The 72,089-nt window shown below is 36.5% G+C and overlaps 5 protein-coding genes and 1 long non-coding RNA gene across 7 annotated transcripts in view; 4 read left to right on the top strand and 2 right to left on the bottom strand.

The window, feature by feature from the left end:
• The first annotated feature begins 18,300 nt into the window (after nucleotides 1–18,300).
• LOC145940735 (uncharacterized) lies at nucleotides 18,301–19,764 on the top strand. Its single transcript, XM_083046218.1, has one exon. It carries the CDS (start codon nucleotides 18,301–18,303, stop codon nucleotides 19,762–19,764), a length of 1,464 nt encoding a protein of 487 aa, XP_082902344.1.
• A 5,099-nt stretch (nucleotides 19,765–24,863) lies between these two features.
• LOC145940231 (uncharacterized) lies at nucleotides 24,864–25,604 on the top strand. Its single transcript, XM_083045146.1, has one exon. The coding sequence runs from the start codon at nucleotides 24,864–24,866 to the stop codon at nucleotides 25,602–25,604; it is 741 nt and encodes a 246-aa protein (XP_082901272.1).
• A 17,681-nt stretch (nucleotides 25,605–43,285) lies between these two features.
• On the bottom strand, nucleotides 43,286–49,567 carry LOC145940230 (uncharacterized). Its single transcript, XM_083045145.1, has 9 exons — nucleotides 49,110–49,567; nucleotides 48,836–48,946; nucleotides 48,414–48,582; nucleotides 47,044–47,203; nucleotides 46,696–46,929; nucleotides 45,886–45,914; nucleotides 45,005–45,146; nucleotides 44,698–44,904; nucleotides 43,286–43,308 (listed from the first exon to the last, which is right to left on the bottom strand). The coding sequence occupies exons 1-9, from the start codon at nucleotides 49,565–49,567 to the stop codon at nucleotides 43,286–43,288; spliced, it is 1,533 nt and encodes a 510-aa protein (XP_082901271.1).
• A 2,746-nt stretch (nucleotides 49,568–52,313) lies between these two features.
• On the bottom strand, nucleotides 52,314–53,780 carry LOC145940707 (uncharacterized). Of its 2 annotated transcripts, none has more exons than XR_014426059.1 (4): nucleotides 53,646–53,780; nucleotides 53,390–53,607; nucleotides 53,074–53,257; nucleotides 52,314–52,972 (listed from the first exon to the last, which is right to left on the bottom strand). It is a non-coding gene; the product is annotated as an uncharacterized LOC145940707 (long non-coding RNA). The 2 variants fall into 2 exon arrangements; XR_014426058.1 differs by having other exon boundaries at nucleotides 53,094–53,257.
• A 1,746-nt stretch (nucleotides 53,781–55,526) lies between these two features.
• Nucleotides 55,527–57,936, top strand: LOC145940229 (uncharacterized). Its single transcript, XM_083045144.1, has 3 exons — nucleotides 55,527–55,579; nucleotides 55,639–56,128; nucleotides 56,179–57,936. Exons 1-3 carry the CDS (start codon nucleotides 55,527–55,529, stop codon nucleotides 57,934–57,936), a joined length of 2,301 nt encoding a protein of 766 aa, XP_082901270.1.
• Nucleotides 57,937–70,240: 12,304 nt separating this feature from the next.
• The window catches only part of LOC145940228 (uncharacterized), a 3,044-nt gene continuing 1,195 nt past the window's right edge, over nucleotides 70,241–72,089 (top strand). The window contains exons 1-2 of the mRNA XM_083045142.1: nucleotides 70,241–70,635; nucleotides 70,736–72,089. The exon at nucleotides 70,736–72,089 is cut by the window's right edge and continues 1,016 nt beyond it. Of these exons, the coding sequence (XP_082901268.1) occupies nucleotides 70,241–70,635; nucleotides 70,736–72,089 (1,749 nt within the window). The remainder of the gene's footprint in view (nucleotides 70,636–70,735) is intronic.

Below are 72,089 nucleotides of genomic sequence, written 5' to 3'. Positions count from 1 at the left end.
CGCAGCGTCGGCCCTAAAATCTTCATTCCTTTCCTAATGATAAAATGTCCATAAAATGAAAAACAGTTTTATGGCTTCGGGTAGCCATAAATCACAAAGATAATCAGTTGCCGAACATGCTTAGACCCCCCCCCACCTCCTTTGTCGAAACATCCCCCTCCATCCGCGTGACGTCAGCCCCCGCGCCCCCGAGATACCCCCGCCCCGCGTGACGTCATACCCCTCGCCACGGAGAACCCCCCGCGCCCCGCACCCCCCTCGGAGCCCCATGGGTTAGAACTCTCATAGTATTACTACTAACGCGAAGATAGCCCAGATAGAATCGGAGAAGGACGACCGAAAGAAAAGTAGGCCGCGACAAGATACATCCGACACCGAGAGCAGTAGCAACGAGGAAGACACGGGAGAGGAGACTCCGGCGCGCGCGATCGAATTTAGAGTATCGCACGTACGACGAACACAACAAGAGAGCGCGGGATTAGATCTAATTACACTGCCGATGCGCGAACCCCGGAATGGCACAGTTAAAATGCTGTTCGACTCAGGGGCCACAATATCATTAATGAAAGTTAAACATTTAAAAGACGATACACTAGTATATAGAGAAAAAATTACACTCATTAGCATAACAGGACATAAAGCACAGACAATAGGAAAAATACATGCAACAATCAACTTAAACAAGAGGAAAATAAAACATACAATTTATGTCGTCAAAGATGACTTCCCTATGGAATATGAAGGAATTCTCGGGATGGATTTTTTGCGGAAACAGGGAGCCACCTGCGATTTTAAGAAACGGGAACTCACCATAGGAAACGCCGTGTTAAACCTACAACCGTACGATAAGATCCTGTTACAACCGTGCAGCGAAACGATAGTACGGGCCGCTACAAACCTAAATAGCATAGGAATCGTAAGAGCCGAGGAAGTCACACCTAGAGTCTATATAGGGCGATGCTTAGTCGAACCAAAAAATTTTGAATGTCCGATTAGCGTCATTAATACCACCGACGAGATCGTCGAAATCAGAATACCATTGGTAACAATAGACGACATAAACATAACATTAACGCACGAAATAAATGGTATAGGAACAGAAACTCCGAAGTATTCGTCCGAAAGAAACAAAAAAAATATGACAATTACTAAGGACAGAGCACCTCAACTCAGAAGAACGACAGGCAATACATGGGATATGCGAAGAATATAGCGATTTATTTCTTTTGAGCGGAGAGTCACTGAGCTGCACCGCGACAGTGAAACACGAGATAGCCACGCGCGCTGACACATCATCGGTCAATGTACGACCGTATCGTCTGCCGGAGAAACACAAGGCGGAAGTAAACAAACAAGTGCAAGAAATGTTAGAGACCGGTATTATTCGGACAAGCGTTAGTCAATGGAACGCGCCATTACTAGTATATAATAGTATATACAATAGTACCGAAAAAAGCAGATACATCCGGAAAACCGAAATTAAGGGTAGTCGTAGACTTCAGGCGGTTAAATAATTTAACAATAGGCGACCCGCTGCCAAATATCACAGATATATTAGATCAGCTGGGAAACGCCAAATATTTTACCACCTTGGATCTGGCATCAGGATACCACCAGATACAGATGGCGGAACAGGATAAAAGCAAGACAGCCTTCTCAACCCCCTACGGACATTACGAATTTAACCGAATGCCGTTTGGACTGAAGAATGCGCCAGCATTCAAACGCCTGATGAATTCAGTACTTACTGGAATACAAGGGCTCAGATGTCTAGTCTACTTAGATGACATCGTTATCTACGGATCTAGCCTGGAGAATCATAATCGAAGACTCGTAGAAGTCCTGCAGAGACTACGAAGACACAACCTGAAGCTACAACCGGATAAATGTGAATTTCTGCGCAAGGAGGTATATATCTGGGACACATTATCTCTGAAAATGGAATATTACCGGATCCATCAAAATTAACAGCGATAAAAGACTTTCCGACACCGAGAAAAGTAAAAGACATCCAGTCATTCATTGGACTAGCCGGATATTATCGCAAGTTTATACAAGATTTTTCAAGAACCGCGAAACCTCTAACAAAATTAACAAAGAAAAGTGAAACATTCGCGTAGAATAACGAACAACAAATAGCATTCGATATATTAAAAGAAAAACTAATGACAGCACCAGTATTACAATATCCAGATTTCAATAAAGAATTTAATGTGACCACAGATGCTTCCGACTATGCAATCGGAGCTGTGCTGTCACAGGGACCGATAGGCAACGACCGACCCATCGCTTACGCAAGCAGAGTATTATCTCGCGCGGAACAAAATTACAACACAACAGAAAAAGAATTACTAGCGATCGTATGGGCCGTGAAACATTTTAGACCATATGTCTATGGAACAAAATTTAAAATTATTACGGATCACAAACCACTGGTATGGCTTTTCAACGTAAACGATCCCGGATCAAGATTAATCCGCTGGAGGTTGAAACTAGAAGAATATGATTATGAAATCATACACAAGGCCAGACGAGCGAACGCGAACGCCGACGCGCTAAGTCGAAACGTAACCAGAGACGCCAACAAAAAGGAACAGCTATACATACTTCAAACACAACAGCAAATCACTCAACACGCAGTACGAAATCAAATAAGAGTATTAAATGACACAGTAGCTCATCTCGATAAATTAGAAGATATAATTGACCGAAACGAAAAATTATTACAAAAACGCGTAACCGAATATATAAATCACGAGGAAATCATAGAACATTTTATAACCATTATAGCAATTACGACAGACCTAATACGAGACATAGAAAATATAATAGAATATCTCACGTACATACGTAAAGGGATGTTACATCCAAAATTAATGCCAATCGATAGTATCATTACTTATTTAAAAGAAGCATCAACTCAGCTATCGCAAGGAGAATATTTTCCGTTTAGAATTCACAGGAAAGATTGGTTAGAAATAGAGGAAAATATAGTAATAACCGCATACTGCGATAAAACAAATGTATATACTATTTTAAGCTTTCCTATAATTACGCAACCTACATATGATATAATAAAAACGATTGAATTCCCCACACCTTCATATAAAAATGTATTTAGTCATATAGAAATTAATAATAAGATAATCGCGATAGATAAGGAAAAATTAAGCCGTAACAGAAAACGACTTACAAAAATGCAATAAAATAAACTCACATTATATATGCGAACAAAGTACGCCAGTATATCGAATAAACTCGAATGCGCCATGCGAAGTATGTGTCGCACCGTCGTATCGAATTGATTGAAGCCACTATAAACCGATTGTAAATGCTCTCGAGAAAATACTTGAATTATATTATTGACGCGGAGTTATCCGAGAGATATTGTAGTATACGAGGGCAGTTCGATAAGTCAGTGACTTTTACAAGATATGGCACTCAAATCGCAATCTAATTTTATTTCTGATATTTACCATCTTATCAAGAGACACGGTAGTGTCTCGCGCTAAGTAAGAGCGAAGCTCCATCCCAGCAGCGAGCCACCGGCCGTGTATCTTTACGCGAGTCGGATAGTTGAGAGTATCATAGATTTCGGATACTCAATAACGGCTGAAGCTATCGAGTTCTTATTACGCTTAATCGATAAATTGAGGTCGAATTATATAATGAAAGTTTCTTTATTTTTGCTCTACGTGCTTTTTTATAATAGATATCATTATGCAAAGTCTCAAAGTGAAAATTTTTCTTTAAGAAACGTCCACGTCACCGTCGTCATCGTCATTCACGCAAGTATCCAATCGCGTGCGTCAAATTCTGTACAGTTGGAGCGTTTGACACAAGACTGCGCTGGAGGCGTTTCTATTCATTCATGATTATACCACAGTTAGGCTGCGTTCGGAAACGTCACCCGAGTGCATTCCCTCTCTTTCTATATCACTACTCTCTCAGTGATATAGAAAGAGAGGGAATGCACTCGGGTGACGTTTCCGAACGCAGCCTTACTGTTATGATGTGTGTGATGTGATGACATATATAATAATAAATAATAAAGTTAAGGATCCGTTGTCCCCGGTGGATTAAATATTTTGTTTCTCTCGAAATTCTTTATTACGAGCAGTGATCGCTGTGGATCGATATGGATTGCAATAAAGCACAAGATTCGCAACAAGATGATTCATCGCAACAAGATGTAAGTATTTTTTTTATTATATAATGTAAACTATAATTAATAATTAATATAAATAAAAAATTTTTTTTTTCCAGATGGATTTATTATTAGATATAGACGATTTATCAGTCGACGCGCCGGTTGATGCGCCGGCCGGCACGTTGGCTGACGCATCCGTAGGTATATTAATTCCAATCAATGAGCCTGGGCCTGGACCTAGGTTTGGGCCTGGGTTTGGATCTAGGCAGCCAGCAGCAGTTGAAGAGCATCGACCAAGACCTGAAATTGGGCCTCGGTCTGGGCTTGGCCCTAGATCCTCTAACACTGGAAATATTCCACGTAAGTTAAAGTATTATATATTTTTATAATTTTTTTTATAATAATATGCTGACTTATTCAGTGTTGCGATCACAGGCACATACAATAACATGCAATATATAAAAATATGAATACAATTAAGGCTGCGGTCAAGACTGTGTTACCAATGCTTCGAAACATCATTCTATCTTTATTCTCATGGTATACATATAGAACAAAGATAGAATGATGTTTCAAAGCATTGGTAACACAGTCTTAATCGCAGCCTTAATTGTATTCATATTTTCATATATTACATGTAGTGCAGTCTTGACCGCAACCTAAGTGCAATCTCTTATTCTACAAATACTATTTTTACATGCGCTCCATTTAATTACTGTCATATATGTATATGATGTACACTTTAACATCAATATAAGTCTATAAATAATCTCATCTATGGATGCAACATTGCATTAGAATAATAAATCATAATGCTACTGTATATTGCTGTCGCTTGATTACATAAATTAATCATCAATCATTCTTTACAATAAAACTTTATATTCATGCAGCTATTAAAATGTATATCATGTCACAAATACAATCAAGTGCAACGCAAGTAAAAAAAGGATATATAGAATAAAGCAAAGAAAATGTATGTAAACGTTTCTAACGTGCTGCATTTAATTATACCTGTGATTGCAATATTGAATTGAATTAAAATAAGTCACAACTACTGTATTATACTAAGATAAAATTTTTATTAATTACAGATTTTAGAGCAAGAGGAACAAGAGCGGGGGTCAGGCGACAAGAACAAAAATTTATGAATTTTTTATACAAATTGTCGTCTCCCTATTATTACTGGGGGCCAAAAAGGGGACGAGGAAGAGGTGGGAGAGGTGGTTTAACTCAATCAACAATAGAAAAAGGTACATTTAGAATTTAATAAATTAATTAATTAATTATATACTTACAGGGAGATAAATATTTGTAAATTTTTCGATATATTTCATATATTGCTTTATATTTGTTTATTCTTAAATATTCATAATAAATGTTTTGTTTTTTTTTCAGCAAATCCAAGCATAAACATTGTTATTCATTCTGGCTCTATGTATCTTCATTACATGCAGTGGCAAGGAGATATTTGCAAAGTATAATAAAGTACAAAGACTGTTTTCTGCTCTCTCTATTAGCCGTAATATTAATAAATATAAACAAGTGTGACATGGAGACACAGGATTTTGTTATCAACATTGTTTTTTTATAAACGAAGGAATTGATGCAAGCAATGGAAGAGTCTCTGCTGCAGGTATATCACAAACACTTTACAATTCTGTTAATCAACTGTTATATTTAAACAAATAATTTGAAAATTAAAATATAATTTCTATTACATTTATATTATTGATAAGATCATGTAGATGCACTGTTTGATTGCATGTTTGGATTTATGATAGGTGTTGAAACGCAGAAGATATCATATATGGAAGATGCAATTTCTCCTAAGGATACACATGTACATATGAATTATGGCAGTGCAGATGTCACACAGACATTTTTCTGGCTTTCAAAAATCTGTTTCCATACAAATTGTGCAAATCAAATTAACAAATTGGAGGATGAGTTGCTTTTGGATCTCTCAAATAAAGATATATTTCTGTCATGTGGATTTAAATGTATGTAGGAGAAAACATTTATTGTTAAAAAGCCAAAACAACAAACAGAGAAGAATACAGGTATCTTTCTTTTCACTTTTCTTATAAAAAGAGTTATATATATTTTTTCCTCCCTTATATACAAATTTATATATAAAACTGTACCGAAACTTATGCCGAAACTAATGGTTAATAGCATCTTTGAGCTTGTTTCAAGTTAAGTTGTTCAGAATTATTGGAACCCATAATGTTCATATTCAAAAATGATCTTTAGGAGATCCAGAAGATCCTTATGATGAGAGTTATTTAAGTATTCATTTTATGCGTAAGTATTCATTTTTCAAACAAGTATATCTCTGTTTAAAGTATTATGTAAAATTTTTCTACAAAGTATTATTTATGTAAAAAAAAGAATAGAAAGTAAAACAATTTATATAGCACAATATCAATTATATAAAATAAAGATAAATATTTTAAAAATGTATTTTAATATTTATATGAAAACTTTGGAAATTTATTTAGATATATAATATTTAGATATAAAATTAATTTTCATTTCTTTGGAAATTTATTGAGTTTTTTTTTATTATATACAATTTTATTAAGATTATTATTATATATAATTTTCAAACTTTGGAATTTTATTAAGATATTTATATTTAGATATAATTAATTTTTATATATTCTATTAATTACAGATAATGCAATTGACGTGCAGTAATACGCGTCTTTTCATACTCTCAAAAGTTCGTCTGAATTATTCGGAAAATATACTTCGCGAAGAAGTAAGTATGCACTTTACACAAGCAATAATGTGCACCTTTAGATATCTTCGAAAATACACATTAAAGTTATTAGGAGATTTTGCGAAAAAATGTGAATAGTGCAAACGCAGTAATGTATCTTTTAATGTGCTTGAAAATTCATTTCTGAGTTAGAAGAATATGTTTTACAAAGAGATCAGTGGAACTTTACAGTAATGCACAATTTTATGTGATAAATTCGTAAATTAAAAATAAAATGTGCATATTTATATTTATCAGTATATAATTTTACTTTTATGCATTAACAAAAACATTTCTTTCTTCTGTTTGAGATTTTTAATTGCAATTTATTAATTTTGTCCGCATAGAACGCGCTTTTCCAGGAAGCTGCTGCATGTAATTAATATGAAAAAATACATGAAACGTGTATATAGTAAATAAATAAATAAATGTAATTGTTTTAACGCGTTTGTTTGTACTATATATACATTTTCAAGAGGAACAAAATAAGGAAAATTCATTAAGTCACTAACTTTTTATTTAGATTTATTTTATTAGAGTAATTGTCTTTCAAATCAGTTACATTCTTCAGCAAGAAAAAATATCTAATTTATATTAAACATAAAATCAGTGATTATAATAATTAAAATGTAAAACAATATATTATATATATTATATGCATATGCTTTATGTAATATCCAAGTTCGTGTTGAGAAATAAAAAGTACATGTGAAAAATAAATTGTTTGCTTTAGATTCCTAAATCAAAATATCTTTATAAACTTAAAAGTGAAAAATAAAAAAAATAAAAATAAAAATTGATAAAAACAAGTGTGTCAGGTGAAACATTCTCATATAATATTTTGCAGCAATATTAGGTCGAGCTATTCTGGATCCAGCCTCTTTTCTGCATTGCGATCTGTAAAATTCGTGTTACCATCATTTAGACCTTTATTTTAATAGTTTTATACACACACACACACACAATATATATATATATATATATATATATATATATACATATATAATATTTATAATATATTTATATTTATTATTATATTAAATATAATTATATTAATATTAGATTTATAATTGTAGACCATATAATATTAGTACAATTATAAATCTAATATATATTAATATTAATATATTAATTTATATTAATATATAAATTATACTAATATAATTATATTTAATATAAATGTAATAAATATAAATATAATTTCTATAAACTAATTAATTAATTAATTTATTAAATTCTAAATGTACCTTTTTCTATTGTTGATTGAGTTAAACCACCTCTCCCACCTCTTCCTCGTCCCCTTTTTGGCCCCCAGTAATAATAGGGAGACGACAATTTGTATAAAAAATTCATAAATTTTTGTTCTTGTCGCCTGACCCCCGCTCTTGTTCCTCTTGCTCTAAAATCTGTAATTAATAAAAATTTTATCTTAGTACAATACAGTAGTTGTGACTTATTTTAATTCAATTCAATATTGCAATCACAGGTATAATTAAATGCAGCACGTTAGAAACGTTTACATACATTTTCTTTGCTTTATTCTATATATCCTTTTGTTACTTGCGTTGCACTTGATTGTATTTGTGACATGATATACATTTTAATAGCTGCATGAATATAAAGTTTTATTGTAAAGAATGATTGATGATTAATTTATGTAATCAAGCGACAGCAATATACAGTAGCATTATGATTTATTATTCTAATGCAATGTTGCATCCATAGATGAGATTATTTATAGACTTATATTGATGTTAAAGTGTACATCATATACATATATGACAGTAATTAAATGCAGCGCATGTAAAAAAAGTATTTGTAGAATAAGAGATTGCACTTAGGTTGCGGTCAAGACTGCACTACATGTAATATATGAAAATATGAATACAATTAAGGCTGCGATTAAGACTGTGTTACCAATGCTTTGAAACATCATTCTATCTTTGTTCTATATGTATACCATGAGAATAAAGATAGAATGATGTTTCGAAGCATTGGTAACACAGTCTTGACCGCAGCCTTAATTGTATTCATATTTTTATATATTGCATGTTATTGTATGTGCCTGTGATCGCAACACTGAATAAGTCAGCATATTATTATATAAAAAAAATTATAAAAATATATAATACTTTAACTTACGTGGAATATTTCCAGTGTTAGAGGATCTAGGGTCAAGCCCAGACCGAGGCCCAATTTCAGGTCTTGGTCGATGCTCTTCAACTGCTGCTGGCTGCCTAGATCCAAACCCAGGCCCAAACCTAGGTCCAGGCCTAGGCTCATTGATTGGAATTAATATGCCTACGGATGCGTCAGCCAACGTGCCGGCCGGCGCATCAACCGGCGCGTCGACTGATAAATCGTCTATATCTAATAATAAATCCATCTGGAAAAAAAAATTTTTTTATTTATATTAATTATTAATTATAGTTTACATTATATAATAAAAAAAATACTTACATCTTGTTGCGATGAATCATCTTGTTGCGAATCTTGTGCTTTATTGCAATCCATATCGATCCACAGCGATCACTGCTCGTAATAAAGAATCACTGCTCGTAATAAAGAGAAAATGGCTGCGTTCAACAAAAAGAGCAGTTTTGCAACTGTTGTAAAATTCTTGAATCTGATTGGTGTATGCTCTTCATCTTAGCAGAGCATACACTAGTCAGATTCACTGCTGAACGTAGCCATTGTATCGGCAGTAATGCCAATTTCGAGACGTTGGCAACAGGCAACCGTGTGTAGAGGGAGCAACTACCGAGCTTCCAGAATCCTTCACATGCGGTTATCTGTTGTCAGCGTCTCCAAACTGGCATCTGTTGGGAATCACGCCGATCACCAAAAGTTGGTTAATAGTTTGAAGACTTATGTAAGACCGTTGTTCGCATCTTGTTGTGCGATTTTCGTTTGTGATTTTGCGAACAGTGTTTTGTAAGTATGCATATAAATACGCTATGCAAATAAATACGCTAATTAATTAATATTAATTGTAACTATCCCGGCCAGAAATGATTGGTCGAATCGACGTCGATTCGACGACAAATCGACATCGATTCGACAATCATTTCTGGCTGGGATATTATGTTATAGTAGATATTATTAAAGTATGCATTTAAAATTTATTAACCTTTATTTTACAGATCTGGTATATTAATACATTAAATAGCAGAGAAAATAATACAGCAGTTATAAAGTAAAGAATTAATTAAATTAAATTAAATTATAATTTTATTATAAACGCATATTTATAACCTTTTTTTATTTTTACAGGTTCGCTCTCTGTCAACAAAAATTAATCACACACACACGCACGCACACACACACACACACAATCCCCCCTCTCTCTCTCAATAAAAATTAATTGGCTGCTCTGGCGCTGTATATAAAGGCTGCCGTAAGCGCTGAATTAAAAAAATCGGCTGCAACATAGCGCTGAATTCTGGCTTGCCTTAGGCGCCCAAATAGAAAAAATTAATTTTGAGTTTACGCACCCAAACAAAAATTGTATACAAAATGTCTGTAAAGGCAAAAAAAGATATAATTCTATCACTTAAAAACAAAAATATAATTCTCCAGGATGAATGGTTAACAGATATGCATATAGAACATTTTGATCATCTTTTACAAATTTATTCAGATTATAAACCTGTGGAAACATGGCGAATCCAATGCCTTGATACGATTCAGCCTGTACCAGAAAATAAAAAACATACAAATATTACATAGTTCATCAAATTTATCAGATGGACATTGGGTGTGTAGTTATTACGACACAAAAAAAATATTTATTTATGATTCGTTAAATAATAAAAAGTTACACATACATCATGAACAATTCTTGAGAAGATTATTTCTAACATATAACTTTGAGAAAAATCCTGTTAAGTTTCCTACTGTACAATTTCAACCAAACGGTAACGATTGTGGTGTTTTTGCAATAGCTTTTGCAATTTCATTGTTATTTAATATTAAACCTGAGAAAGTAAAATATAATCATAGTCTAATGCGTTCGCATTTAGTGAAGATTTTTGAATCGAATGTTATTGAACATTTTCCTCAAGATCTACAATGTGGTGCTCTTCAAAAGGTGCTTCCACTAGCAGTAGTAAAAGCAAGAGAGGCCGAAGCAATTCGTATACGTGCTATACGTCAATGTGAGACGGAACAACAACGATTAAATCGTTTAAAAGAGGATCGTATTTACCAATCTAAGAAAAAAATAAGTAATAATCAACACTTACAATTAATAACAGAAAACACTCCAGAAGTTGTTTTCATGAAAACAAACAATGATATTTATGAAGAAACTAATAAATGTTTCCAAGATAAGCTCCACATTAAAAATAATATTGACTGTAAAAGTAACAGCAGTAATGGGTTGTCTGATATCAACGAAACAAATATTACAATTTTTGAACAAATTAATACAAACAAAAACTTTGAACAAAAATGTGCTAAGAAATATTTCCAATGTAAAGATAACATTCAGTTAGAAAATATTAATGAAAATAAATATAATTTGGAAAATCACAGCGATAATAAACATGCACACTATATACAAGATTTAGAAAATCAAGACAACAAACAAGATTTATATGAAAAACAAGATTCATATGAGCAAAATCTAAAGAATAATTGCACAGAACAGTATGATCTGTATGATCAGAGATTAAAAGATAGACGTGCTAAACAGCGCAATTGTTATCGACAAAATTTAGAAGATAATCGCGCTAAAAAGCGCGATCGATATGGACAAAATTTAGAAGATAATCGCGATAAACAACGTGATCGATATAAACGAAATGTAGAAGATAAGCGCACTGAAAAACGCAATCGATATGGACAAAATTTAGAAGATAATCGCGCTAAAAAGCACGCTTGATATGGACAAAATGTAAAAGATACTCGCGTTAAACAACGCGATCGATATAAACGAAATATAGAAGATAAGCGCTCTAAAAAACGCAATCAATATCAACAAAACTTAGAAGATGAACGTATTAAAAATCGATATCGATATGAACAAGATTTAGAGAATAGACGCGTACAAAAGCGTAAGCGTTAAGGTTGATTCAGACTATACGGCACGGACCGTCACGTTCCGGCAACGGCACGTATCGACACCGACACGACAAAACATTAAAACATGCGTTTTAAATGAGACTGTCCACACTAACCGACATCGACCTGCACGTTCCGTTAACGGAACGTACCGGCATTGACCGACATTATCGCAAAGAATATTTTGACGGTCCGTGCCGGTCCGTATCGGTACGTGTCGGTGCTGGGTCTGCCAGTATGAATTAGATCAGGCCTGCGGCCGGGTTGCATTTCGGCTAATATAATATAATATAATATATATATATATATATATATATATTATATATATATTATATTATATACATATATATATATATAATATAATATAATATATATATACACATATATATATATAATATAATATATAATATATAATATATATAATATAATATATATATACATATATATATATATAATATAATATAATATATATACATATATATATATACATATATATATATACATATATATATCGCAGACATAAGACGCTCGAGTTCAGGGATGATATACAGCTAATATCATTCCTGAGCTCAAGCGTCTTATGTATAACAGTAGTGAACGGACGCAGCAAAAAATGGATCAAGAAAAATTAATTGAAAATGTTAAATCCTGTGACTCTTTATATGTAATGAGCCATGCAAAATATAGTGACAATGTATTTAAAGAAAATGCTTGGAGAAGAATTGCGAAAGAAATGAACCAGCCAGGTAAGTTTAATAATTTATTCTACTTATACAATAGTTTCTAATTTATTGTGTCTTGCCATTCAACACGGCCATGTTCCGTGATAAAAAATTCTTTGAATGCGTCTCGAACAATAAATGCAGTATTTGCTGCACTTCCTCCTTGTCGTGGTAAATTTTGCAAACCAGCGTCAATGCTATTATTATGCGCACCATCTTGTACGTTAATATTATAATCTCGGATATAATTGTGCAAAATGCACGTAGTCAAAATGATTTTATCTGCATTTTCTGGTTTTAACTTCAGTCTTCGATTGTAAAGCTGAAATTTTTGACTCAGTATTCCGAACACATTTTCTGAAACTCTTCGTGCGCGTGAGAGACGGTAATTAAAAATTCTTTTTGATCTATCTCCCTGAATTTGCGAACCAGGATATGGTCTCAGTAAATATTTTTTTAATGGAAATGCCTCATCGCCAACTATGACATAAGGCATAACGTTCTGCGTATTAGGAAGCGCATTGTCTTTCGGGACATTCAATTTATTTTTTTCGAGAGCTTTGCCTAATTTAGAATTAGCAAATAGGCCTCCATCGCTATTCTTACCATATCCGCCTATATCTACCGCGATAAATCTGTAATGTGCATCGACTAATGCTAAGAGGACAATGGAAAACGTTTTCTTATAATTAAAAAATTGAGATCCACTATTTGCGGGAGCTTGAATGACTACATGTTTCCCATCGAGAGCGCCTATACAGTTTGGAAAATTCCAAATATCCCAAAACTCTTCGGCAATTTTTTTCCATTTATCCACTGTAGGCTTTGGCATTGTTAGTGACATCAAATTCTCTATTATCGCTTCACATACTTGAATGACAATCGATTGCACCGTTGAATGTCCGAGTCGATAACTGGTAGCTATTGTTCTAAACGAATCACCAGTAGCTAAGAACCTACAAAATATATACTTTATATGTATACTCGTTTTCTTTTCTTTTTTTTCCTTAGTTCTATGCTTATTTATATATTTTTTAAATTTCTATATAAATGTCTTTTTTTTCCAGCGACTCTTTGTAAAAAAACATGGACGAATCTTCGAGATTCCTTCAGAAGAGCTATAAAAAAAAAGCGTGAAACAAAAAGTGGACAGGCCGCCTCAAAAATAAAAAAATGGAAATTTGAAGATGAAATGTCGTTTCTGTTACCATTCATGCAGGAAAGAGACACATGCAGTAATTTAGAAGATGTTAGTGATGATGATAATGAAGATGAACCGAATGAAAACGAATATAATGAAAAAAACAATGAGAAAGGAGATGATCGAAACGATGAGAAAGGAAATGATCGAAATGATGATAAAGGAGATGATCGAAATGATGATAAAGAAGATAATCGAAACGATGATAAGGACAATAGTGATGATGTGGATGAAGAATCACAAAAAGAAATAAAGTCACAAAAACAAAAAGAAATTAAAAGAAAAAGTATCACTAATGTGGCTAGGATTAAGGGAAAATATCAAACACAACCAGAAACGGCATCAACAGTGATGATGAAATATTTGCTGGAGAAAAAAAATATTAAAGCGCAAACTCCACCTACTCAACAATGCAGTCCAATAGACACATTTTTTTCAAGTATTGCAGCAAGTGTAAAAAAATTTTCTCCTTATTACCAAAACATAGCCAAGTCGCAAATATTCTCCATCATCACTGACTTGGAAATGAAACAAATTATGCAGGAACAACCATTTTTTGCACCTAATACACCCACACAACATAATTCTACACAACATTCCACACAACATCATTCTACACAACATTCTACACCTACACAAATACAATTCTATCACACTGGATACAATGCATCACATCCTTCATCATCACCATCACTATCATCGTCACCGTCGATATCAACAATATCAGCATCTTTTTCACCTTCAAGAATCGCAACTCAATCGCCATCATATTTTGAATTATGAAATTGAAATTGTAAAATGTGTCCAATAAAAAATCTTTACCTTAAACAAACTGCAAGTCTTTCTGTCGGTGAAATTGCCTCACGAAACGACGTATTTTGTTTTTGCAATATTGGTTCAATTAATTTTAATAAATTAAAAAATTGGCATTGCGGCATTCTAAAATATTGATAAAATTTGTCTTCATATTTTAATAAATCTTTAAACAAAGTCCAATGCTCTCCTTCAAGTTTTCTTTGTTTTAATATGGGATGTACCCATTTTCGTTTTTTTCTTTCTTTACTTTTTTTTACATCGGATTCATTTTCATCTAAAAGTAAGGCTATAAGAGCCAATTCATCATCGCTAGATAATTCGTCCATTTTGTGACTGCTGTAAAACTGACGGACGGATGACGGACGATTGCCGAACCAGTCTGAATATAAGCAAAAATTTGTCGTGTCGGTGTCGATACGTACCGTTGCCGGAACGTGACGGTCCGTGCCGTATAGTCTGAATCAACCTTTATTCCATAAACTTTGAACATGAACGAGCTAGACAAAAAAATTGGATTCTAATCAGAAATGGCTTTATAATAAACGCTATTATGAGAGAAAAAAACAAAACAAAATCAAGATAAAATCTACGCTTGAAATAAAATGCAATATTGCCAAAAAAATTACTAAAAAGTATGACCAATTCAGAAAGTATAAAAAATTCTGGTCGAAAAACACTATAAAAAACACTATAAAACTTCGTAAATCTTCAGAAATATTTACAAAAAATATTATTTAAAAAATCAATATTAAAGGTCATATTGAGAAACGATTGAAAGCCGAAAAAATTGTATGTTGGTGCATGTGTATTAGAAAAAATTATATTCGCAATATATACAAAATGTTAAGTTTGATTAAAAAGAAATCAGAAGTATACTTGACTCTTGTCGCAGAATGTTCTACAATTGAAGACAAATTAACTGCGCTATGTGGCGATTCTAGACATACAGCCTCATCTGAAAATTATTTCATTGAGTCAACATATCATCATGATGTAAATCCATTGGAACCTTTGGTAATGAATGTAGAAGGAAAAGTAGTAAACATATTACCATTAATAACAGAACGAGCTAAAAAATCTTGGTCATGTAATACTTCAAACTGTAAAATTAACGATCCGCTTTTAATTGACCGTTCTCAGAAGTCTCTCAAAACCGTAAACACATGTACTTTAAAGAATGAACCAATTCTGATGTGTAATACTGCAAGCTGTAAAATTAACGATCCGCTTTTAATTGATCGTTATCAAAAGCTTCTCGAAATCGTAAATACATGTACTTTAAAGAATGTACCAAAACTAATGCAAACTATTCATAAATGTACTATGAAAACTACAAATGAGAAATTGGGTCATATGCGTAGCTGTTATATTGATTTAACACTTTGCAAAGGAATGTTTCTTCCAGTTCAATTATTATCGCCTCATTTTCCAAAAGTAAGATATATGAAGCGTTTAATTTACCAACTTACAGTTTTTTATCGAAAGATGAAAAATCTAGATGATGCATTAAATCATGCTGATATGAACACTTTGAATGAAACTGTGAGTTCTGCACAGGAAAAAGTAGATATGTATAGACATAATAAACGGACTGAAACAATTTTGAGTGATGATGATATTATTTTTAAGTATCGTAAAGCATTTAAAGCCCTGACTAAACGCTCAGTGGACACACCACGACATGTTTGCGTATCGTGCGAGAGATTGTGTTATAAAAAAAATGTTTCTAAAGTCAATAGTCTTCAGACACAAATTTGGAGAGATTTAATGACGTATGTACAACAAAAAGTTGATGCGCAATATATATGTAATTATTGTGCAAGCAAATTTCGTAAAGGCTTAATGCCTGCATACTGCGTCTTAAATAATCTATTTACAAATCAGGTGCCTGAAGTAATATCATCTCTTAATACATTCGAAAAAATTCTTATACAAAGAGCTAAAGCGTTTCAAACTGTCCTCAAAATGGGAACTGTTATGAGTAAAAAGTTGCCTCAAAGACAAATGGTACCAAAAGTTAAAGGTAGAACATTTCATTTACCACTTCCGTTACAGGAGACATTGAATAAATTATGTTCTAATACTGATCCAATAAATATTAATCATGAATTATATATATTAGTTAGAGGTATCCCGACAAAATCAAAGATTATTTGGGAAGAGGTAGTTGATGTTAAAAAAGTATTTGACGCTTTAACGTGGTTAAAGCGCAACAATACTTTATACTCTCATATTATATTGCCAAATAATCACAATGATTTACGTTTACCAAAATTAAAAAATTCTGAATTCCAAATGGAAGAGACAGAAGATAATGCAGAAGTGGCTGATGATGAGACTAAATTATTAAATGATCCGATAGAAGAGATAAAAAATGATACAGAAGGCCAACGGAAAGCAATGTTAACTCACGTTACTAATGCTGAAAACGATGGCTATTACGAACAATATACTATCTATCCCTTATATGAAAAGAAAGCAAATAAAACTGCGACAGCCTTATCAAATGTTAAAAATTCAGGACTTGCCTTTGAATAATCGTGAGCAACATTTAGATTTAATGTGTTTTCCAGATTTATATTCTTCTGGTATTAATGGACAACGTGAGATTAGACAGGTTAAACTTCTTGATCATGAATTTATTAAATGTCGTTTGACATCTAAACATCCACAGTATAGATTAAATCAACAATACTTATTTTATTTATTGAACGATGCAAATACGCGTCAATTAAGTCGTGGAATTTTTCATAAAATGAATGTAACTAATCCGCGACTTCGTTATACAGCTGCAGAATACTTAGACGCAATGTCGAAAGAATTGTTGGAATCTAATTTGAGTACAATATTTGCCACACTTCGAAATACGGAGCAATATTGGCGTAGACCGAGAAGTGATTTAAATTGTATGACACAACATTATGGGCCTGCGACATGGTTTTTAACACTAAGTCCAAGTGAGTGGTTATGGGAAGATTTAGGTGAATATATTCGTGAAGTAAATGGATGGCATGACGCTTCCTTAAGCGTTAGCGTACTCATTGCTAGAGATCCTGTATCAACATCCAGGTTTCTCGATAATAAGTTTCGGGCAATGCTTGACTTTATCAAGTCCAAAGATCATCCAATTGGAGAAGTAACGCACTATTTCTGGCGACGAGAATATCAAGGTAGAGGTATACAACATTTTCACTTATTAATTTGGATTAAAAATGCATTGATTTTCGGTGAATCTACTATGGAAGAAGTCTCCAAATTTATTTTACAATATATAAGCTGCAAAATGCCGGATAAAAATATTTCGCCATTATTATACAGTCGTGTTGATACGCATCAGCGACATATACATAACGATTATTGTCTTCGCTCTAAAAAAGTAGGACGTAAAGTTATTCGTCGATGTCGTTTTGGATTTCCTCGTCTCGTTACTGAAACTTTGAATATGAGAGATGTGGCAACTTCGATAGCCGGTAGAAAACAATTGAAACATAAAAGTAGACTTTATGATCTTCCTCGAACGGATAATGAAGTTAATATAAATGACTATAATCCTGTTCTTCTTACTGCATGGGAAGGTAATATGGATATACAATTTATTGGTGAAAAATCATCGCTGCTTACCTGGTATGTTACTAAATATATGAATAAAGGGGGAAAAAGTGAATTGTCTGAGACTATTCTTGATAGTAAGGATAACAAAAACAAATCATTAGCGAGTCATCTTTGGAATATTGCTTTGCGATTTACTAATAATAGAGAATGTGGAGCTCTCGAAGCTGCTGATACATTGTTAGGTATTCCTTTGCATGGAACTGATCGAAATACAACCATCAGATGGTTAGATGTTAATCAAATACGATATAGAAAATTAAAAAGTCGCAGAGAAATTGAAGCTCTTGATGCTGAATCTACAAATATATTTTATCAATCTTTGATAGATGATCATTATCCACATAGACCAAACGAACTAGAAAATACGTCTCTTTATGAATTTGCACAGTGGTACGATATCTCGAAGATCAAACCGAAAAATAAGTATATTGAATATTATAAAATAGGTAATGGTTGTTATCTTAAACGGCGACAGCGCGGATATCTTATTAATCATTACAGATATAATGTTAATACACAGCCGGAAAATTATTTCTTTGCGTTATTGCTTATGTTTAAACCATGGCGAAAATTAGAGGATCTTAAAAATGAATGCGATACTTATGCCGAATCGTTTCACAAAGTAAAACTGCATCTTGTAGAAGCATTGCAATATTATGAAAGATTAGAAGAATTGCAAAAAGCATTTGAAACTGCAAAACAGTTAGTTCAGCAATGCTTAGATGACGATTTACAAAAAGAGCAGTCTCAGGATGATCCTGAAAATGCGATAGGTATTCAAAATATAGAGGCTGGTGAAGCAATGCAAGATTTTAAAGATCTTGGTGATAGAGCGATTCGAGAAATTGATGTATCTGAAATGATAGTAAAATTAAATACGGATCAAAAACGAGTATTTGATAAAGTTATCACTGTTGTAGAGTCCGATAAATCAATATTACGATTATATGTTAGCGGAGAAGGTGGCACTGGAAAAAGTTTCTTAATCAAGACTATTAAATGCTGGATAAAACAAAATCTCAACAAAGATACTGCTGTAGCAGCACCTACTGGTATAGCAGCATTTAATATAGATGGTTTGACAGTTCATAGATTGCTTCAATTACCCGTTGAACATGGTCAAACTCCTAAGTATAAACAATTATCTGATCATGTATTGAAAGTTTTACGAGCAGATCTTAAAGATGTTATTCTTTTTATAATTGATGAAGTGTCAATGATATCTAATTTGACTTTAATATATATACATCTTCGATTGTCTGAGATTTTTGACACTAGTGATTGCGATGATGGTTGGTTTGGTGGAAAGCATATTCTTTTATTTGGAGACTTGCTTCAATTACCTCCTGTACGCGAAGATCCTATCTTTATACATTTATCAGATAAAAAAATTGCTAAATGTCTTGGTTCTTTAAATGCTGTTAATTTATGAATTACATTATTTGAGTATGATGAATTGACAATCAATATGCGCCAGCAAGGAGATGATTCTTACCGTGAGTTATTGTCGCGAATTCGTATAGGTTTAGTGACAAAATCTGATTGTAAAATTCTAGAGAGTAGAAAAATATCTTTCAAAGCTGATTCTTTCGAATCTAGATTAAATAAATTATGTGATTTTATTAACAGTTTACCATCGGACACTGTTTGTTTATTGCCAACTTGTAATATGTGTAATGTCCTTAATGATGCAATGTTAAGTCGCATTGTTTCCAAAGAAATATTATTAATTGCTCAAGATACGATTGAATGTATATCATATGTAAAAAAGAAAGTATTAAAAGTATTGTCAAATAACGATGATGATAATACTCGAACAGCTGGGCTTTCAAAACAAATTACAATTAAAATTGGAGCAAAAGTTATGATTCGGCGTAACATCGATGCTAGTTTGGGTCTTGTAAACGGTACAATTGCTAAAGTAATTTCAATTGTACGAGAAACGTCTACTGATGACGTAGAAAAGATTAAACTTCTTTTACCATCAGGTTTAGAATATGAAATTGAAAAAGTAAAGGTTAAATTTCAGATATTGGATAGAGCGTATGTTATACGAAAACAATTTTTATTATCTTTAAGTTATGGCATCACTATTCATAAAAGCCAAGGATTAAGTTTGCAAAGTGTTGTTACGGATATTGGCAACTCTGTATTTAGTTGTGGTCAAGTTTATGTTGCCTTGTCGCGAGTAACATCTCTAGAAGGGTTACATTTAATTAACTTTGATCCTTCAGCAATAATTGCTAACGATGAAGCTATTATTGAATATAATCGTTTAAAACGGATACACAATCCAAAAGCAGAAATAATTGCTGTGTCAAAAGAACGCTGTCATAAAGTGAAAGATGTTCTATGGGCGTTACCAAAAGTAGTTGCTTCTGTTCAAAAATCAAGTTCAGATCAAAAAATTCAAGGTATTGCTTCAAATCGAAGAATTCAAAGCACTGCTTGGGTTATACATGGTTTTCAGAATACAGACAAAGTTTCATGTTATGCAAATACAGTATTGCAATGTTTATTACATTTAAATGTTATTAGGCAACAGTTGATTAATTGCGACAAAACAGATGTTTTACGTTTATTAATGCATCGATATGAAAATGGAATGCGTAATCTAAATACATATGCAATAAGGCAATGTTTAGGAGAATATTTTTCGAGCATCGTAAAACGAAATGCGTATGATTTTCTTATGGCACTTTGCGAAAAATATGATTGCATAAGAAATTTGATACAACATCAGGTAACTTCTACCAAGCGATGCAAAACATGTGGCAATACAAAAACTATTGTTGAAAATAATATTGCTATTTCAATTTCCCTTGATAATTTAAAGGAAAAAAGTTATAATCTTAATGATTTATTAAATGCTACGTTTTCACATTGGTTTCACTTACACAACGAATCATGTGAATATTGTACTGGAACTGATAAAATATTAAAAAATGAAGTAACATTAACAAGAGAAATAATTGTTATTCGTTTAATACAATTTTTATCACAAGATGGTAAATTAGTAAAAGCAGAACACAAATTTAACTTATGTGCTATTCCAACAACTAAAGTATTAATAGCGGGACAATTGTACAAGACGATGAATGCTATACTTTATGATGGTTCGTGCATCGATGAAGGTCATTATATAAGTATATGTAGAGAAGGACTATCTAATGTTTGGATCGAAATTGATGATGCGCAAGTTAAAAAGAGGCAGTGGCCTAGAGGTGCTAAAGATGTTTGTATAATATTTTTACAAAAGATAGCTAATAAATAAATACAAATTCGATATAAAATAAAGTAGTTTCTAAAAATTCTCACTAAATAGATTTTTATAACATCAAATTTATGATTAATATTTAATCATTTAATATTGTATTTCGATCAGTCCTGTATAAAAAAATGTATCGTAATGTATTAGCAATTTTATGAACAATGCTTTATATTCTGCATTATTCGTGAAGTGCAAAAAAATATTTTTTAAATAAATTGTCAATAATTTGTTTTTACTACTAAAAATGAAATTATATAACACACTTTCCGCTTTATTTATATATTTAATAATGAACTAGATAAGCAGCAACGATTATTCATCAATGGACTTAAAGGTATAGATTGTGAATAATAAATATTTCTAATGACATATTATTGTATGAAAATAATGATATGAAAAAATTGCACCAACTGATAAATAAAAACCAATAAAAATATTTTAATGGTTGTACAAAATAGTAAGCAAAGAGGACCGTCGTATTTTGAAATATGACGGGGGTGGTGGCGGGTTCTTTGCTTATTTATTTAAAGATGTTTATCATACTTACAAAAATGAATGATATCCCTATATAAACTTACCTTTAAAAAAAAGGTAAAAAAAAGGCGCTAAGTAAGAGCTCGCCAGTAGTGAAAAATTACCCATTGCAAACCTATGTAGAATCGTATGAAAAATTACCCATTGCAAACCCATGTTACTTACAAAAATGAATGATATCCCTATCAAAACTTACCTTTAAAAAAAAGGTAAAAAAAAGGCGCTAAGTAAGAGCTCGCCAGTAGTGAAAAATTACCCATTGCAAACCTATGTAGAATCGTATGAAAAATTACCCATTGCAAACCCATGTAAAATCGTATCGTATAAAAAATTATCCATTGCAAACCCATGTAAAATCGTATGAATAATTATCCATTGCAAACCCATGTAGAATCATACCTATGTAGAATCGTACTACAAAAGTAATGATATAAAAAAATTGCGCTAAGTGAAAGTAGAAACATGTACCCGTGAAAAATTAAAGTTGCAAACCCATAGAGTCGTATAATTATAGACTTCCCTTCACGCTGGAAGTTACAAACCCATGTAGAATCGTATAATTATAGACCTCCCTTCACGCTGGAAGTTGCAAACCCATGTAGAATCATATAATTATAGACCTCCCTTCACGTTGGAAGTTGCAAACCCATGTAGAATCATAATAATAAAAAGAAGATAATTCAAAACACAAAAAAAACAAAATAAAAAATTAATAGAAAATTAAAAATTAAAAGAAAATTAAAAATTAAAAGAAAATTAAAAATTAAAAGAAAATTAAAAATTAAAGAAAAATCAAAAATTAAAAATTTATGCAAAAATTAAAAATAAAAGAAATAAAAAAATTTTGAATAAAAAAAACTTAGCGCTGCTAAATTAAACCATATGCTAACGTTAATTTTGAAATTTAGCAGCGCTAAGTTTTTTTTATTCAAAATTTTTTTATTTCTTTTATTTGTATTTATTTTTAATTTTTGCATAAATTTTTAATTTTTGATTTTTCTTTAATTTTTAATTTTCTTTTAATTTTTAATTTTCTATTAATTTTTTATTTTGTTTTTTTTTGTGTTTTGAATTATCTTCTTTTTATTATTATGATTCTACATGGGTTTGCAACTTCCAGCGTGAAGGGAGGTCTATAACTATATGATTCTACATGGGTTTGCAACTTCCAGCGTGAAGGGAGGTCTATAATTATACGATTCTACATGGGTTTGCAACTTCCAGCGTGAAGGGAAGTCTATAATTATACGACTCTATGGGTTTGCAACTTTAATTTTTCACGGGTACATGTTTCTACTTTCACTTAGCGCAATTTTTTTATATCATTACTTTTGTAGTATGGATTCTACATAGGTATGATTCTACATGGGTTTGCAATGGATAATTATTCATACGATTTTACATGGGTTTGCAATGGATAATTTTTTATACGATACGATTTTACATGGGTTTGCAATGGGTAATTTTTCATACGATTCTACATAGGTTTGCAATGGTTTAAGTATACACAAAGTTTCAAGTAGATCTGTCAAATAGAAATTTTTTGACAGCATTCTAAAGCGGATAAGTTTGTGTTTTTTGCTAAAATGGAAAAAAGTGAATTTCATGTGCTAATAAAACATTACTTTTTGCGTGGAAAAACCATTAAGGAAACTGAAGAAAAGCTAAAAAAGTATTATGGGGACTCTGCTCCGTCGCATGGAATGGTTCACAAGTGGTTCACTGAATTTCGTTGTGGTTTTTGATCGATTGTGAGCAAGCGCGGCACCCATCTGGCTGACAGCTTCTTCATGCCCAAATGTTTATGCAAGATATTAAAAACACGTTCGTTTGAGATGTTTACCATCTTGGCTATCTTGCGTATCTTCACTCGACGGTTCTCGCGGCAGATCTTTGTCCATCGCTGTGCTCATCAAGTAGAAAGAAAATAAATCAGCTAGATAAATATTGAAGTGCGCGTAGTTAATTATCCCATACAATACACCGGGAAAAATATGGAGCGCGTAACACCAAAAAATACATAATGGTCCTTCGAGCCGGATAAGTACGCGTTTCGGAGCAATTGATCTCCGTGATCGATTAGCCGCGGTTACAAGTACGCGCTGGTCAAGCGGACAAGACATTAGTTACCGAGAAATTTATAATCGTGAATAAATCATAGACAATTAGACGTAATTTAGAGACAAATATCTTTCTGGAATTTTCGAAATCGCTACTGTTGGCCGTGTTGTGATCGGTCGACCTTTCGGATCATTGTTTTCCGGCGTGATATCAGCGTGTTCGGCAGCTGCTACTGTTTTCCCTTTGCTCGCTCGACATTCCAAGCGAGAGAAGGACAGAGAGTGAAGTGATATAATAAGTACATTAAATTCAATAACCAAAATGAGTGTCGAAATTCTTCGCAAGCAAAGGAGGTATCTAAAGGCGAAATTAACCAATATCGAAAATTTCGTCAACAAGGCCAAGAAGGATACTGCCGCAGCACCGTAGGAGGTCACAGCACGACTTCAGGCAACTGAGGAAACATATAGCAAATTTCAAAATCTTTCACAGTAACTTTTAATACTTGATGACGAGCCCGACGTAAGGGATGAAACGAAGGATTCTGAGTTCGATGAGAGATATTACAGCATAAAGGCTGAGTTATTACGATTATTGGAAAGGCTCAGACCATCCTCAGCAGGACCGTCGGGAGGCGAGCAAGCAGTTTGCCGAGCGATTCAACAATGAAGCTAATTTTGGAGCAGCAAGCGAATTTGATGCAAAAATTAGTGGAGCGCAATGATAACGATACCCTTGCCCGGACTATGGAACAACAAAATCAGCTACTAGAAAGATGGAGCACGCGGTCAAGCACATCCGTACGAGAAGCTCAAGTGAAACTACCGATGATAAAACTGCCGACTTTCGATGGAAATGTGGAGGAATGGAAAAGATATTCCGACACATTTAAGACATTAATTCACAAGAGCGAGCTGTCCGGTGTACAGAAGCATCAATATCTGGTCGGATCATTGAGCGGCTCAGCAGCCAAAATTATCGAATTTATCGAGATTTCCGAGGACAATTATCTCATCGCCTGGGAATTATTGAGAAAAAGATACGACGACGAAAGGGGCATTAAGAAGCGACACATACAATGCTTATTGGATGAACTACCGAAAATCAAACAGGAATCCGCAGACGCGATCCAAGAATTAATAGATCACGTGCAAAAACATTTGCGAGTACTGCAAACAATGAAGATCCCCACGGACTCATGGGGAGATTTAATCACTTATCTCATTGAGAAGAATCTGGACAACATGACCAGAAGACGCTGGGAAGAGCACATCGAAGATAAGGAGACCGTGACAACAACTACGATGGTAGAATTTCTACAGCGGCAGAGTCAGCTGTTGCGGCGAGCAGCTGTGGATGGCGAAAGCGGCATATCAAAGGGCGATTTCTTCGAGAGAAACAAATAAAGTAAGCAGCGAGTACCGAGCGCGAAGCCGCGGAGCAAGGCAGCACTGACGACAACCACCCAGGAAAGAAAATGTTACTTGTATCAAGGACAACACCTTATTTACGGTTGTAGAAAGTTTCTGGATTTATCTGTCGAGGATCGGATTAAGGAAATCAAGCGGTTGAAACTTTGTTTAAATTGTTTGCGACCAGATCACTTTTCGAGAAATTGCAGGTCCGATTCCTGTAGGGAATGCGGCGAGCGGCACAATACATTGTGTCACGTATGGGGACGAGCGCCTGGGTCGTCGGCGGAGTCAGCGAGGAGTCCGTCGGGAGATCCGAGGGAGTCGTCCGCGAGCACCACACTATGCTCGATGACGGACACTGAAGGAAGGTCATCAACGAGCGACATCGGATCGTCTGGAGGCGCACACAATCAACGCATCGAGGATCAGCGTGAGCGAGTTTTGATGGCAACAGCCATTGTAAACGTTGCGATAACAAGCGGCGATGCTAAATTGCGGGTGTTGTTAGATAGCGCGAGCGAGCTCAATTTTATAACATCTGCAGCATGCCGAAAATTAAATTTGAAGGTAGAAAACTGCAATGAGCAAATTAGCGGGTTAAACGGCATGAGCTGTTCTATAAATCACGGCTGCAGACTTTCTATGAAATCGCGAACATCAAATTTTAAATTAAACTTATATTGCTTAATTGTTCCTAAAATAACAAAAAATTTACCATCATTTTCTATTCAATCATCAAGGTTATTAATTCCCGAGAATCTAAAATTAGCAGATCCATTATATTTCAATCCCGGTCCGATAGACGCACTTATAGGCAGCGAATTCTTTTTGCAGCTGTTGAGTCATGGTAAGATTGAGCTCGGCGACGACTTGCCGATTTTACAAAGCACGAAGTTCGGATGGATTATCGCCGGTTCAATATCTTCACATTTAATCAGTGGTCGAGCGACTCATCATTCGTTTTCGAATAATCACACGTGTTTATTGACTCGGCAAATATCGATCGACGATACTATGAAAAGGTTTTGGGAATTGGAGGAATACCACGATGATAATACGCGATTGTCTGTAGAGGAAGAAAGCTGTGAAAAACATTTTATAAATACAACGAGTCGAGACGCGTTGTCCGGGCGATTCGTTGTTCGACTTCCTTTCCGTGAAAACAAGGTTCTATTGGGTCGATCGAGAGAGGTAGCAATGAAGCCATTAAGTTATTTGGAACGTAAAATTCAAAGAGATTCAACTTTTCGCGATCAATATATCGAGTTCATACGCGAGTACATTGATTTAAATCATATGTCTAAAGTTGGCGAAGGCGACAACGCATTAAATGCAACATATTTACCACATCATGGCGTGGTTCGCGAATCGAGTACGACAACAAAATTACGAGTAGTATTCGACGCTTCTGCAAAAACTATCATCCGGTATTTCTCTAAATGATACTTTGATGGTAGGATCGAACTTGCAAGATAACATAATCGATATTATTATGCGTTTTCGTTTGCCAGCTATTGCTATTACCACAGACTTACAAAAAATGTACCGTCAAATATTATTGGACTCAAATGATCGTGATTATCAGCGAATTTTGTGGCGATTCTCTCCGAGCGACCCAGTAGGCGAATATAGACTGAATACAGTCACTTACGGCCAGGCATGCGCTCCGTTCCTGGCTGTTCGTTGCGTGCGACAATTAGCGACAGACGAGGCTAGTCAGTTCGGCTCCGCGTCGAGAGTGTTGTTAAGCGATCTATACGTCGATGATATTATAACCGGAGTCAATTGTGAAAGTCAAACGATAACCCTAATTTCGCAGCTAAAGGCTTTATTGCTTAAGGGAGGATTTGAAGCTCACAAATGGCGTACTAATAGCGAAAAACTAATGCGAGAGTTGCGAGCGGTCGATCAAATAGAGGAACCGTCTGCGCTAGCGATCGAGTCGAGTACAATGAAGACGTTAGGATTGAATTGGTGTACGAAAACAGACTCATTTCAATTTTCAATAGAATTTATGGCGAACTCCGTTTCAACCAAACGCGAGATTCTATCAATAATTTCGAGATTATTCGACCCACTTGGATTAATCGGTCCTATTTTTTCGAGCAAAACTTATAATGCAGGAAACGTGGGCGTCAAATTTGGGTTGGGATGAACCATTAACAGACAATCTTCGTCGAGCGTGGGATGCGTATGCTGAGGATTTGAGGGGGGGTCGACTCAATTCGGGTTCCGCGTAGAGTAATTCGAGGCTCCAATGCAGTGCGCTTCTGTCTACACGCTTTTTGTGATGCTTCATTAAAGGCTTATGGAGCTTGCATCTATTTGCAAGCGAGTGACAGGGACAACAAGTCCAGTTCGTTTCTATTATGTTCAAAGTCACGAGTATCACCGGTTAAAAGTAAAACTATTACGTTACCGAGACTCGAGTTATGCGGTGCTATTGTTCTCGTAAGACTGCTTAAAAATGTAAAACGGGCTCTCAAAATCAGATTCGACGAAGTGCATGCATGGAGCGACTCTAGGATAGCGCTGGCATGAATCGCCGGCGATCCATCACGTCAAAAAACATTCGTTTCAAATCGAACAGCCGAAATACAATCTATCCTTCCGCCCGAACATTGGCATCACGTCGACGGAACCGAAAACCCAGCAGATTTAATTTCAAGGGGTATTAACTTAGCAAGTTTAAGACAAACCAAAATTTGGTGGGAAGGTCCGGAATGGTTGTCACGTTTCGCAGATTGCGAACGGCAAAAATCACAATTATCAAGTCCGACCGAGGAAGACGAAAGACTTGTCAAATTAGAAGAAAAATCGAACAAGCAAGTTTTCGCGAGCGCCCGCGAAGAGTTGCGTCGTGGATTCTTTACTAAAAAATCACTCTCAAAGATCGAACGAATAATAGCGTGGATACTTCGATTCAAATTCAATGCAAAATCGGATCATGATAAACGCAGTTTCAAAATTATTTCTACTGCCGAAATCCGTCATGCACATCAATTGTTAATCATATCAATTCAAAGAATTCATTTCGCGGATGTAACTTCTAAATTGCTAGCAAGAAAACAAATTCAACCGAGTAATAAATTGATATCGCTCAGTCCCTTTATAGATGAAAAGGGAGTTCTCAGGGTGGGCGGCAGAATACAAAATCCACAATTAACATTCGATAGCAGACATCCGATTGTATTACCGTCGACTAGTAGATTCACGCAGTTGTTGTTTGAGAGGGAACACTGTAGATTGTTGCATGGGGGTCCGCAAGCCCTCTTGTATTCGATTCGAGAAAATTATTGGCCACTCAAGGGCAGAACGATCGCAAGGAGGATTGTGCATAATTGCATAACTTGTTCCCGCAACAAACCAAAGTTGTTATCGCAAATTATGGGACAATTGCCCACAGATCGAATAATACCGAGACGACCATTTTTCGTAGTCGGGGTGGACTTTGCCGGACCTATAATAACGCTGGTTAATCGAGGCCGTGGAAGGAAAATCAACAAATCTTACATTTCACTATTTATATGTTTTACCACAAAGACGATTCATCTCGAGGCAGTCAGCGATCTCAGTTCGGCGTCCTTTATAGCCGCTCTGAAACGTTTTGCCGGACGTCGGGGTTATCCACAGCGCATTTATTGCGATAACGCAACCAACTTCGTCGGATCGAAAAGCGAGCTTGCCGAGATGTATGAGTTGATTGAAAGGGAAAATCAGAAAATAGTAGACGAATTTTCAATTCCAAACAATATCGAGTGGAAGTTCATTCCTCCGTCTTCCCCTCACATGGGAGGACTTTGGGAGGCCGGCGTAAAATCGTGCAAATTTCATTTGAAGTGTGTAATGGGAGAGAGTCTGTTGACATTTGAGGAATTGAACACAGTATTAATTCAGGTCGAGGCTTGCTTGAATTTGCTTGAAATGCAACCTTTATCGCCGGGACATTTTTTAATAGGCGGTCCACTAGTCGCTCTTCCGGATCCCGATCTAACCGACGTACCTATCAATCGACTCGATCGTTGGCAGACGGTTCAGAAAATTGCGCGGGATTTTTGGAAAAGGTGGAGCAGAGAGTATTTGATCTCTCTGCAAGGTAAAACGAAATGGACGTGCGAGCGAAATAATCTATTAATTAACGACATCGTCATGATACAAGATAATAACGCGCCACCATTAAAGTGGAAACTAGGAAAAGTTATCGAAACCCATGAAGGAGCTGACAAAAGGGTGCGCGTTGTAACACTCAAAACAGCGAACGGAATATGTAAAAGACCGATCAACAAATTGTGCAAACTTCCACTATCTGATACGTCCTTACCCATTATAAACGAGTGTAATTAGCATAAAATTAATTGTTATTAATGGTGGGTGGGATGTTGAGACTATATCAAGAAGTTAGAGATATTTAGGAGATCACGTGCTAATCATGTACTAGCCGCGCTCTCTCATCCCCTCTAGAGGTGGGAGAAGTTTCGCACGTAAGGGAATATAGACGAGAGAGCCGAATAACGAGTAGTATGTGTCGCACCGTCGTATCGAATTGATTGAAGCCACTATCAACCGATTGTAAATGCTCTCGAGAAAATACTTAAATTATATTATTGACGCGGAGTTATCCGAGATATTGTAGTATATACTCATTATAATCAATCACGAACTAAGTAACAAATTGACTATCCGCGGTTCTCGCGGCAGATCGTTGCCCATCGCTGTGCTCATCAAGTAGAAAGAAAATAAATCAGCTAAATAAATATTGAAGTGCGCGTAGTTAATTATCCCATACAATACACCAAAATAGAAATATAGAGCGCGTAACACCTAAAATTACATAGATTATTATAATTAAACTGTAGATTAATGCAAATACGCGCGTATTTAAATGAAAAAATAGATAGAAAATTATTACAAAATCAAAATATCTGTTAACATAAACAGATTATGATTTTAGTATTATTATTCTATCTTTTTTTCTATCAAAATATATGTATTTGCATATATCTACAATTTAATTACAATTATTATACACAGAATAGTTATGCATAGATCACGATAAATAATTGGTGTATTTGAAATAATGTTTTAATTAATGTAATTTTCGTTCATTAGGAGTAAAAATTAGAAACAATTATAAATTTTAAATATCTTTTATTATAATTATCTTATAATATCACATATTCTTTGATAAATAAACTTAAATTATTACAATATTTCGTAAATAAACTTATTACAATGTTGTATTATATTAATTTTCAGTAAGTAAATACTAATAGGAATTGATACATAAATATTGCACCTCTTTTAAAAATAATTAAGAAATTATTGATCGCACAAAAAAATAATCAATAAAATTAAGAAAATAAACATAAATATATTTTTCATTAGAATTAATTTTTAAAAAATTAAATGTAGATAAAAAATATTAAGAAAGTTGTTTGTACCGATTATAAATGACCAGGAATTATCTATATATATAATTGTCGTCCGTCTGTCTGTCTGTCTGTCTGTATGTCCGCGAACTACTTCCAGATTTATGGACCGATTTTTGTGAAACAGGTACCAAAATGTTGCAAATTTTTCGGGGGTGGCTGCTGTGGGGTTTATTTTCATTTAAAAAAAATTTTTTTTTCTCATAGAGGAGGGTATGTTTTCGTGAAAATAATTTTTTTACAGATTTCTACGCCATTTACGCCAATGTGTTTAGGGTGTTCCAAACCATTGTGTGGGTGGTTGCGTGGGTGGGCAAAACCCACGCAATCACCCACGCACCCACCCACGCACTCATACATTTATTCACCGATTTTCAATAAATTGGTAAAAAAATTCCGCAAATTTTTCGGTGATGGCTACTATATGTGATTTTTTTAACCCACCCTCGCAACCACCCACGCACCCACCCACGCACTCATACATTTGTTAACCGATTTTCACGAAATTGGTACCAAAATTTCGCTAATTATTCGGGGATGGCTACTATATGTGATTTTTTTTTGTTTTACACCTTCACCCACGCACCCACCCACGCAATCACATATTTATTAACTGATGTTTTCGAAATTGGTAGTAAAATTTTCAATATTTTTAAGGGATGGCCATTATGTGGTTATTTTAAAGTTTTGCCCACCCACGCAACCACCCACGCACCCACCTACGCACTCATACATTTTTTCACCGATTTGCACGAAATTGGTAACAAAATTTCGCAAATTTTTCGGGGATGGCTATTATATGTTTTTTTTTTTTAACAAACCCTCGCAACCACCCACGCACCCACCCACGCACTAATACATTTGTTCACCGATTTTCACGAAATTGGTGAACGATTCGAAATTGGTATTAAAATTTTCAAATTTTTAAATTTTTAAGTTTTGCCAACCCACGCAACCACCCACGCACCCACCCACGCACTCATACATTTGTTCACCGATTTTCACGAAATTGGTACCAAAATTTCGAAAATTTTTCGGGGATGACTATATGTAGTTATAAAAGAGAAACATATAATTTTAATAAAATCATCTTTTGGTAGTGGCGTGATTGTTAAATGGTGTTATTAATTAAGAGGATTTATTTATTAATGTATTGTTTTTTTAAATCGTAAAAATTTTTAAATTATTTTGTTCAGTGAGATTTTGCAAAAATCACCCCTTAGAGGTGATGAGTTTTATTTACATGTCATTTCAGAAATGACTATCTATCTATCTATATCTATATATATAAGTAGCTGGTTTCACATATTAAATGTCATCATTGATCAAACGAATACAAATCAATTTGAAAATACAATCATGGAAGAAAATAATATACCGAAAGAAATAGAAAAAGAAATTGAAGAATTTCTAAATGGTAAATATAAATAATAATTTATTTATTTAAATAAAATAATATATTTTTTTTAATTTGTTAATTGTTTTATTTAAATTAATATATTATCACATTAACATATAATATAATATATTTTTTAATTAAAAAATGTCAGTACTTGAAGATGATCAAATAAATACAAATCAATTTGAAAATACAATTGTGGAAGAAAATAATATACCGAAAGAAATAGAAAATGTTCTGATAAATGAAACAAATGGATTTGAAATTAAAAGTATAACGATGAATGAATTAAATATATTGTTTGAGATTCAATCAAAATTAATCGGAATTCCGTCGATAGATCGAGAAGCGTTCCTCTTCTCATTTCGCACGAGCCAAAGACCATAATAAGCGCGATCACGTGTCGCGCGACGCGTGCTCCAATTCGCTAGCGAGCTACTCGTACACGTGGTTGAGGCGCGATCCAATGACAGAAATCAAAATAAGCCGAAACAAGGGGCTCTGCTCAGCAAGCCGACGCGTGATCACCTGATGTTCCCCTGACGGAATTTCAGGCAGGTCTCGCCGCGATTACATTCTTAGTCAGTCGTTCTGTTCGTCGACATCAATCTTTCGTCACGACTCAGAACATTTTCGTAGTTTTTGTGGGCGTCGTCCACAACTTCAATTTCATAGTGAAATTTACAGTCCTGTCATTCGTTCGTGCCTTCGACATTTCAGACGATATTTCCTGTTATTTTGTGAATTAATTTTGATGTGACTCTCGTCTTCACAGTTATTATAATAAAAGTGATTGTGATCATTGACGATACTGGCAGTCAATTATTGTCCCCTGCCTCCAGTGAATCTGACGGTTCACATCCACATCGCTTCGGGTGCAATTCGTGCACCGACTCCAGCAATCGGGCGAACGATCCCGAACATATATTAACAGAAATTGAAGAATTTCAAAATGGTAAAAATATAAACAATAATTAATTTATTTAAATAAAATGATATTTTTTTATAAATTTGTCAATCGTTTTATTTAAATTAATATTATTACATATATTGCAAAAGTTCGTGCCCGATTTGCATAGATGGTGGTAATAACTTCAAATCGGGCACGAACTTTTGCAATCATCCAATATATAAAGATATAACCTAATCTATTTTATAAATAAAAAATTTCAGTACTTGAAGATGGGCTAGATCATGTATTAATAATGGCATTAGAAGAATTTGAAAAACGAGAGGAGCTAAAGAAGGAAGAGTGAAAAAACTAAAAAGCGGAAAGAAGATAATAATGACAATGATGAAAAAAAGGATAAAAAAATTCAAAAAATATAATTTGGTATAAAATAATTATTTAAATTATTAAATATGTGTATTTTTTACATGTTTAGATATTTAATAAAAATTATATATTAAAAATTTTTATTTGTTAATTATTATTTAATAAAATTCGGGGTGAAATGTGGCCCCGCATGTTCAGTATCTGGCTGACATGCGGTGGGTCCCAGGTTCGAATCCTGTTCGAACCAATCACCCCATATGCCTGCTCGGGACTGATGGAAAGGAAAAACGGAGCCGGTGGAAAGAAGGAGAGCAGGATGAGTTAAGGAGAAGGAGTAAGGGAGAAAGGAGATGGGAGAGAAGGAGGAAAAAGGAAAGAGGCGGAGTCGGAAGGAGGAAAGAAGGGAGACAGGGAGAGCGAGATGGAAAAGGAAAAAGGAGGTGGGACGAGAAACGAAGGAGGATAGGAGAGGAATCGGAGTAGAGGTGCTCAGGAGGATGATGGAAGAAGGAGGGAAAAGGAGGATGTAAAGAATTCTGGAGGAGAGGAAAAAAGAGGCGGAAGACGGTTAAGGTGTATTGGTTACTGTTACTGTAATGGTTAAGTTGTAAGACGTGGAAGATAAGGAGATATGGAGGAAAAAGAGAAAGAGGCGGTTGTAAAGTGTATTTGTAATGTAACGTTGTACAAGTTGATATGGTAGAAGAGAGAGGAGTTTGTAAGAGGTTCGGGAACGCTCCTCAGAAAAAAGCGCCTTCAATCCTCAAGGGGACGAATAAAGATTGTTGTTGTTGTTATTATTTAATAAAATTCGCTGCTTTTTAAATTTCTATACGCTAATTTAATTATTTTTTCAAAATTAATAGAATAAATATTACAACATTTGTTTGAGATATGCCCAAATATAATATCAATAATTAAATTTTCTACAATTTGCAATATGGGATACGTAACAATAACAGTAATATTATATGTAAAAATTATAGTTTACAAAAATTAATTTAAAAAAATTAATGAACTAACATCATAAATAATAAAAATAACAAACAATAATAAAACTAAAAAACTAATAAATAAATAATACAAAAAATAATATTAATAATATTAATAACAATAAAATATTTATTTAATAATAAATAAATAATAAAAAAATAATATTAATAATATTAATAATAATTTATTTATATAAATAAATAATTATTTATTTATGTAAATAAATTTTTGTTATGTTTTGTGGCGGGAGAGAGAGAGAGGAAGAAGGAGGATAAAGGGAAAGACGATATATTTGAATATATTACATGTTAATATAATTATTAATTATATAATATATTATTACATGCTAATATAATTAACAATTGTATTTCCGCGTCCGCGGCCACGTTCGCGCCCACGGCCACGGCCACGTCCGCGTCCGCGTACTCGGCCTCTTCCGGCTCTTGCCCATCGAGCTTTCTGTTTTACTGTAAAAAATTTATATTATTTAATATTTATTTTTATTTATTATTCTTTATTATTATACTTACATTGCAATGAATCCTTTAAAAAATCTTCTGGCGGTATCACTGCAGGCTGTGGATCGTCAGCAGCCACCACCACTGCAGGTTGTGTATTTTCAGCAGTCAACACCACTGCGGGCTGTGGTTGTTGTTTGGCCAAAGCAGCGGCCAATTGCCGCTGTAACTCCTGCACTTCCGTCTTTAAAATATTATTTTCAGCGCTAAGTTCGCGACTGATGTGATTCTAAAAAGATATATATATATATATATATATATATATATATATATATACTGATGTGATTCTAAAAAGATATATATATATATATATATATATATATCTTTTTAGAATCACATCAGTATATATATATATATATATATATATATATATATAGATATATATATATAGATATATATAGATAGAAGATTAATAATCTAAATTTCTCTCTCTCTTTCTCTCTCTCTCTCTTTAACACACACATATACAAATCTCTCTCTTTCTCTCTCTATCTTAACCTTATTATCTCTTTCTCTCTCTCTCTCTCTCTCTCTCTCTCTCTCTCTCTCTCTCTCTCTCTCTCTCTCTTTCTCTCTATCTCTCTCTGTCTCTCTTTGAAATTAAAATTTACTTACATTATGCTCACTGGTGTTGCACGCATTTTCGCTTATCTCTTTAGACATCTTGATTAATTAGAAGCCGATTTATACAATTATACGTAGTAATTAGAGATGTGTGACATTAACTACAAAGAACAGTTGAAAGAAATGTGGTACGCATAAAATAAGAATATTGAAGATAAATGTTACTATAGTCAAGGCATACAAATTAAAGGTTTATTTACACGAATTGCACACATATACACAAACACATACACAAATTTTTCAAAAATTACTTCTTGGTGTAATTTTGTAAAAATCACCCCTCAGGGGTGAGTTTCGATTTTTTTACGTGAGTCATTTAATAAATTTATCTATAATAAATTGCTGGTTTCATATTAAATTACGTTAAATGTCATAATGGATAGATCAAATAAAATAGAAAATGTTATAATAAATAAAATCGGCACAACAAAGAAGGAGTCGAAGGTGTAAAATTTTACGAGAAAGGAAATAGTGATAGACGAAGTTATAACGTTGAAGAGGGAGAGTGAAGGGAGAAACGGTAGATATTTTACATACTTATATATATAGAAATTTGTAATAAATGTGTTTAATTATTTGTAATTAATATTATTTAATAATTACACTTTTATTATATTTTTCTTATATAAAAAAAAAGATTTCTAAGATATTAAAAATTCAATTATATAAAAATTATATAAAAAAAATTTATATAAATTATATAAAAATCTATATAATAAAATTATATAAAATACATATAGATAGATAGAAAAATATATAGAATTATATAAAAAAACTGCTGTGCGCCTGTAAAAAAAGGCTGCTGTGCGCCTATAAAAAAGGCTGCTGTGCGCCTGTAAAAAAAGGCTGCTGTGCGCCTGTAAAAAAAGGCTGCTGTGCGCCTATAAAAAAGGCTACTGTGCGCCTATAAAAAAGGCTGCTGTGCGCCTATAAAAAAAGGCTGCTGTGCGCCTATAAAAAGAGGCTGCTGTGCGCCTATAAAAAAAGGCTGCTGTGCGCCTATAAAAAGAGGCTGCTGTGCGCCTATAAAAAGAGGCTGCTGTGCGCCTATAAAAAAGGCTGCTGTGTGCTTATAAAAAAAAGGCTGTTGTGCGCATATAAAAAAAGGATGCGGTGCGCCTATAAAAAAAAAGCTGCTGTGTGCCTATAAAAAAAGGCTGCTGTGCGTCTATAAAAAAAGGTTGTGCGCATATAAAAAAAGGCTGCGGTGCGCCTATAAAAAAAAGCTGCTGTGTGCCTATATAAAGAATTAATATAAAACAGAATAAGCACGAAAAAGAAAAGATTCATCAAGAAAATCGATGAACTAATGAATAAATAATTCTTGGTCATACAGAAAGACAAATAATACTTATATATATAGAATAATATAGATATAATTATTACGGCACTTATATATACAGATAGATATAATTTTTTTATATAAAATTAGGCAATAACAAATATTTGAGAACATATATATTCAAAAATTACTATTATATATATTTGAAAAATACTCTATTGTTATTTAACAATTCGTATAATATACCTACGTATACGTCGTATACGGTACGACGTAGACAAGTATGCCTCAAAAGAGAAAAGGCGGAAATTTGTATAAAGTGAGTCGCGAAAGCAAGCGCTTATGACAAAGACGAATAATTGAGAGTTTTGAGGAAAGGTCTCAACGACTTGAAGCTAATGCTCAAAGAAATTCTCAGCAGAGGATCAATGAAAATAATAACGCAAGGTCTCAACGACTCGAAGCTGATGTCCAGAGACATACTCAGCAAAGGGCCGACGAAAATGATGATGCAAGATCTAAATGACTCGAAACTGATGTCCAGAGACATGCTCAGCAGAGGGCCGACGAAAATGATGACGCAAAGTTTCAACGACTCGAAGCTGATGCCCAGAGACATGCTCAGCAGAGGGCCGACGAAAATGATGACGTAAGGTCTCAACGACTTGAAGCTGATGCCCAGAGACATGCTCAGGGAAGACAAAAAGTTAGACAATTAAATCATTACATTGCGCTAATTGCAAAGGACCATGAAATAAATGTGCCAGTTTATACACTTGGCCAAATGAATGTAGAATGCCAATTTTGCAAATCGTTAAACTTTGCATGTGAAAAATCTAAACATGGAAAATTTACATATTGTTGTCAAAAAGGCAAGCTTCAATTAAACCCAATAAGTTGTCCTGATTTTCTTAAAAAATTATATATGGGAAATGATTATAAATCAAAAAATTTTATGAATAATATTCGTTCATATAACAGCGCTTTAGCTATGGCTTCCATGGGTGCCCCGGGAAATAAAAATCCATTGGATGTTGTAAATAATGCTCCTTATTGCTTAAAGATTCATGGACAATATCATCATTTGACTTCGACGGCAATGCGCCCAGCGGATGGGCAAGTTCCACGCTTTGCACAACTTTACTTTTTAGATACAGAAGAAGCTATAAATCATAGAATGAATAACAAAGCTAATCAAGAGTGTGATCCAGAAATAATGAAAGATTTGTCATGTTTTATGGTTCAATGCAATGAATTTGCAAAAACTTTCAAGATGATGCGTCAAGTTGAAAAAGATCTGAATCCAATAGGCAATAAAACAATAAATTTAATGTTGTCATTTAGAAAAGATCCTCAACATGATCAAAGAAGATACAATGCTCCACAAGCTAATGAAATAGCTGTTGTCTTTCAGAATGTAGATGGTGAACCTCAATTTGAAAGAGACATTAGGATTTATAATAAAAATTCAAACGATGTTCAACAAATATCAATTTTGGACAAAAGATGTGACCCAATGTGTTATCCATTGTTATATCCATATGGTAACGATGGATGGCATTCAGAACTTAAATCATATAATCATAAATATCCAGGATTTAAGGTAACTCAAATGGATTATTATGCTCACCTGTTAGCACCAAGATTAGAATTTAGTCAATTTAAAAAGGCAGGCAAATTGAGATGTCAATTTATACTTGATGCCTATATGAAAACTGAAGCCAATAGACTTAATTATATTAAATTAAATCAACCTCAATTAAGAGCAGAACTTTATTCGGGATTAATGGATCACCTTGATAATCGAGCACAAAATGAAGGAATTACAGTTGGTGTACCTGTAATATTACCATCTTCATTTATGGGCAGTCCAAGGAACATGCAAGAAAGATACCAAGATGCCATGTCTTTGGTCAGAAAGTTTGGTAAACCAGACATTTTTCTTACCATGACTTGCAATCCTCAATGTCCAGAAATTAAGGATAACCTTGATGGATGTCAAAGAGGTTTTAAAGGATCTAATCCAAAATAAAATTTTTGGAAATATTATAGCTTATGCAGGCGTAATTGAGTTTCAAAAAAGAGGGCTTCCACATTTGCATTTACTTGCAATGTTGAGTGATGAAGATAACCCCCGACTTCATGAAGTCATTGACATGATGGTATGGGCTGAAATTCCTAACGAAGAAAGATATCCAGAACTCAATGCAAAAGTTTTGAAACATATGATTCACGGTCCATGTGGAGATCCTTCAATGAGATATCCTTGCACTGGGGAAGATGGAAAATGTTCAAAAGGTTTTCCAAAAGAATTTCGTGAAGAAACTAATGCTAATGTGAATGGATATCCTATGTATCAACGTAGGAATATTGGGAAAAAATACATCGTCAGAGGCAAAGAAATTGACAATCGATGGGTGGTGCCCTTCACCATATTTAATAATGAAATATAATCGACATATAAATTTGGAAATATGTTCTTCAGTGAAGAGTGTAAAATATTTATACAAATATATTCATAAAGGATTTGACTGTGCTGCAATTGAAGTGCAAGCACGAGATGGCACAAGATTCATTAGAATAGATGAAGTTAACTCATTTCTGGATGCAAGATATGTTAGTGCTCCAGAAGCAATGTGGAGACTGAACGGATACGATCTTTTCATGAAGTCTCATACAATAATAAGATTAGCAGTTCATTTGCCTAATCGTCAAATGGTTTATTTCCGAGCAGGAAATGAAGAGCAAGCTGCTCAAAGAGAGCTCACTCGAGATACTACACTGACTGCATGGTTCAAATTGAATCAATCTGATGAAAATGCGGTGCATTTTCTTTACACAGATATTCCTTCTCATTATTTTTATGAAAAGAAAGAAACTAAGTGGAAGCCACGAAAAAAAGGTGGTGAAAAAATAATTTCAAGGCTATACACAGTGAGCGTAAAAGATAATGAAAGATTTTATCTCTGTCATCTTCTCTTACATGTGGCTGGAGCTAAATGTTTTGAAGATTTAAGAATTGTCAACGGAGTTCTTTATGAGACATTTAAGGATGTAGCAATTGCAAAGAATTTAATAGAAGCTGATGATCTTTGGGAGAAAACAATAGAAGAAGCAACAGAATCAAAAATGCCTACACAAATTAGAGAGCTATTTGCGTATATTTGCATCTTTGGAACTCCAACAGATGTACCAACTCTTTGGAATAAATACAAAGGTCACATGATTGAAGACTTTGTACACAACAATGTTGTCAATCCTGAAAATATGGCTTTAAATCATATACAAGAAATTCTGAAAAATAATGGAAGTAGCTGTGAAAACTTTAAATTGCCAGATCCAACTCCAATGAATATTTACGTCACAGAGTATAATGTGAATGAAGAAAAAATACGTGGTGATTATTTATTATCGACACTAAATACTGAGCAAAAGCACGTGTACGATATAGTCATTCGAGCAATTGAGAATGAGAATGAAACTCAGCGGTTATTTTGTATTGACGGGTTTGCAGGAAGTGGAAAAACTTATCTATTTAATACATTTTTGAGTGTTATTCGAGGAAGAAACGAAATGGTTATTCCATGTGCTTCAACTGGGATTGCTGCCACACTTCTCAAAGGAGGAAGAACTTATCACTCCCTGTTCAGGCTTTCAATCCCAATTGATGATGGAGCTAAATCAAATATCAGGAAACTCTCAAGCTGCACGAGAACTGATCTCTGCCAAACTCATCATATGGGATGAGGTGAGCATGACTATTGGACATGCCTTAACAGCAGTTGATAAACTCTTTAAGGATTTGATGAAGAATGAAAGACCATTTGGAGGAAAAGTAATTTTATTTGCAGGAGATTTTAGACAAAATTTCCCAGTAGTGCCTCGTGCAAATAAAGCAGCAATAATTGAATCGACTGTAAAATACAATCCTATATGGAGGAATGTAATTCAGGTTAAACTACAGCAAAATATGAGAACTGCGGAAGAAAAGGAATTTGCAAATTGGCTAATGCAACTCGGAGATGGTAAATTATCAAATACGGATGGACTACATCTTGATACAATTGAAATCCCCCAGGATTTAATATCAAAAGAATCTCTTATTACTGAAATTTTTGGTGACAGAATTACCATGGAACGGATTAAAGAAAATCCAGATCGAGCGATTCTTTGTCCTAAGAATGAGGATACTTTCAAAATTAATAACGAAATCCTTCGTCTAATGGAAGGAGAAGAAAAAGAGTATCTCTCAATTGACTCTATTGTAAGTGATGATCCACAGGAGCAATTAAATTTTCCAACTGAGTTTTTAAATTCTCTGACACCTTCTGGAATGCCAGTTCATCGACTGAAAATAAAAGTCAGTGCTATAATAATCCTATTAAGAAATTTAAATACTAAGAAAGGACTCTGTAATGGTACAAGATTTATTGTTACTAATTTGAAAAATAATCTAATTTATGCAGAGGTTCTAACTGGTCCTGCTCGAGGACAGATTGTCATCATTCCAAGAATAGATTTAATTACAAATGATTTGGAATTGCCATTTAAGTTTAAACGAAGACAGTTTCCAATTCGAGTGTCATTTGCTATGACAATCAATAAATCCCAAGGACAAAGTTTAGAAAAAGTTGGGATTTATTTGCCACAACCTGTATTTGCTCATGGTCAACTTTATGTGGCATTTTCTAGAGCAACCAGAAAGGAAAGTGTAAAAATTAAGATTGATGAATTCAGCAATCAAGGACATCTACTTGAAGGAAGTAAAAAATGTTTTACAAAAAATATAATATATAGAGAAATTTTGTAAATTGAAGAAATATGAAATTGTATGAGAGCTAATAATAGCGGGTTAGCGGTGGGTACATTAGACATAAACAAAAAATATCTGACTAAGTAGAAAAAAGAGTATAACAATTAAATATTAAAAAAAAATAAAAAAAATTTATGTATATATTAAACAAATGTTTGAGAGCTAAAATATATGAAATTGTGTGGGGAAATTAACATAACAAAAAAATATTAATAAGCAAAAAAAGTTTTTAAATAAATAATTAAGAGTTTATGCGAAACGCGACGCGAAATAAAATATCCAGGATTGAATAATAGGATAATATAAATTTTTTAAATTATTTATAAAATATTTTGGTGAAAAGTTAGTTACATATAAGTGAACCAGGAATGGCATAAAAAACAAAATTCCAAAAAACGAAAACTAAAAACAGATTTCATTCATATAATTTTATCATATAATTCTATCAGTGTAAAATAGAAATAAAAAATGAAAATTTTACATCAGCTGAGGGTCAAATTTATATTTGAAATAATATAATATTGCATCCAGCATTAAATTAAATATATCAGTAAAAAAATTAATTTTGTTGTAGAACGATCAAAATAGGCAAAATTGAAAGAAAATATTTCATCTCATTTCCACAGTACTTTTTCGATCTATTTTATTTTATTTTAGCACTGAGTTTTGATTTACTGCAATTCCAATCAATGAATTTTGTTTCTGCGAGTTTTAGATATAGTTTTACTCTTGAATTTCGTTTCCTAAAGCAAAATTAATTTCTTTTTGTACTTTTCAACTCTAAGTTTTGTTTCGTATGCCATCCTTAACATAAACATTATTATAGCTTATTAATAAATGAATTTGATTATGTCGTCTTTTTAGTATTTCTGAATTTTGCTTTTACAAGCCATGCTTTAATGACTGCTTCGATGTCACACAGCGTGCTTGTGCTATGTGTTTTTTGCACTGCCACTATAAAATATTATATTAATTATTTATACTTTGTACATTGTACACTAACCCGCATTAATTCAGTTTTTTTTGAATGTACAAATGTTATTTCAATAGCCAATAGATATACAGAATTTCTAGAGTCTATTCGATAGCCAATTGATGCGTCAGAAAAATTTGCATTTCTACACTTAAAAAGAACTCAATTATCGTGGATCACTGTATACGCGCGCGTGCGCGCGTGAGTGTGTGTATGTATAATACTCACTTATTATAGCAGCTGAAATACGTAGGAGACAAAATTTATTTTTTCCTTTAAATCCAATCCAACTGTAGCCTTCTGCTACTTCATTGAAAAATAATTTAAACATTATCTTTTTTATTGCATGCTTATAAGTAGATCCATCAATTTTTGTTAACTCCTGTACCTATAAACGTAAAATGATATGTTATAATAAAGATAAAAGAAATATTGTTTAAATCATACTGTAAAACTATAATTTTATCTCTAACATATATTATTTCACATAGATTCTTGCTAAATTTGTATTTGGCCCGGCCTTCAGTTTTGCGGCTTACAAATATCCAAATTTTTGAAAAAAATTGATGATATGAGAAAAATTATATTTTTAGCAACTTTTTTATGTAAAATTGAACATATATATTTCTTTGCCTTTAATTCTCTTGTATTAAAAAGTAGTGATAAATATATAAATAAATATTGAAAATCTAACTTATTGTAACAATTTTTCTATAGATCAATAATAATTACATCATTTGTCGTTCGTGTCTATACAATCCTAAAAAAATTGCATTATAAAGATTAACAAACATATTTTAAAGATGAAGTATTATGTTTTCAGACAGTATATTAGAAGTGTTAAAACTCTGTTTTTGAAGTCTGTATAAATAAAGAATAAAGTGAAAATTGCTAAAAATTTTTTATATTTTACTTTTATTTTATAAAAAATTGGACGTAATATGTTTGAAGGCTAAGTTTTGCATTAGAGAACAAAATTTTGTGAAATATTGTATTAAATATAAAAAATAAAAAAGATTTAATTATTCTATTCTACAGTATATTATTTATCTCATTACTTACAAGCAAACCATAATTATTTTCGTCACTTAAGAACTCTTCTACTGCATCCAGTTCGCTTATACTTTTTAGAGGAAAAGTAAATTTATTAAAGATACTTTCCTTATCATTTTTTGTTAATATCTTATCATCTGCTTGCATGACAATTTTAGACATAATAGTTTGTATATCTTCCCACATTTGAGTTTGTTTGTAATTGATAATTTGCAACTGACGCAGAATTTACTTTTTAAATTCAATATCTAGAATATTTAATAACACAATAATTACACATATAAAATCGTAGAAAATATTTGTTAATTAATTTTTACAATAATTAGCATTCAGTGTTAATAATTAAAAATAATTTATCTCTATTATCATTTTGATCATTATTAGAAGTTGTATCTCGCTCATTACAATAAACTGTTTTATTTATAGTACCTTCAGGCAATAATTTCTTTTTAATATTATTAGATTTGTTTGGTTCTATTATATTTTCTATATCTTTAGTAATAATTGATTGTTTATTTTTAGATATTAATGGTTCCGAATCTGTGCACGTACTAGTTTCTATAACATTACTTTTAGATGTTGATGGTTCTGCATTTTTATTAATGTTAGCTTTTATTTCTAAAATATAAAATTATAGTATATATTATATTATTCAAGAATTATTTAATTATTACAAAATATTTCTGATGTATATTTTCCAAAAAATAGATAAAAGAAAAAATACCTGTATGATTAGGTATAGCAGGAAATTTTATGGGAGCTGCTACTTCATTATCAGATGAACTTTCAGTAGAAAATGCGCTTTGTGTCTCATATGTACTACTATACAGATTTTTCTTTTTCTTTCTGATTCTTTTGCCATCATGATCGGATGCTAGATCTGACGTATCTTCTGCTTTAGAAGCCTTTGCTTTTGCTTTTGGCAAATTATCTGTAATAAATAATATAATATATCATAATACATAGTATACATAATTAAATGTAAATAAGAATAAACAAAGTTTATTTCTCATATATAATTCATAACTTACCATAAGTACGTCCATTTCCCAATTGTCTAATTTTAAATAAATTCCAAGTAGCAAATACTGGCTTCTCACACATAGTAATAGCGTGATTTAATCTTTTGCTAGTATATGGCGGCCAATAACATAGTTTATCATGCAACCATACCTAGATAGCAACACAAATGCATTCTGAACTCATATTGTACTCATATTTCTTACAAACATGATGACAAAAATAGACACAGATGCAGGCTCATATGCTACTCAAAACGCAGACATGTTGTGATATCTTTAAAATTTTGCAAAAGGATGACATCATGAGTACATAAATGATGTTCAAATTAATATTGCATATTATATGTTATATGAAGTTTAGAAAATTACAACATTGTATGTTTGTATTTATTGCAGTGCTATGAGTTCACGAAAATAATATAATATTTTTGACACATATTAGCTATTCAAATTAGGATTATTTATAAAATTCAACAAATATCATTGATAAAAAATTTTATTTATTACATATATATTTGGTTATTACAAAATAGTTATCACATATATATGTATATTTTATATACATATTATTTTTATTGTTACAAACGTAAAAATTTTAATTCTTACAAATTATCGCATATTCTTTTTTCAAAGAAATAATAATTTTAACAAATTGCACATTTTTTTATAAAATATAAAATAAATCATATTCATATACAATAATATATATATTATATAGGATTTAACTTATTGCTCCACATCTTTTGGAATCTATTACGGTTCTTGAATGAATTTACTCACGAGGTGAAAATTACAAAAGTGAGAGATTCACTAGATTATCTATGATTTCATTTGTCGAAATCTAATGAATCTCCTCACTTTTGTAATTTTCATCTTGTGAACAAACTCACCCAAGAACCGTAATAGAGGCTCTTATCGCCTAAAAATATCTTTGGGATATATCTTATTCCTAACGTCTTGTGAATACGCATATGCTATGTGGGGCACATTCTTTTTTATAGAAAAATAATATATTATTTATATATATAATATATATATATATATTATACACACACAGAATGTGCACAAAAAATGTTGCGGAAAAAAAGAAATTGCATTTCTATAAAAAAAAAGCTGTTCTGAGATAGTCCGCACCGTTAAGGCTCCTGGCTTCTCACCGACCATGTTGGAATTATGACGTCAGAGGCGAGAAAACACGCTAAAAATTCTTAGATGCCATTTCGAAATAAAAAGATATTCCGGTTTCAATGAAACTGCACTTCAGATGGCTTTAGCACACTCTTTATACCTCGAAAACTATCTTTTTCTCTCTTTATAATCAAACAGCTGTAAAATGACTGTAAAATATGAAGCCCAGTGCGTCTGGTCTTTGCATGCGCAGTCATTCCACATGACAAAGTCTGATATATCACGATTATTTTATAGTTGTTGATTGACTGTCAAGGGAAAGAATAATTTTCGAGGTATTTTAAAAGTGTGCTAAAACCATCTGAAATATAGTGTTTCATCGAAATATCCTTTCATTTAAAAATGGCATCTAAGAATTTTCAGCGTGTGCTTTCTCTCCTCTGACGTCACAATCTAACATGGTCGCGAGGACCCAGAAGTCTTAATAAAAACTTAGATAGAAATTAAAATTTAAAAGGGATAACATTTTTAATAAATGTGCATATCTTGAATACTCTCATTACATCAATCACTTTCATGGGACGCATCAGGATCTTCCGTTTCAGAAATATCATCAGTATTGAACTGAACGTTGAAAATAGTATCCTCAGAAGACATTTCTTCCTCATTTTCTTCTGAAAGTGCCGCTATACTTTGATTTTTCAAATACTGTCGTTGCTTTGCCGCACGAAAAACTTCCATTATTTCTAATTTAAATTCCGCTCTAGTTTCGGGCCCTTTAAAATTTGGACACGTTTTAGCTGCATCTATAAAATACAAATATTTATACATTATTGATATTTCAAGAATCAAAGTATTTACATTTTAATATATGTAGCGCATATCACACATATAGCTTTCAAAAAACAACAAATACGTACAAAAATACACTTTTGCCATCTGTGTATTATAAAATGACGATTCTTTTGTTCGACCCCAATAAGTAAATTTACATGTTAGCTCATCTGTCATTGTTTCTTTTTGGAAATGACTGAGAGCTTCTCTTAACTTTATGCCACCAACAAATTTAAGATGTGTTAGCTGTAACAAATTTTCATAAAATTTTTAAATTATAATTATATACGGGTGGCTTATTTTAATTTATCGATTCAGATATCTTTTCTTCTATGCTTTTTATAAAAAAATGTTCTGACAAAAAAGTAGTAGAGTTCAAGAGGAACATTATATCACGATCTTGAATTATTTTTGAGTGGCGTTTCTCAAAGTCACACAAAATTTACTCGGTTTTTTAAAAATGAAACTACTCAAAATGTTTTATGTAAATAAATTTCTTGTAATATTCTGCATAAAAAGTTATAAGTTATAAGGATAAAATAGCCATATAAATAAATAAATTATTATCTAATTATTATCTAGTAAAACCATATCGTCAGCATACGCAAGCGACCAAATCCTATCATTACCTAAAGCTACCCCTCCTATTCCCTACAAGATATCCCTTTTGATTTTTTTTATTTTGTAATTTTTTATATACCAAAATATCAGATTGAGAGGTAAAATATCTTGTAAACTATGTTCAATTTTTGGTTATTTTATCTTTATAATTTTTTATGCAGAATACAAGGAATCAATTTATATAAAATTATTATATATATTAGGGTAATTTTATTTTAAAAAAGTTAACTTTAAAATGACCTTGAAAGACGCCATACGAGGCCAATTGAGGATCAATAGATAGTTCTCCTTGCAATCTTACAACTTTTGTTAAAAAGTTTCTTGTAAAAAGCATAGGAAAAAGATATTTGAGTGGATAAATTAAAATAAGTCACCTCCCTCGTATATATTTTTTGCAAAGAATATTAATATCATATAGACCAAGCATATATCTTTGTACAGCACCATGTAAAGCTATATGTTGACAGTTTACTGTGAAAGCTATATTTTTGAAAGCTTTTTAAATATTGTTTTAGTTGTATCTTATATATTTCATCAATATGTCAATTCTAAGATAGCATTTAATTATTAGTATTGGCTGCGTTCAGCAGAGAAAGTTGCTTTACAATTATTGTATAGCAACTTTCTCTACTGAACGCAACCAATTATCTAATAGGACAATTGATTGCTAATAGAGTGACATCTTTCTGCTCTAAGATAAATGACTAGTCTTAAAGAACAACTATCTTTCTTAATTTTATAAACTATTAATTTCAGCTTTATTTATTTGAATGCTTGATCCATTATGATATTTATTATAATATATGTCGTTGGATTAAAAGCATATTATAAATACCAATTCTTGCAGACGATCTGTATCAGTTTCTAGTTCCTTAAATTCTTCTACCGTTTTCAATGGAAAGCCATCTGGTCTTTTATATAAATTGTTTTGCATCGATGATATATGCTGCCCTTTTAAAGTTTTTATGTCAGATAACATTTTAGAATTTTGTTCCATCAGTTGCCTGTAACGTAGAAAATATATAATTATACGTACATGTAATAAAATAAAAATAATACATAATACATGATTACTATAAACTTTTCACAGACATAAGATTTTTTATTGGTATAATACCATAAATAAATTTCAATAACATTTTATTTAAAAGCATGTTTGACATAAGAATTTTGAATAAACTTATAGTCAACATTTTCAAATTATAATAAATATTTATAAATTGAAAGAAATATAAGAAACTAATATTATTAGCATACCTCAAAAGTTTAAGAATTTCGCGTAGGTTCGTGACATCTTTCTCCAATCCATTGATACTTTCAGATGGCTCAACCGTTTTATTATTTTGACTTGATAATTTAGAGTTGTTAGTATTACAAGACATACTCGAATCTCCTCCTATATTTTTTTGATAATGAATGACTTGTATCATGTTCGATTGATCGCTTTAAGTTCTTATCATTAAATGACATATTTGAACCTGGTCTACTACAATTTTTTGATGATGAATCAGTTTTATCATATTCGACTGATCGCTGTGAATTCTGATCGTTAAATGATGTATTTGAATCTACTTCAGTTAGATTTCTTGTCAATGCATGAGTGGCATTATATTTAATCGATTGTTTTGAATAATGATTATTGTGTAACAGATTAGTATCATCCATGCTAATACTACGAGGTAAAACGTTACTTGCGTGGGGTGTTTTTGATGTAATACGTTTTGATGTATACACTTTGTTTGATGAAGTGGTATCTCTTAAGATATTTGGTTGTGATGCACATGACTGAAGATCGTTCAACTCATCATGCATATTTATAGATTTGCATTTTAAAATCCTTTTTTTCGTTTTCAATTTTTCATCAGATGAAGTTGTAAGCAATTTCTTGGGTTTTATTATATGTCTTCCTTTTGAAGTCACTTTCAATTCTTTTATTTTACTGTTATGCTTCTTTATACGACTGTTTTCATTACCTTTAATGTTAGACATTATACTAAACAGGAAAAAGAGAAATACAATTATTTTTCATATTACACTTTATCTAATATTAATATTTTTATAAATAAAATTTTATAAAAATGTTAATGTTAGATAAATAATAATGAACAATATTAATCTAGTAATTTTAATATTTAATTATAGATAATTATGAATACATTATATACATTATATATACATTTGTTCAAATCTCAACAAAACAATATTATATCTACTCGTATATCTTTGATATGTCTGGAAACATTGTAGTTACTACCCATGTATTTTGAATAATATTTTCTTCTTCACCAATAATTCTAGACCATTTTGGAATTCTAAAACATTTAGTATAAACATCCGATAAAGCAATAATAAATCGTTCAGATAAATTATAACATTCAAACACTCCCATTAATTTTGATTCAATTACACTGTTAAAGATAACAAAAAAAAAGGCTTTGTATTAAATTTAATATTGTTAACTCTCTGTATCAATTTATATCGTCTTTCGTTCGGTCGTTATTATTTCCGTAATTCTTTCTGTTTCTATGCTTTCTCATATGACCTTTCGGTCGTCGCGTCATGTATTGTTTAATTCTTCCGAGCGAGCCTTCGACAACGAAAAGATCACAAATCTATCGAACCATCGTTTGTCATTTCCAGTATTCTGACTTATACCTATCGCGGTTTATTATTGTTTTGGTCTCGCAACGGTAGTCTAAATTTAAACCATATATGTAGTGTATTGCGCAGACCACGGAATCCCCGGCTCGATTCTGAGAAGCTTCCAGAAACTCGACAATATATATAAACACGCGAAATGCCCGGAGACTTTTAGATATGCTTATTTTGTCTGGCTATTCACGAGAGTCAGTTTAAGCATTTAATCGAGCGATACGATCAGTTACTTCAATCATTTTAAGAAATTTCCGATAACGAGTTGCGAGTCTAGCGATTCATCGCTCAGTGTATATCTTTTAACTGCGATCATTAAAGATCTCATCAAATCTTCCAAATTACTTGGTAACAATTTTCACTTCTTCTTTCATTGACATTGATCCTTGTTCATTTCCGATCTCCTTCGTTCGATTCCCATCTCGCTTTCTCGATCTCTTTCAGTTTACTGCTTCTTTCGCTCTTTCACTCTAGTTTTTCCTCTCTCTCACTCTCTCGCTGTCACACGCTCTCCATTCTTTCCCGCTTCCTCTCGCTCTCTCGGAGCAAGCCGGCATCCTCGATTTACACGCGACAAAATTTCGTTCGTGCGTAAACATACACAATTATAGAAATTGTTAATTTCCTTAAACTTTTTCACAATAAAATAATAATTTGTTGAGATTTGAACAATATTTTCTATAATACATATAATACCATTTTTTTAAATACAACAGTTGTCACGTTTATTACAACCATATGTAATATAACCAACTTTTAATAATTTGAATTGAGTACATGTGCAAGGAATACTACGTAAAAGAGGACCATTTTTATGAGTATAGGATGCATGTATTATATCATGAGAATTATTCGATTTTAAGGACACATCACATAAGTTTAACTCGTGCAATCTTCGTATAAATTGTTGCAATGGAAGATGAGGTTTACGTACAAAATTCCGAAATTCTGGCATATAATTTTCAAAATCAAATGCGGAAAATGAATCTAATTTTCCTAAAAGTTTAACATCGTTAGCAAGATGAAGTAAACCGTGCAAATTATATGACAAAAATTCCGTATAAATTTTCGCTAAGAATTACAAATTTTCGCAATGCTTGTTCTGCAAATAAGATATCTTCGTCAGATGAAATATCAGACATAAGAATGCGAATAGCACAGGATAACATAATAAAAAATGTATATAAACATTTTGTGTCACCACGTCACGTAATACAGAAGGTCCTGTGTATATTAAAAATGTACGAAATTCAGTAGCTTTAAAAGTTTTATATTCTACAATATCTCTACATCGACGAGAAAATTCACGTGGACAATAAACGCTGCAAGAAAGCAATCTTGCTGAAAGTATGTTTATTTGTCTACCAGATAATTTTGATACAGCATACTTCCCTTCAAGCCATGCGATAATCAATTTTTTAGTCACCCCAAGCAAAACCAAATGCATATATTCGAAAGGAACATTTGAGACTAATCCCATTGGAAGTACAGATAATAGACTTTCACCATTATGATGTTCTGTATCTATACACATTTTATATTCAAAATCAGTTCGTAATGGTGAATCAAATACGTTAAATACCATTCTATTAGATGCTCTAAATCCTTCAACTTTGCATTTAGAACACGGATTTGAAGACATGTGTTGAGAAAGAGAGAGAGAGAGAGAGAGAGAGAGAGAGAGAGAGAGAGAGAGAGAGAGAGAGAGAAAGTGTGTATGTATGTGTATGCGGGGAAAATGTATCGCGAATGCATTCGCGCTTCGCTATGAGCGCGCAATTAAATCCGAGTGATTAACGCACTCGAATTCTGCGCGACGACACGCATTATCCGCCTGTGCGCCAATCGCACCGCCGGCGCGCCCCGCTACCGCGCACAGCAGCGCGCGTTTCGCGCGCCAAATATCGTCGCCTTCGATCGCTCACGGGTAACCGTCCCGTGAGCGAAAAACAATAACGACGAAAACAAACGGCTTTGTCCTCCGACTTTCGAGAAGATTCGATATCTTTATATTACAAAATCACAAACACTGTGATTTTGTCTCAGAATCTTCTCGAAGGTCAGCGGGATAAAGACCGTTTGTTCGGCGCCTTTTACTCGCACTCGTCTAGTCAGCTTTCACGCGCACAGACCGAGATTCTTTCGCAGTTTTCTTCTCCTTTGTTCGAGCTTCTCGCGGACAGTAACTTTTTCGTGCGGTTGCACTTCCAGCGATCGTCGCACTGCTTGTCGCGATAAAGGTGCATCGCGCTTGCATCCTGTATATATATATTGTGTAATTTTCTTGTAAATATAGTGCCGTGGGTTTTTTTCTTCGTGTAAATCCTGTGTTCTTTTTTTCTTTCGTTGTGTCGTTGCACTACCTCTGCGTCCTCTGGACTCAATCGTGTCCGCGCAAAACCGCTATCTACGCGCTTTAAGATTCCGCACATCTTTTGGTCCTTCGAGCCGGATCTCTTTCGCGCTTCCGTCGCAACCGGCACTCGTGCGTGTATTCGCCATTAGCGAATGTGGACATCAGACAGTGAGTCGAGTGCCATGACAAACGACGACATGGAGCAGATGATCGATGACCAGCACGAGATCTACGGTCGTATCTCCCGTTCTCTCGACAACCTGAAGAAGATCGGAGCAGCCAAGCTCTCATTGGACAGCGTGCACGCAGCTATACGCCTCCTGGACGATAAGTGGTCCGCTTTTTCGGAACAGCACAAACAGCTTCGTGCGGAGTTCTGGAAGGAGCTGAAAAACCACTCATATCAAACAGAGGACTTTTTCAGCGTAGTGGAGGTCGCATACCTCCAACAGCGTACAGAGCTGGGTGAAGTAGAGCGGAGACTCACCGTGCCGTCGGAGACAGTACCTGCCGAGCGGGCGCGAGACCCCGCTACGTCGCGCAAATCTCTGCCTCGGATGCAGCTGCCGCAGTTCTCGGGCAAGTTCGAGGATTGGCCGTCGTTCCGAGATCTGTTCCGTTCGATGGTGATTGAGGAGCCATCCTTGTCCAAGGTCGACCAGCTTCAGTACCTGAAGACAAGCGTGAAGGGTGATGCAGAACACCTGATCAAAAACTTACCCACCACGGGGGACAACTTCGAGCGTGCTTGGGACATGCTGATCTCTCATTTCGAGAACAAGCGACTCTTGGTGAGGGCTTACCTGAACGCATTCACCTCGCTGCAGCGGATGAAGACCCCCTCAGCCGCCGGACTCCGCCGTATTTTTCATTGCGTCCTCACGACCGTTGGCGCTCTGGAGGGTATTGACAGACCAATTAACGACTGCACCGACCTCTTCGTACACCTTGTAGTCGAGCTTCTGGACAGCGAGACCAGACGTGAATGGGAAAGCTCACTCGGCAGATCATCCGATCCTCCCTCGTACGATACGCTTCGTGAGTTCCTCCAGGAGCAACTAATGACACAGGATGTACTTCTGTCCGTCGATGCAGAGTCTCGCAGCAAGACGTCCAAGCCGTCGGAGAAGACCAGCCGCTCTGTCCGTGCCAACCACGTGGGAGGAAAAGGGGTCGATCCTAATCGCAGTTGCCCTTTGTGCAAAAAGGATCACTTTATCGCCTACTGCGACCTTTACAAAAGGAAGACGACTCAGGAAAAACGAGAGGTAGTCGGTACTCACCAGCGTTGTTGGAACTGCCTCGGACGACACCTTCTGGGAGCCTGCTCTTCCACAAAGGTATGCGGCAAGTGTTCGGGCCGCCACCACACGACCTTGCACGAGGCATTCGCCGTCGCCGCGTTAGCCGCCAGTGCACCCAGTGCATCCGCGACAGTGCTCGTTGCCGAACACCCACCCGCGGAATGCGGGCCCGTGTTACTCGCGACCGCTCGTGTGCTGGTGTCTGATCGTGTCGGAGCCCGCCACGTCGTGCGGGCGCTCGTGGATACGGGAGCCGAGACGTCGCTGATCGCGGAGTCGCTGGCGCAGCGGCTTCGCCTGCCGCGAACTCCATCTGCTGTGGCCATCTACGGGGTAGGTGGCATCCAGTCGGGCGTCTCACGCGGTCGGGTCACGCTCGCCGTCACCTCTCGCGACGGGCACTTCACGCTCACCGTCTCGCCGCTTGTGTTACCGCGGCTGTCCGTCTACAGCGGTCCGTCGAGGAGTGAGATTCGTGCGTGGCCTCACCTCGACGGCCTCGAACTCGCGGATCCTGACTACCGTCGTCAGGACCCCGTGGAACTCCTACTCGGTGCAGACGTGTATCTGGACCTCGCCTTGCCAGAACTCTTACGCGGAGCGCCTTGCGAACCCGGTGCCCAGCGAACTCGCTTCGGCTGGGTGCTGATGGGTACTACCGGAGCCGGTCACGTCGCGACCCCGGTTTCGGCGCTGCAGTGCTCCACTGACGCCGACCTCAGTGAGTTAGTGCGCCGTTTCTGGGAGGCGGAGGAGCCTCCACGCGCACCGATGCCGCTGACCTCCGATGAAGCGGCATGCGAAGAGCATTTCTCGCGTACGTGCGAGAGACTGGCCGACGGGCGCTATCAAGTGCGCCTGCCCGTTTGTCGCGAGCTGCCCGACTTGACTCACACTCGCCGAGCCGCGCATCGTCTCTTGGAGGTCATGGCGCGTCGGTTCACGCGCGACAACGACTTCGGGAATCGGTACCGCGCCTTCATGGACGACTACGCCGCGCTCGGACACATGGCGCCGGTCACCTCCTCACCGTCGACTCCAGGAGCACCGACGTGCTATCTTCCACACCACGGCGTCCTGCGAGGCTCCGGACCCGACGCCAAGATCCGAGTGGTGTTTAACGGCTCGTCACGCACCATGGAAGGTGCGTCTCTCAACGCCTCTCTGCACGTCGGGCCTAACCTACTGCCGGCGCTGGCGGACATCCTAACTCGTTGGCGCCGCTATCGCTTCGTCTTCGTTGCCGATGTGGAGAAAATGTACCGCCAAATCTTGGTACATCCTGCGGACCGGGACCTCCAGCGCATCCTGTGGGGAGAGAAACCGACTGTAGACTACCATCTTAACACAGTCACATACGGGTTGGCGAGCGCACCGTATCTCGCAATACGCGTACTCCGCCAGCTCGCCGACGACGAGGAATCGAGATTCCCGCTCGCGGCCAACACGCTAAGACGAAACGTCTATATGGACGACATACTCACCGGGGCGGACGACTTGGTGACCGGCCGGCAGCTAGCAGATCAGGTGTCGGCGCTCTGCATGGCGGGCGGCTTTCCTCTGCGCAAATGGGCCGCCAATCACGACGCACTCCTGGAAGACGTCCCAATCGAACATCGGTTGCAGCCAATCGGCAATGCGCAGCTTCCGTCGGCAGAGCACTCCGTCCTGGGCCTGCGGTGGAACCCTGTGAGCGACGACTTCGCGCTAGTCATACAGCGGGTCCCGCATACTATCCCGACGAAGAGGTCTGTCTTGTCGCAAACGGCACGACTCTTCGACCCGTTGGGCTGGCTGGCGCCGATCATCGTCCGAGCCAAGCTCCTGGTGCAAGCAGCGTGGCTCCAGCATCTAGATTGGGACGCCCCGCTGGCCGACAAAGAAGCCGCCGCCTGGATCACGCTGGAAAAAGAGTTGCCGATGTTAGAGGAGGTCCGATTGCCGCGCTGGTTCGGCTGCAGCATCCCCGCGGATACCTTGGAGCTCCATGGATTCTCGGACGCCTCGGAGCTAGCCTATGCCGCCGTCGTCTACCTGCGGACCAGCGGTGCCGCTTCCACCATCAACCTGGTCGCCGCTCGGACAAAGGTCGCGCCGCTGAAACGCGTCTCGCTTCCTCGCCTGGAGCTCTGCGCCGCAGCCTTATTAGCCAATCTGGCCGAGCATGTCCGAGGCCTACTGGATCTGTCATCTTCAGCAGTACATCTCTGGACTGACTCCACGGTCACTCTCGGCTGGGTGCGTGGGCATCCTGCAAAGTGGAGCACATATATAGCAAACCGAGTCAGCGAGATTCAGCGAGCAAATCCGGATGCAACCTGGCGCCACGTAAAAATGGCCGAGAAAATCCTGCTGACTGCGCTTTCCGAGGGATCTCACCGAGCGAACTGGTAGGACATCCGCTGTGGTGGCGAGGTCCGTGCTACCTCCGGGAAACCCGAGATGCCTGGCCAGCGGACCCTGGATCCATCAACGACGAGGACCTGCCGGAACGACGACCACCTCGATGCCTCGCGGTCACCGAAGAGCGAGAGCCGGACGAGCTCTTACGCTTCTCCAGCCTCCGCCGCCTGCTTCGTGTCTCGGCCTGGCTTTGGCGCTGGCGAGGTCACCACCTTCGAACAGCTAGCGGACAGGCCGCGCCCATGTTCCTGAGTCCAGGGGAATTGGAGGCGGCGTTGGCACGCTGGATCCGAGTGGCACAGCGGCTGAGCTTCCACTCGGAGCTGAAGGTCATCCGCGCCAGGGAGTCCTTGCCGGGTCGCAGTCCGCTCCGCAAGTTAACTCCGACGATCGACGCTGAGGGCATCCTGCGAGTGGGGGGCCGCCTAAAACATTCACTCCTCGACGCGGATCAGCGTCATCCTATTATTTTGCCAGCTGAGTCTCACCTGACCTGCCTGGTGATCGACGCTTGTCACCGACGCACGTTGCACGGAGGGGTCCAGTCCACGTTGGCTAACATCCGGCAGCGCTTCTGGATCCCGAGGGCCCGCCAGCTGGTGCGCCGTCACATACACCGATGCCCTCCATGCGTCCGATGGCGGGCGGCCACTCCGCAGCCGATGATGGGGAGTCTGCCAAAGGCGCGAGTTACACCAAGCCGACCATTTCAGCACACCGGCGTTGACCTTGCGGGTCCCATCTGGCTCCGAGCTTCAAGAGGCCGAGGTCACAAGGCTTTTAAGGGGTTTTTGGTGATCTTCGTGTGTTTCAGCTCTCGCGCCGTGCACTTGGAGGCCGCCAGCGACTACTCCGCCGAGGCCTTTCTCGCGGCATTCCGTCGGTTCGTGTCGCGCCGTGGACTGTGCACCGCGGTGTACAGTGACTGCGGCACGAACTTCGTGGGCGCGGACCGACAGCTCCGGGAGTTGTTCAGAGCAGCCAGCCGCGAGGCCAGCACCATCATCGGGCGCCTCGCCGACGAGGGGATAAGGTGGGCCTTCAACCCACCCTCAGCGCCCCACTTCGGTGGTCTCTGGGAGGCGGCCGTGAAGGCCACCAAGCACCACCTGCGCCGGACGATCGGGGAGTCGAAGCTGACCTTCGAGGAGCTCTCAACGCTCCTTGCCGAGGTCGAGGCCTGCCTAAACTCGAGGCCGCTCCAGGCCTTGACGGACGATCCAGAGGACCTCAATGCGCTTACGCCGGGGCACTTCCTGGTGGGAGGCCCGCTCCTGGCCATCCCGGAGCCGTCGCTGTCGGGCGTGGCTTCCAATCGGCTGACCCGGTGGCGCCTGCTCCAGCAGATGCGCGACCACCTATGGCAACGTTGGACCAGGGAGTACTTGCAGGGACTGACCCCCCGGCCAAAGTGGTGGGCCACGCGCGGAGCCATCCAGGAGGGTCAGCTCTGCATCGTCAAGGGCGAGAGTACACCACCGTGCCGCTGGCCGCTCGCCCGGATCACGCGTCTGCATGCCGGCGACGACGGCCGCGTACGCGTTGTGGAGGTCCGGACCTCCGGCGGCAACCTGACTCGCCCGGTTGTAAAAATCGTACCGCTGCCGTCGACCATCGCCGCGGACACCGACTCGCTGTCGTAGGGCACGTGCCCCGCGATCCTCCCGCGCCGTTAGTTCCATCCGCGAGCACGGTCCTGTCAAAAAGAAAAATAAATTTGTATATATTTGTGTGCCGGTAACTGCAGCTAACGGTATAGTTGCTATATACTAATGTACTTACGGGCATACCGCAACCGGATCTCTGCCTTCGATGCTCTCACATCTCACGTTTTCTTCGCACACGGGGCTCCTAACCTCGAACTGTCAGCGCTCGACAGTAAGCCATACCCACACCGCTATCGACGATTGCATCGACGCGTCGATGGATTCACGCCGGTAAATCGATACGAGAATCGAGGGGTCGGTCGTCGTTCGTATCTCGACGACGGCGGGCGGGATGTTGAGAAAGAGAGAGAGAGAGAGAGAGAGAGAGAGAGAGAGAGAGAGAGAGAGAGAGAGAGAGAGAGAGAGAGAGAGAGAGAGAGAGAGAAAGTGTGTATGTATGTGTATGCGGGGAAAATGTATCGCGAATGCATTCGCGCTTCGCTATGAGCGCGCAATTAAATCCGAGTGATTAACGCACTCGAATTCTGCGCGACGACACGCATTATCCGCCTGTGCGCCAATCGCACCGCCGGCGCGCCCCGCTACCGCGCACAGCAGCGCGCGTTTCGCGCGCCAAATATCGTCGCCTTCGATCGCTCACGGGTAACCGTCCCGTGAGCGAAAAACAATAACGACGAAAACAAACGGCTTTGTCCTCCGACTTTCGAGAAGATTCGATATCTTTATATTACAAAATCACAAACACTGTGATTTTGTCTCAGAATCTTCTCGAAGGTCAGCGGGATAAAGACCGTTTGTTCGGCGCCTTTTACTCGCACTCGTCTAGTCAGCTTTCACGCGCACAGACCGAGATTCTTTCGCAGTTTTCTTCTCCTTTGTTCGAGCTTCTCGCGGACAGTAACTTTTTCGTGCGGTTGCACTTCCAGCGATCGTCGCACTGCTTGTCGCGATAAAGGTGCATCGCGCTTGCATCCTGTATATATATATTGTGTAATTTTCTTGTAAATATAGTGCCGTGGGTTTTTTTCTTCGTGTAAATCCTGTGTTCTTTTTTTCTTTCGTTGTGTCGTTGCACTACCTCTGCGTCCTCTGGACTCAATCGTGCCCGCGCAAAACCGCTATCTACGCGCTTTAAGATTCCGCACAACATGTGACCTTTATGATTTAAAATAAATGCTCTTGCTGGTGCATCTGCAATAAAAGATCTAATACGTAAAGGAATTTTTTTATCATTAATAGATACTCCACCATTTTGTATCACTTGTACAATGTCACTAACAAATCGTTCCATAAATTTATGAGAATCGCATGATTTTGATTTCCCTAAATAAACTCCAGCTATAATAGGTTTATTATTTATTATATTTGTTATTTTATATTGTATTGGCCAAAATTGAAACGATCCATTCAATGTTGCACCATCTGTGCTTATATCTATAACTATTTCAGTAGGTAATTGATTTATAGGTATGCATACTAATTTCTATTGAATAGTTTTTTCGAAACCGATATGAACGTATTTACCTGAACCTAATGAAACAATATTGTAATTTGATTTTTGTGGTGTTTGCAAAAAAGTTCTAGTTGAACGTGGTAAATACGAAAAACAATGATGTGATCTTAAAACACGTAAAATAGCATCACCTTGCATATGTTTTATATTATGTATGAGAAAAACATTACGTAAAGCTGAAGTAAATAAATGTTGATGATTAGTGATTGAACTGTCATTACAGTTGACAGCTAATTCTAAATCTGAGTCAACATTCAATTTTGATTCTTCCTCTATATTTGGATGTGTTACTTTAATACAATTAAAATTATTGTCTTCATCTGCAAAATTATTGTTTTCATTTACAAAATTATTATCTTCATCTGCAAAATTGTCTTCAGATTCAAAATCGCATTGTTTATTAAATGTTTTGTATTTCTCTTTTAATCTTAAAAATAATATTTGATTTTCCTTTGGCGATATACTTTTATGCATGAAATTTTTACTATATTTTAATTTATTACTTTTATTTGAATATGCCATATTATACTTATAAACACACTTATTGTATTCAGACTCTTCAGTATTAATCTACGCAATAGAAGTTATTCATTTCTACAATTGTTTTTTTAATAACTATGAAATCTTACTATATGACCATCTTATTAACAGTACAGTCATTCAATTCATAAATATAACTGTCGACATTTAGATTCAATATGATCTCAGAGGTCTAGTTAGCACAAATCATTTTATAGCTGTAGTAAAAGCATTCTATGTTGCAGCAATCACGTATCATAGACATATCAGACATATAATCGTAAGAAATATATTGAATTACAAGATATATGTCAAACCACCAAAAATTATCAATACAAGTCATTCGTTTTTTTCTTGTTATAACGTAACAAAAATCTGCAATGATTATAAAATGTATAGTTTCGCGGCTACGCGGAGTGAGACCCCGGGCGCGATGCGTGTGACGACGAGCACGGCACAATGGAGTTGCGGGAAAGTGAATATCACAGCACAAAAAAATAAAGCAGCAAAATTACGAAGACACAGTGTATTTACACGCACGAATGCTATGTACAATATATACAGAGTGCAAGCGCGATGCACTTGTATCGCGACAGACTGTGCGACAGGCGCGAGAAGTGCAGCGGCGCGAATTAGTAATTGCGCGCGAGAAGTGCGAACAATGAACAGTGAAAAAAAGCGAAAGAATCTCGGTCTGGGCGCGTGAAAGCCGACAAGACGAGTGAGTCAAAAGGCGCAGAACGAACAGCCCTATCCCACCGACCTTCGAGAAGATTCCGAGACGAGATCACCGTATTTGTGTTTTCATTACACAACGATAAGAAATCCTCTCGAAAGTCGGAGGACAAAGCTGTTTGTTATCATCGGTTTTATTTTCTCACGGGCCGGTTGCCCGTAAACGTTCAAACGGCGTTAATGTTTAGCGCGCGAAACGCGCGCTGCGGCGCGAAGTAGCGGGGGCGCGCTGGAGTGCTATTGGCGCACGGGCGACTAGCGCGAATCGCCGCGCCGAATTTAAGCGCGCTAATTGCGTGACATGAGCTATGCGCTTATGAAATGCATCTGCGATGCATTTTCCATTCACTCACTTTCTCTCTCTCTCTCTCTCTCTCTCTCTCTCTCTCTCTCTCTCTCTTTTCTGAGAGAAGACGTGTCAAACATCGCTCTGCAAAAGTGATAACTTTTAAGTGATTATATAGTGAGGGAGAGTGGCGAAAAAGTATTGAAGTAATAGTTGCATAGACCGGGAATAGACATGAGTGTTATCTAACAGGAATATGCTGATTTGTGAGCGTGAGAGTTATATTTCTTGTATGAGGCATCGAGATTTCACGCGACAGGTAGACATTAAAGGTGGACACAAAGCGCTGACGTGTGAATTTGGACAAAGGTAATTGACCGCCTATGCTGGTATTAACAGCTTCGGCCGGTAATTATCGATATGAACGATGAATATGACGAGTATCGATGCTCGGCATGTAAGAAGGCAATAAAAAATCAGGTTGTTGCATGTAAATCTTGTATTAAACTGTTTTACCATCCAGGATGTGCAAGTAAACATAAAATTTATGATAGAAATCGCGAACTGGTGTCGTGTCCTGGCCCATTCGAGAAATTTACAATTGAAAGTGAAGCAGATATGAAGAAGGCACCGACAGCAGCGGGGAGCAGCAGGGAAAGACAAGGATCTACAGGATCTACGGGTTCGTTTACGACATCAAGCAGTGGAAATAGAATATCAGGAGCGAGTGGATCATCGAGTATTGACGTAAAAATAGATTGGCTTGTAAAAACTGTGAAAGAAATAAAAGACGAAACAGCATGTAAGAAGGAAATTAAAATGATGGTTAAGGAAATAGTTCGAGAAGAATTTGGAAGTATTAAACAAGAACTGGAAGACTTGAGAAGAATTATACAAGGAGGAGCGGGTGGACTGGCAGGAGGAGCTCAAAGATGTTATAGTGAAGCAGTTAAAGAGAAGAAAAAAGAAAATATTATAATTGTCAAACCCAAGGTGCAACAGGAGAGTGAAGCAACTAAAAAACTGATAAAAGAAAAGGTAGATATCAAGAATATGGCTATGGGAATAACGAACTTAAAAAAAGGAAGTAAGGGAACAGTGATTCTCGGCTGTGAGACTGGAGAAGAAATGGAAAAGCTAAAGGCGACAGTACAAGCCAAGCTGGGCGAGAATTTTAACGTTACTGAGTCACCGCGGATGAAACCTAAGATAAAAATTGTCAATATTGGCGAGGAAGAAATGGAGTTGAATGATAATGATTTAATAGGTACAATTAAGAAGCAGAACAAAATTGATGCGAAAAATGAAGGAATTCATATGCCAATAGTGAAGAGAATAGTTAAAGAGAAAATAAATGAGAAAGATCAGTCCGGAAGAAGAGGAAAAGATGGTATCGTAATAATTGAAGCAGATGAAGAGACTCATGAAGTAATGTTGAGAAAAGGGAAACTGAATGTAGGATGGAGAAAGTGTCCTGCATTCAATCACATTAACATTAAAAGATGTTTTAAATGCTGGGGTTATTATCATATTGCAAAGAATTGTACGCGTAATGAAACATGTCACAAATGTGCAGGAAATCACAAGGTGAGTGAATGTACAGCGACAAAGAAAAGATGTATAAATTGTATGTTTAAGATTCAAACATACAATTTGAAAATAAATGATGAGCATGGCGCACTTGATCCGGAATGTCCGACTTTCAAGAGGGCGATACAGGAGGAGAAGAGGAGGGCCGGATGGGAGGAAGATAAATAGCAACTACAGAAGGAAACGGAATTAATACTATATACAAATGCGCAAAGTTTGATGGCGCATAAAGACGAGATACAGCATCAGATTATGAAGAAAATGAATCCTGCGTTCATAGCGTTATCAGAAACCAGAGTGACTGCTGAAATTGAAGACTGTGAAGTGAACGTACCGGGGTATAGTATGATTAGATGTGATGCTGAAAACAGAAATACAGGAGGGGTTCTTTTATATGTAAGGGACGATATTAAATATGAGATAGTATTAGTAAAAAAGTTAGAAGCGAATTGTTGGTGTGCTGCGATTGAGGTGAAAGATAAATTGTATAAAGGAGTGATAACAGTAATATATCGTTCACCGAGTTCATCGCATGGTGAGTTCGTGAGATTTCTGGAGGATATAATAGAAGAATTAATAATACGGGGAGAATGTATAGTAATAGGAGACTTTAATATAGATATTATGTTGGACTCGTTTTATACAAAGAAGTTACAAACGACAATGTTGAGTTTAGGCATGAAACAATATGTAAATAAACCGACGAGAATTACGAAAGATAGTAAGACAATTATAGATTTAATTTACGCTAATAATAAAATAGAAGTGCAAGTAATTCGTGAACCTAAAATAACGGACCATGCGTGGTTAAAAGTTGATCTTAATGCGAATAAAATTGATAATAAATACAGAGAATTTAGTGCTAGGAATTTTAAAGAGTTTAATGTAGATAAATTTATTAAATTAGTGGAAAATAAATTAGGAAAAAGCCAAGATATGAATGTCAGTGTGAGAGCGAAGAAACTTGTCGATAATATAGTAGATGCGTTGGATGCTACAGCACCTAGAAAAAAATTTAGAATTCCGAAAATATGGGAAGGGAAAAAGTGGTTTTCGGATGAAATAAGGGAAGCAGCGGCTAAAAGGGATGAGGCGTACAGTAAAGCGTTGTATGATGACACGGATGAAAATTGGTCACAGTTTAAAATCGAAAGAAATGCAGTGGTTAAACTAATCAGGACAAAGAAAAAAGAATACTATGAAAATATGATAGATCATAACAAGGGAAATCCGACATCTATGTGGAAAACCTTAAAAGAAATAATAAGGGGCGAACCAACGGATACAAAAAAAATAGAGAATATAGATTTTGAAATATTAGATAATACTGAAGGGTGCAATATAGCTAATAAATTTAATTTATATTATATACAGAGTATTGAGAACATAGTAAAATCTATAAGTAGAGATAAGTTAGGAAGTCCAGGTAAAAGAATTATTTTTGTTATTGAAAGTGAGGGAATAATGGAAAATTTTGAGATGATTAGAATAGAGCATTTACAAAAAATTGTTATGGAACTACCAAAAAAGAAAGGCACGGAGGAGGGATTAACTAGTGATATACTTAAAGCAGTATTTTATGTAATAAAAGAGGAATTTATTGATATAATAAATAACTCTTTGAGGGAAGGTTGTTGTCCAGAAGGTTGGAAAACGTCTACGATAATACCGATTCCAAAAATAGAAAAAGCCAGAAAAGCAAGTGAATTTAGGCCTATTAATATGTTACCAATATTCGAGAAAGTATTAGAATTAGTAGTTAAAAAGCAAATTGAGGCGTATTTAGAAGATAACTGTATTATAACAGAACATCAGTCAGGTTTTAGAAAACAGTATTCGTGTGAAACAGCGATTCAAACAGTCATTGACGAATGGAAACTGGTAGTTAGTGAGGCAAAAATGGTGGGGGTAATTTTCATGGATCTCAAGCGAGCATTTGAAACGATAGATAGAGAAAGACTGTTAGAGAAATTATATCAATACGGAATTAGAGGAACAGCTTTAGAATGGTTAAGATCATATTTAAAGAATAGAACACAGCAGGTACGATTTAACAATGAATGGTCTACATTATTGGCCACAGAATATGGAGTACCACAGGGATCTGTATTAGGACCTTTGTTATTTATAATATATATAAACGATATAATTAAAATCTGTCCGGAGGGATGTAGTATAAAAATGTTTGCAGACGATACGCTAGTGTATGTGACTGGAGGGAGTAGTGCGGAATTAGAAAGAAAAATGAATATGGCATTTGTTACAGTGGAAAGATGGATGAATACAAATAAGTTAAAAATGAACGCAGGGAAAACGAAATATATGATAGTTCGAAGTGTACGAAAAGAACTGAGAGGTAACATTACACTGAAATGTTTGGATGGAACGGAGATAGAGCGTGTGGAAAGAATGAAATATCTAGGCATAATTATTGACGATAGGTTAAGATTTAAGGACCACTGTGATTATATGCTAAAGAAAATAGGGAAAAAAGTGAGTTTTTTAAATAGAATAGGTAACTACATATCGGCATACACTAGATGTATTATATATAAGTCAATCATAGCGCCTCACTTTGAGTATTGTGCGACGCTGTTAATTGATATGGGAGAAACACAACTGAATGAATTGCAAAAAGCGCAAAACCGGGCCATGAGGGTCATATTGCAATGTGATAGATATACCAAAGTGGAGAGTATGCTGCAAGCGCTGCAGTTTATGTCCATAAGACAGAGGCTGAATTATAATGTGTGTATATTTATCTTTAAGATTTTAAAGAATATGTTACCGGATCAATTAAGAAATAAGTTAACAATAGTGGGAAATGAGAATGAAAGACAGACACGGCAAGCTGGGGACATTGTGGTACAATTTCGTAGGACAACGAGTGCACAGAAGAGTATGTTTTATGAGGGAGTGAAAATGTACAATGCCTTACCAGCTGAAATAAGACGAATCGAAGAACTGGAAGCGTTTAAGCGAGAGTTAAAGGAGTATATTGTAATTAATGTAAATTAGACTTGTATTTTACAAATAGCTGAGAAAGCTAATAAATATCAATCAATCAATCTCTCTCTGCGATCCGCAACAATAAACAAATTTAAAACTAATAATTATATATAAGTATTGATATCTAATCATTTTACATTAACCATACGTTTAATAATATTAAATTTAAAAAAGAAAAGAAAGATTACCTGTGATTAAAATGTCGTAAGCAAACAATTACGCAGAGGCGGTAGATAATAATAAGAGGCCAACGCCGACAATTACAGAGGCGGTAGAAGAGAGGCCAGCTCCAAAAATTTACGTATTGAAACTGATTTTCTTACATGGAAAAAATACTATTATCTGTGTGGCTATAAAATATAATAAAAATGAAAAAAGAATAACAGTTCATATTAAATATAAAAATCAAATATATATATAAGCTCACGATAAAATACCACAAATTTGCAATTAACAATTTTGAGGTTAATTTGCATTTCTAAATGATTCATCAAAAACTATCAAATATATGTAACAAATATTATAAAAAATGTCTTTCATGCAAAAATATCTTTAATATTTTTATGTTTTATAATATAATTGAAAAGAAAAAAAAAAGATTACCTGCGATTACAATCACGTAAACACACGCGCGATTACAGCCGGTAGAAAAGAGGCTAGTGCCGCCAAAAATTCCGGATATTAACGTATGGCAAACGCCATATTAGATACGTAATTTCCGGCGCTATTCATATGTATCAGTTAATATATATTAGCTATACATACGCATTCTATGTATATACTCCAAAATTGAGAATATACGAGAAATATAAATACTATATACAGGGTGTCCCAGAACTGGCGAGGAAGCTTTTAATGACAGATTCTTCATAAAATTCTAAATCGAAAAGTTCTTTACAAAAATGTGATCCAATGAATAGAATTTGAATGGTGAGGCATTGAAGTTGACGTATGGGAGCGCATGAAATTCGCGCGGTCAGGAGCGTAACGGCCAAGCTCGGCACGGGTACAACTTATAACTCGTGTATCGCGCCGATGCGTGTTTATCGTTACTCTATAATATTCTGTTATTAATAATATGAATTAATTATTCTCATTAATAATAATATTTATCTTTATCAATTAATAATTTTGTGTACTTGACCTACTGGTTGAATATCCTTAAACTATGGGATATGCGAGATATTGATTAGACTAACTTAACAAATGACAAATTTAAAATAAATTAATAAATAACAAATTAATCATAATTTTATCAATTAATTAATTAATTACTCAAATAACTGAAATTAATAAATAATGAGTAAATAATAAATATTGAAAAATAGAAAAAAATAAATGAATAGTTAATGAATAATTAAATAATAGTGTAATATTGAAATAAAGTTTCAGAGAAGAATATAAAAAATTTCAAATAGTTTAAGGATATTCAACCAGTAGGTCAAGTACACAAAATTATTAATTGATAAAGATAAATATTATTATTAATGAGAATAATTAATTCATATTATTAATAACAGAATATTATAGAGTAACGATAAACACGCATCGGCGCGATACACGAGTTATAAGTTGTACCCGTGCCGAGCTTGGCCGTTACGCTCCTGACCGCGCGAATTTCATGCGCTCCCATACGTCAACTTCAATGCCTCACCATTCAAATTCTATTCATTGGATCACATTTTTGTAAAGAACTTTTCGACTTAGAATTTCATGAAGAATCTGTCATTAAAAGCTTCTTCGCCAGTTCTGGGACATCCTGTATATATACACTCACTCCAAAAAAAAGCGGTACACTTAAAATTTGGAAAAAAATTATCAAATTTCAAATGACAATAACTTTGTAAATAATACAGATAGAAAGGTTTATAAAAAACGAAAATGAAGCTTGGAATCTCTACTTTAAGAATCTATTCATTTTAATGTTGCGAGATAAATTTATTGAAAATGGCGGATGACAAAACGAGAGCATGCAAAATTGAAAAATAATGGTCCAAGTTCGCCACAGCACATGGCGTGAGTCAAATGTCGTAACTCAATGGGATAAAAAGCATATGATAGTACAGAGTCTCCTCTTTAAAATGCTTTTTTAATCATCTCGATACGATGATTTTTCGCTGAGATATTCAAATTTGATAATTTTTTCCCAAATTTTAAGTGTACCGCTTTTTTTTGGAGTGAGTGTATATACATATTGTTACGTCCCTGGTTTTCATCCCCTGAGCGCCTTCATTCCCCCGAGCATCATCGCTAGAGGGTTGTTTATTAACAACCGGCGTGCGGATGTTTTCCGGCGCCATATTGATTTTTGGTCTAGCCGTCGCATCGTGCGGACGCTTCCGAGACCTTAGTACATTTTCCGCATATTATATGCATTCGTTATTATATTTCATCGTCTTTTTGTATTGGGTCGTGATATTAAAGTTCCTTGTTTTATTACGCGAGTCTATTTATTTCGGGCGCGTGAGTGAGTGAGTGCGAGTGAACCCCTTTTTGCGAGATATCGCAAAAGCCGTCCCGAGGACGTAACAATATATATATATTAGTAGACGCACATGCGTTCTCAGTATATATATATATATATATATATATATATATATATATTAAAAATATCCACATTTAATAAATATATATTTAAAAAGTATTTGCAGTTTGGGAAATATATATATTTAAAAATGTTTCTCTTTTTTGCTTGTTTAGACTAAAAACATCAGGGAGATCATTTGCTTGAGCTCCATAATATATAATAATGACGAAAATACTGAGTAGTAATACTAGGCCGGTTCTAACTCAGGGGCAATGAGGGGGGGGGGGGGCGAGGGGCGAGGGGAACCCAGGGCGCGGGGGGATGACGTCACGCGAGGAGGGGGAATGACGTCACGCGGGGAGGGGGTGGCGTCCGCGGCGAGGGGGAAGCGTCCGCGATTTTGGTGCCTGGTCCGCGAGGGGTCCGCGGGGAGGGGGAGGCGTCCGCGAGGTTAGGGTCCGCGAGGGGGCCGCGGGGAGGGGGAAGCGTCTGCGATTTTAGGGTCCGAGAGGGGTCCGCGGGGAGGGGGAGGCGTCCGTGAGGTTAGGATCCGCGAAGGGTCCGCGGGGAGGGGAGCGTCCGCGATTTTAGGGTCCGCGAGAGGTCCGCGGGGAGGGGGAGGCGTCCGCGAAAGACCGCATGAAGCTTTGTGGGTGAGGGGTCTGCGGGGAGAGGGGAATCCGCGAAAGACCGCATGAAACTTTTTGGGTAAGGGGTCCGCGGGGAGAGAGGAATGTGAAGGATAGCGCGAGGCGAACGCGAGAGAGATATCACAAGAGCGAGAGAGAGACGTTCGCGAAAGAGAGATAGCGGTAGCGAGATGATGCGGCGATTGAGAGCGCGAGGTGTTGCAGCGAGGCGTATATGCAAGAGCGAGAGAGATAGCGCGAGATGACGAGAGGTAGCGAGATGACGCGAAGGAGAGCGCGAGAGCTGATGCAGCGAAGGAGAGCGCGAGGTGCACGCGAGAGAGATATCACAAGAGCGAGAGAGAGATGTTGCGAGACGATGCGGCGATGGAGAGCGCGAGAGCTGATGCAGCGAACGAGAGCGCGAGAGGCGGACGCGAGAGAGACTTTTTTTTAATAATATTTTTTTTTAAATTAATATTTTTAGGATGAGGAAGGGGAGAAGATCTAATCTAAAATAAACTATATATTTTTAATATTTAAAATAATTTTTATTATATAACTATGTGTGTGTGTGTGTGTATATTTTACAAAATGTTTGTGTGTGTATGTGTGTGTGTGTGTGTGTGTGTGTGTGAATTTAAAATTTAAAATATAATAATATATAAAATATAAAATATAAAAGATAATATAAAATATAATATAAAATATAATATGTTCGAGAACATGCGCTCGAAAATCAGGATAGACTGCGGAAAGGGGAAAGGGCGCCATTCTAAATTAATTAGAATAAGTAACCATTTCAAATTCACGCGCGGCCGCGTGGGCTCCGCGATCGCCCCGCGCCACTACCAATCAACTCCCGCCAATACGTGCGATATCTGTTCTTAAAGCGGGAAAAACAGATAACGGCCGCGGTCACTCGAGAGGAGACGAAATTAAAAACAAAACAGCTGTGTTGACAATACACTTGTATCTAAATCAATTCCGCACGTTCTGACTCCTTCTCAAAATAACAAGCGAGAACAAACCAGAATGTTCGAGAACAACAATGCTATATAAACCCCCTCGAGAGACCGCGGTGCCTTCTTCGCGCTTAGACTTCGAATCATAAAGAGTGTCAATCGATAAAGGGAAGAAAGGAAGGATCGCTAGTCTTTTCCTTAATTTTCTCTCGGCCGTTGCTCGCGGTTTTGGCTCTCTCTGTTTACTTACTGTTTGCAAACCTGTACTCTACAACTAAATTTTGTGTGTGAAATACAATAGTTAATTGTTTGTTATACGTCTCGCCGTTACTTAAATTATTTTGCTCCGGATTTTTCTCCGTCACTCTCCTCGTTCCGTCGCGCACATTAAAAAGTGGTCCTTCGAGCCGGATATTTTCTCGCGATCAGCGTTCTTGCGCCGTGCAGACGGGACCGGGGTGAGTGTCCTCAGTGCTTCGGAGTGCATTCTGCTGAAACCAAAGTGAAATGGATCCGGAAGTTAAAGCGATTGTGGCGGCTGCCACCGCACTCTACGGGAAAATCTCGCGCACATACGAGAATATGATGAAGCTGGGCTCCGCTAAGCTGACCCTGGGAGTAGTCGAGGCACGGATACAGAACCTTAAGAGACAATGGTCCAAATTCGACGCGCAAAACGACGAGCTATTGGATCACCTGGCTGCAATCACGAATGACGTTTACATGCAACAAGACATACCTGCGCTGGCGGAGGAAGCGTATCTCCTGAACAAAGGTATGTTACTGGATTTGAAGAGAAGCCTACAGGATAAGGAGCTCGGCTTCCACGTCGTCGTCAACGGCTACGAACTCCTCGCCTCCACGCACCACGCTCCCTCGTATCCAGCTGCCGACGTTCACTGGTAAATATGAGGACTGGCCAGCCTTCAGAGACTTGTTCCAATCACTCATCGGTCGAGACACGTCAACGAAACCTGTGGAGAAGTTACACTATTTAAAAAGCTGCGTGAAGGGCGAGGCGGATCTCCTCATCCGCAACCTATCCACCACAGAAGCTAACTACGAACGAGCCTGGCTGACTCTGAGCGGCTATTACGAAAATAAGCGCCTATTAATCCGCGCGTACCTAGCTAACTTCCTCGCGTTACCTAAGATGAAGGTCGAGTCCGCAGCCGAACTGAGGAAGATTTTCCACGGCATTAAGTCCACCGTTAGCTCGCTGGAGAGCATCCGTCGGCCAATGAACAACTGTGAGGATTTATTCGTCTATCTCGCCGTCGACCTTCTCGATACTCGCTCTCGCCGCGAGTGGGAGAGGTCGATCAGTGACTCAACCGAGCCGCCGACTTACACGACACTGGAGCAATTTCTCGACCGGCGATTGCACACGCTGGAGTCGATGCTTCCCGTGAAACCCGACAGTGCCGCAAGCAAAACCGGGAGCGGAAATGGCTATGCAAAAGCAACGCGAAGTCATCACGCGCGCAAGCAAGAGGCAAAGACGGAAAGTGGACGCGGGCGCTGGTCCATCTGTCAAGCTGATCATTTTATCATGTTTTGCGAGGAGTACAAAAGAAAAACGGCAACTGAGCGTAAACGGCATGTGGTGGACCATAATCTGTGCGCGAACTGCCTCGGACAACACAAGACGAGCGAGTGTGCTTCGAAAAAGAATTGCTCAGCTTGCGGGGGCCGTCATCACTCTTCACTCCACGACGCGTTCCGCGACCACGAGACTGCTAAAACTTCACACGTCGCGCTACGACCAATCTCCGACACAGGGACCGTGCTTCTGGCCACGGCTCGCGTCCGCATCGCCGATCGTCACGGGGCTTGGCATCCCGTTCGCGCCCTCGTCGACCAAGAATCGGAGTCGTCAATTGTGTCGGAGCGACTCGCTCAATGGTTAAAGCTGCCTCGCTCCTCAGCATCCGTCGCAGTATTCGGCGTCGGCGGGTCAAGGTCAGGGGTTTCAAAGGGTCGGGTAACACTCACCGTCCAATCTCGGTGTGGAAGCTCTTCACTCTCCGTCGCTGCGCTCGTACTGCCGAAGCTCACGGTATACGCCGGTGGATGCAACGACCGTGCTCAGACTTGGCCGCATCTTCAGGGTCTGGCGCTCGCGGACCCAGATTACTGCTCAGCGGACCTAGTCGACGTACTCCTGGGCGCCGAAGTTTACGCCGTCATCCTCTGCCAAGGTCTACGAAAAGGAGGTCCTCAGGAGCCTATAGCTCAACAAACGTCACTGGGATGGATCCTCTCGGGTACCGTTGGCGAGACAACGACGGGACACCACATCACCACTCACCAGTGCCGAGTTGAAGAGGACCTCGCTGCCTTAGTGCGCCAATTC

This window comes from Prenolepis imparis, unplaced genomic scaffold (genome assembly GCF_030444845.1).
Source record: "Prenolepis imparis isolate NDT839.2.m4 unplaced genomic scaffold, iyPreImpa1.0 SCAF_9, whole genome shotgun sequence".
NCBI classification, from domain to species: Eukaryota; Metazoa; Arthropoda; class Insecta; order Hymenoptera; family Formicidae; genus Prenolepis; species Prenolepis imparis.
Note: the sequence above shows the minus strand (reverse complement) of the source record. Positions and strands in the feature narration are given on the sequence as shown.

What these genes read in the sequence shown, in the direction of transcription:
- LOC145940229 (XM_083045144.1), top strand. Translation starts at nt 55,527, where the DNA reads ATGCGCAGCTTCCGTCGGCAGAGCACTCCGTCCTGGGCCTGCGGTGGA. An exon ending in TGGGCCTGCGGTGGAACCCT is followed by an intron (nt 55,580 to 55,638) that starts GTGAGCGACGAC and finishes CCCGACGAAGAG; the next exon opens with GTCTGTCTTGTCGCAAACGG. An exon ending in CCACGGTCACTCTCGGCTGG is followed by an intron (nt 56,129 to 56,178) that starts GTGCGTGGGCAT and finishes AAACCGAGTCAG; the next exon opens with CGAGATTCAGCGAGCAAATC.
- LOC145940231 (XM_083045146.1), top strand. Translation starts at nt 24,864, where the DNA reads ATGAAGCTAATTTTGGAGCAGCAAGCGAATTTGATGCAAAAATTAGTG.
- LOC145940230 (XM_083045145.1), bottom strand. Translation starts at nt 49,567, where the DNA reads ATGTCTAACATTAAAGGTAATGAAAACAGTCGTATAAAGAAGCATAAC. An exon ending in TCCTGATGCGTCCCATGAAA is followed by an intron (nt 45,915 to 46,695) that starts GTGATTGATGTA and finishes AGATATTTTTAG; the next exon opens with GCGATAAGAGCCTCTATTAC. An exon ending in GCCTCTATTACGGTTCTTGG is followed by an intron (nt 45,147 to 45,885) that starts GTGAGTTTGTTC and finishes GTTGCTATCTAG; the next exon opens with GTATGGTTGCATGATAAACT.
- LOC145940735 (XM_083046218.1), top strand. Translation starts at nt 18,301, where the DNA reads ATGGATATACAATTTATTGGTGAAAAATCATCGCTGCTTACCTGGTAT.